The sequence below is a fragment of the Geotrypetes seraphini genome, chromosome 10 (assembly GCF_902459505.1).
Source record: "Geotrypetes seraphini chromosome 10, aGeoSer1.1, whole genome shotgun sequence".
Taxonomy (NCBI): domain Eukaryota; kingdom Metazoa; phylum Chordata; class Amphibia; order Gymnophiona; family Dermophiidae; genus Geotrypetes; species Geotrypetes seraphini.
The window spans coordinates 122,335,422-122,407,510 of NC_047093.1; positions in this window are offsets into that span (position 1 = coordinate 122,335,422).

Consider the following 72,089-nt stretch of genomic DNA (forward strand, 5'->3'; position numbering starts at 1 on the left):
ACAGCCGCCTCCCTCAGATCACTCTGCTCTGCTACACATCTCGGCTGCATCTTCTTAATATCCCCTCTCGGAAAAATATTAATACCATACGCTTAAACATCTTTTCGGTCACTGCACCCTCCCTCTGGAACTCCATACCCAATTATATAAGAGAGGAAACTAATTTAAACCAGTTTAAATCCAAATTAAAAACCTTCTTATTTAAAGATGCTGTTTAATAGCAAATGTCCTTCTAAGGACAATTTGACTTCCTTTCTTTTTGCCTTTCCCATACCTCTTGCTCCTTCCTTCAAAGTTTCTTTCCTATAAGATTATAGTTCGACCCCTTTTTTCCTTTTGTACAAGTCTGTCTAGTTAATTGTTCCCCCAAATATGTTTGTTAATTTGACAGTTTTTATTGATTAACATACACCGCCTAGAAGCCTGATTAGGCAGTATAATACATTTTTAAATAAACTTGGAACTTGAAGAGAAAACTTTCCCATAGCCCGAGGAGTCTCTGCATACTCCAGTAATGCAGGACCTAATGCAATCATAGTTTTTAAATCTAGCCCCTATTGCAGTGTTTCCCAACCCTATCCTGGAAGACCACAAGCCAATCATTTTGGGGGGATAGCCCTAATGAATATGCATGAGAGAGATTTGCACATAATGGAGGTGATAGGCATGCAAATCTGCCACATGCATATTCATTAGACTATCCTAAAAACCTGACTGGCTGGTGGTCCTCCAGGACAGGGTTGGAAACCACTGCTCTATGGGACTGGAGAGGTGTACTGTATCTACACCTGTGAGGATTAAGGCTTTGCGTGGCATTGAGCTACTGCATCCAGAAAGAGTTACTCCCTCATCGCCTGTGGTGAATACTGGGGGCTAATATAGTCAGTGATGATGAGTGTTTGAAAAAAACAATGACCATCAATGGCTGAATATTTATTTTAAAATTTATATACCGCATACAACTATGCGGTTTCCATATCACGTACGTATCAGGGGGTTTATGATTACTCTGCTTCAGGCTCAAAGTCTCAGAATTTTCAATATGTCATTTCAGCTTATACCAGAGGTTCTCAATCCAGTCCTGAGGACCCACTTAGCCAGTCAGGTTTTCAGGACACCCGGGCCATGTGCCTAAGGCCCCGCCCATAGGAGGAGCCTAAGTCTCCCGGGCCTATTCTGATTGGCCCAGGCGCCTTAGGCCCCACCTGTGGGCAGAGCTTTGGGATGGCTGGGCCAATCCGGGCTCATTCTGGCGTCGGCTGCCTGCCGGATGGGCGGGTTTGGCACCCGTCCATCCAGCCAATTGTCAAAGGTACGGGGAAGGGGGGTGTGGGTGGGGGGCTTGTGGGGTCGGCCGGGGGGGTCACGGTTCAGCGGGGGGGCTATCGGGGGTTCGGTCATTGGGGGGAGGAGGGTTGCGTCGAGGACAGGAGGGCCTGGGATCCCTCCTGCCTGTAATGTAGTGGGGGTGGGGGATAGGGGGGTCGCCGGGGCCAGGAGGGCTTGGGCTCCCTCTTGGCCCATTCCAGTCGCAGGGGGGGTGGTCGCCGGGGTCAGGAGGGTTTGGGCTCCCTCCTGGCCCATTTGAATCGGAGGGGGGTCATCGGGGCCAGGAGAGCTTGGGCTCTCTCCTGGCCCATTTGAATCGGAGGGGGGTCATTGGGGCCAGGAGAGCTTGTGCTCTCTCCTGGCCCATTTGAATCGGAGGGGGGTCATTGGGGCCAGGAGAGCTTGGGTTCTCTCCTGGCCCGATGTTAATCGGTGGGGCAAGAGGGCTTGGGCTCCCTCTTGCCCCGATGTTGTCGGGGGGGGGGGTGATGGATCGCGGCAGGAGAGATGCCTCATCCGCGATGCCATCACTCCTCTACTGGAACTGCCGCGACCTGCGGCAGGAGAGATAGAGCATATCTCCTGCCGCAGGTCACGGCAGTTCGGATAGAGGAGTAATGGCATCGCGGTAGGGGAGATGAGGCATCTCTCCTGCCGCGATGCTTGCGGTGGAGGGGTAGGCAGGTTGTGTTTTCGGCACTTAGACGTGTCTTGATGTGGTCTAAGTCAAAAACGTATAAGTGCCGACTAGGCAAGCTGCCTAAGGTTTTGGTTATACCTGTTGGACGCCTAGGTGTAGGTCGGCCCCCTCCCGCCCACCGCCCGCCCTTTCCCCTCCTCTAAACACGCCTCTTTTCTCTCTGTGCGTCTAGAGGCAGGGGAAAGGCTTAAGTTGGTTTTAGATAAGTCTAAAAACCAGCTTTGCTTATGGGTACTTGGACGATCAGGCTTTTTGATTGTCCAAGTAGCCATTTAGGACACTTTTTAGACATTCTTTTTTTAGCGCATGCACTGGATTAGCGCACGCTAGCCAAAAATCTACTGCCTGCTCAAAAGGAGGCGGTAGCGGCTAGCGCGTGTGGCAATTTAGCGTTAAGGCCCTAACGCGCCTTTATCACTGGTAGCTGCCGTTGCGTGGATTGGTCCCTCCTTCAGCACTCTGACTCTTGTTATTCTTTGCTACTATTTTGAACCCAGGATCTTATTTCTTTTTTATTGCAATGTTTTGCACATAAGTTAATTTCTGGAAGTTAGACGAAACATCCTTAATCTCACTGAAGAGAATATAATGCATAAATGAAGGAATGCAATTAAGTGAGAAATTAAGCGATATCGTGTTTCCTTTAATTTTTACATAACAATTGAATTGCCACAGGAATAGCCTGAGAGGTTTAAGTCATTTGACAAGCAGTTATAAATCACAACAGCATTTTAACAAATTGCAGCAGTTAGTGAAATATGTGCTGCCACCTCGTTTTAACCTGCCAAACAGAGTCGTAGATATGAAAATGAGACGCTACCAAGTGGAGAATGAGGACATCAGTAGCCTTCAATACTCGCCTTGAGATACTTGATGAAGTTAGTACTTGAAGTGATCTCATGTTGTCTACATTTTGCTCATCCAGTTTATTACTTTTCAATCTCCTTTCTACTAAATTATTCAGTTCAGCTTATTTAAACAGTAACAGAGTCCTAAATCAACAACAAATTCTAGCTATGCATTATAGAAGAAATGAAATGACCCCAATGCAGTTTCTCATTTTATCCATTCACTTGCTTCAGAAGCAAAGATATCATGGGACTCATTTTCAAAAAAGAAAAAGTGTCATGATGGACATTTACAGTATCTTGCCAAACCTTTCCAATTTGCTCTTTTCAAAACGGATTTCTAAGCTTTTCATCTGCATAAAAACAGAGGAACATAAGAACTGCCATACAGGGCTAGACCGAAGGTCCATCAAGTCCAGGATCCTGTTTAAGTACCTAGCAAGAATCCAATAAGTAAAACAGATTTTAGGTTGCCTATTATAGGAATCAGCAGTGGATTTCCCCAAGTCATCTCAATAATGGCTTATGAACTTTACTTTAAGGAAATTAGCCACATCTTTTATAAACCCTGCTAAGCTAACTACTTTCACCACATTCTCCAGCAACAAATTCCAGAGTTTAATTACACGTTAAGTGATCTGAAGAAAGGTTACCTTCCAAAGCTCATCATAAAACATATGGAGTTATTCCAATAAAAAAGATATTACCCTATTTCCTTAGGGGTCCTCTATTATATCCTATGGGCATCTTAGCGGGTGCTAATCTTGATTACGCGCTAATTCAGTTAGAACACCTTAATAAAAGGACCCCTTTGTTTTTGTTCTATTTCTATATATTATGTTGAGTGAAGAAATATTTTCTCTGGTTTGTTTGAAATCTACTACCGTACTTAGTAGCTTCATTGCAAGCCCCCTAGTCCTAATATTTTTGGAAAGAGTAAAAAAGTGATTCACATCTACCCTTTCCACTCCACTTAGTATTTGATAGACCTCTATCCTATTTCTCCTGAGTTGTCTTTTTTCCAAGCTGAAGAACCCTAACAGCTTTAGCCTTTCCTCATAGGGAAGTCATCCCATTCTTTTTATCGTCCCATTCCTTTTATTTCTATACATTTTATAATTCTGCTATACCTTTTTTCAGATATGGCAACCAGCATTGCATACAATAATCAAGGTGTGGATGTACCATAGAACAATTTAATAGAAGTGCACAAGTTTGATCTTAAATTTTAATGGGTTGGATGAACTGGTGGGCTCCGTTTGTGTGATGTATGCATGAAATGTGATGTGATTTACCAGTAGGTCGCTTATAGGGTATATTTTTTTTAAAAAAATTAAAATTCAATAATAAAATGGTTTAATATTTTGTATTTATTATGTGAATAGTTTTTTGTGGTATGTAGCATGCAGATCTAGAGGGATACTGTTTCAGAGGAAGGGTGTTACAAAGAAAAATGCACAGTCACAAGTTGATTTAAGATGGGCCATGCAAGGCCCAGGTATAACCATCCAATAATCATTTAGGGATCTAACATGAACAGTATTGCCAGAGAAGAGAGGTAATCTGGGAAACCTTGATGAAAAGCTTTGAAAGCATGGAAAATATCTTTGTATTGGATTTGGTAGGCCACTGGAAGCCAATGACTGAGTTTTAATAATGGGGTAACATGATCATTGGAATAGGAATGGGTTAAGAGGTGTATTCTGTAAAATATTAACTCTTTTAATAACGGATTTATTCTCACTGAGAAACACTATGTTACAATAATCGATTATTGTTATCAACAGAGTTAGAATTAATGAATGAAATAAATTCAGTTCAAGAAAAATGGATGATTGACACAGAGCTTCCATAGGATAAAGAAGTCAGTCCTACAAAGGGAAGAGAGGTGTGGAGCAAATAAAAGTTGCCTCACAGTATAAACTGTGGGGCTAATAACATTGGGCGAATTGAAGCCATTAAAGAAAAAGAAAAGAGAGTAGTGATAGTGAGGAAACAATTCTGATTGGTGAGTGAGGGAAGGAATAGGATTGGTGCGGGGGTTCGATATCTAACGTCAGGCAGTGAAGAGAATTGGCATGCAGCAGTGTTTGAATTCTGAGGGAAAGAGAGAGAAGTTTGGAAGGGTTTTTATTCCTTCCCTCCCGTCCCAGTTGGGAAAGGGGGGTGGGAGTGGATCAAGTTTGGGATAGGGAGTGGTTTGTGGGCTAAAGAGGGGGGAGGCGGTCGCAGCTGATTGGGAAGAGGGCCTAAAGGAGGTCATTTAACAGAGGCAGATCAAAAATTTTAAGATATATGTTATGGGAGATGACAATATATCTTTGTGGGCGACATTACCACGAGTGCAGGTGACTTGACGACAGACACCGTAAGTCACCGGAGGGTATAAAAGGAAAGATTGAAATGTTGGCACTCATGTATTCTTTAGACCACCATGTACTCTAGGGTGTATTCTTACTTTTTTTGAAACTTAATAAACATATTGAACTAAAAAGGAAAGATTGAGAGAGATATTGGAGCTAGTTTCAGAAACGAATAGCTCCGGAAGTCAATCTGTGAAAAGTTTGTGAAAATTGAAATGGTTAAAATTTGTTGATATTGGTTGTATTATCAAAGTGCACCCTACCGGTGCCTAATGCCAGAAGTGGTATTAGGCATTGGAAGGTGCCTCCGGAGGCATGATTGACATCGAAGGTAGGCACCCAAAATGTAGGCCTTCAAAACCTGGCCTACATTTCTGGCGCCAACCTTTGTCAGAGGCGTGATTCTCTAAATAGCGCTGTCACATGTTTGACACGTGATCATCGACCGCTTTTAAGGTGGCTGCCAACCACAGCGCCATTTAGAGAATCCAGGGGATCACAAACAGATCTGAAAAGGTTATCATGCCATTGTACCGGGCCATGGTACGCCCCCCACCTGGAATACTGCGTCCAACACTGGTCGCTGTACATGAAAAAGGACATAGTACTACTCGAAAGGGTCCAGAGAAGAGAGACAAAAATGGTTAAGGGACTAGAGGAGTTGCCGTACAGTGAGAGGCTAGAGAAACTGGGCCTCTTCTCCCTTGAAAAGAGGAGGCTGAGAGGGGACATGATCGAAACATTCAAGATAATGAAGGGAATAGACTTAGTAGCTAAGGACAGGTTGTTCACCCTCTCCAAGGTACAGAGAACGAGAGGGCACGCTCTAATGTTGAAAGGGGATAGATTCCGTACAAACGTAAGGAAGTTCTTCTTCACCCAGAGAGTGGTAGAAAACTGGAACGCTCTTCTGAAGGCTGTTATAGGGGAAAACACCCTCCAGGAATTCAAGAAAAGGTTAAATAAGTTCCTGCTGAACCAGAATGTACACAGGTAAGGCTAGACACAAATAGGACACTGGTCTTTGACCTAAGGGCCGCCGTGTGAGCGGACTGCTGGGCACGATGGGCCACTAGTCTGACCTTTTCCCCTAGTATGGAGCTTTTGTCTTTCAAGGCACCAGTCGTCAGCTGCTTCGGTTATATTTTCTGTCCCTATCTGCTTGTGATGAAGGGTGGAAGCTTTGGGTATATAGTGGTGGCAGCAAATGAGGATGTTTTTTAATGCTTGTTTTTCTGAAAGTATTGATCTAATTTTTCTGTTTCTAGTTTCCAAGCTCATTCAATATTCAGGTTTTTTTCCCTTTCTACATGCCAAATTTAGTGAATTTCATTTTTTGGAGAGTTATGCTGACAGATGGACAGAGAGATGAACAGACCGGAAGAAATTGATACATTTATATAATTATTTCAACATTCCATTTGTCAGAAACATAACAATTAGTACAGCATAAAGAACTGAATCAAAAATGACAACATGTCATTAATGTTTATGTAGTTGTAGATGACAAATGACACTAAGTGGCATACAACATGTTTTTGAGGCTAAAATGACAATACATCCCTAATTTTCTATATAACCTACTCTTTATATAGCCCTCTGCATACTGTGTCAACAAAAACAGTAGCTATCCAGGGCTAACATTATGTAGTGTAGTGTTCTTCAACCTTTTGACACCTATGGACCGGCGGAAATAAAATAATTATTTTGTGGACCGGCAGTTGAAGAACACTGGTCTAGTGGTTAGTGCTACAGCCTCAGCACCCTGATGTGTGTTCAAACCCAGTGCTGTTCCCTGTGACTCTGGCAAATAACTTAATCACCCCATTGCCCTAGGTCAGGGGAGTCAAACTCGGGCTTCTGGGCCAAATCTGGCCCGCGAGAAAATACCAAATGTCTACTAGAGTTGGCCCGCCGGTAGACAGTTGTTTTTTTTTACCCAATTGGCTCACGTCCCCATTAGGCACATCATCACGTTTGACGTTTTTACAAGTTCCTATGGTGTTCTCCAGCTCTCTTCACAGTCTCACACTATGTCACAGTAGCACTGGACTCTTCTGCAATTGCTTTTTTGGTAAGTATTGATTTTTTCATCATTTTTTCTTCTTTTCGATCCCTTGTTGAATATAGTACTCCCCCAAAATTCACAGTGGTTCCATTCTAGGAACCCCCCCGAATTTTGAAAAACCACAAATACAGTTTTTAGGCAGGGGAGACAGGAAAGAGCAGCTGGAGAGGCAGGAGAGGGCAGCTGGAGCACCGGGAAGTGAACACGCAGCTTCTGATTGGTAAAGCTCGACTTTAGAACAGGAAGAGGCGGTCGGAGCATACAGCGAGTGATTTCCTTCATTCGCCGGCGTTCCGGCAGCCCTCTCCTGCCCAGTCATTCGAGGTCGGAAAATACCGCGAATGACCAGGACTGCAAACCACCGACCGCAAATTCACGGGGGAGCACTGTATAGTCTTTTGATCACATTCTAATTTTGGTGTTTTGTTTTCTGGTACTCATTCTAGTGTTTTCCCATATTCCTATTTGTTTTTTCTGCTTCACGTAATGGTTTTTATTATGATTATATTTTTACGTTTTTTCAAACATATGTTGCTAATTCACCTGGTATTTTATTTCATCCCTTTTTGATTTTAATCCCTTTGTAGTTTGTGTCCTACCTCCTTTTCCCTCTCACCATATTGAGCGTGACTTACATTCATCACCTATTCATTGTTGATGAGAAGGAAAAACTTCCTCAATTGTAGACATTTTTTCCATAAATATCAAGGTTGGCCCAAGACGTTGTCCAAGTTTTTAATTTTGGCCCACTGTGTATTTGAGATGGACACTTCTGCCCTACGTGCATTAGATAGAGTGCGAGCCCACTGAGACAGATAGGGGAAATGTTTTAAGTTCCTATATGTAAACCACTTTGAATGTGGTTGTAACACTACAATATTTTGCAATGGTGGGCAAAGTCTGTAATAAAAGATAGTGGTAAATGGACATTAACAATCGTTTCTAACATTTTTGTAAGTGATGTTGCACAAGGGCTAGTTGGTAATGTTTACCTCTTTGCTGTTGCTACCAAAATCTGCACCTCACATGGTGTGGATAACCTGAGAAGGGATCCTAGATTTTAGCAAAGTCTTTAGCACGGTTCCTTATATAAAACCTATTTTAAAAAACTGAGTGTCCTCAATATGTGACTGTGGCGAGATTTGATGTGATGAAGATAAAGTGGCGAGCTGAAGAAACAGTGGACAACACAACTGAAGTTATTCATGTGTGGATGTCCAACCTGAGCTCAGCAGTTCATGCTGCAATTCCAAGAACTGCAGCTTTAATGAAAACAATCCGGCAAAGGCAAAATCAATTAGGGGCAGCACCTTCAGACCCAGTCAGCCTGGATCACCTTGTATTACTCGATGAAAACAAGAGAAGTGTCATTCTTGCTTGGTGATACTGCAAACATCCGCAACCTGGTACGTGAACAGCACATTTGCAATAGCCCCCAAACACTTTGCCAGGTCTATGTGGGCATGGCAAAGAAGTATGCATCTGGTGTTATATGCCCTTGTGCCAGGCAAACAGCATGCTACGTACGAGCAGTTGTTTGATTTTACTAAAATGCTGGTGGCTAACACACAGCTGCAGTCCATTCACTGTGACTATGAAATGGCTGTGAAATAGAGGCTTTCCAAATTTTAGTGCAATCCCTAAACCTGTCTCGACTAGACTATTGTAATGTAACACTGTTTCTTTGCTCTATAATGTCGCTATCACATCTACAACTAGTACAAAATGCAGCAGCAAGACTCATGTATGGGCCATGGAAATCAGAACACCTATAGCCTACTATTTGAAACTATGTTGACTGTCAATAACCACAAGGATCAAAATTAAATTAGGCATCACTGCCTTTAAGATCCTGACAGGCAATGCCCCCATCTACCTAACACAGTTGGCCACCCTACTCCAGGGTGCCTCCAACGAATATTCCACCAGGAACCTTTTCCACTTAAAATTCCCAGCATGCAACAATATAAAGTCTACCAAGCAAATTACCTTATCCATCCAATATCAATTAGCAAAATGCTGGAACCAACTACCACTTACACTATGATCTTGCAACCACTGTCTCAGGTTCAGAAAACTTTTAAAAGCCTTTCTATACCAAGACAGGGAGCCAACCCTGAAGTAACTGAAATGGTATTTCTAAACTGTCTAATGCAACTCCTAGGGCATAATGATGAACCAACTATGACCTATTTGAACTTGTAACTATGTATTTGTAACAATGACTTAACTGTACTGATTAACCTGTACTAGCAACCCCATTGAATGTCCATGTCAAACTGTCCATTGTAACTTCCTGGGTAACTGACCCAACCTCTTGGAATGCAATCCAACCTTGAACTGAATAGGAAAAGGTGGAATAAAAAAATCTGATTAACATAGCATAACATGAATGCCATAAAAGAATGTTTCTCAGAAGCAGAATATGAAAAAACATTTGGTGTTGATTGGTGCTACTGGATCGTTTGACAGGAACATGGAGTTTACTCAAGGCCAAAATAGTTGTGGCCTTATTACTCGTGCCTGTCCCAGACTTAGAAGAATATGTTGGCACTGTAGAGGAAATGGCAGACAAGCTCCTCTGTTTCCTCCGCAGATATGGAACGTTTTCAACAGAACATGGAATGTCGAGGATCTTTCTAGCAACCATTCCAAAGCTGCTCCGCCTCCTCTGAGCCAAATTGGGAATGTGCCACCTGACTATCTGGAAGTTTATTGATGGCTTCAGAAAGTGCAGAGATGTCTTTGACGTTTCAGGCCACAGTCCGAAATACCGCAAAGCTGATGAACATATTTCCAAGGTTGTGTCAGATTACAGCAATAGAAGCCCAATAAAATACTTATGTGCAATAGCTCACAATTATCAAATAGCTTAATAAAATGTTTTTTTATCTTACTAAATTGCTTTTTAACTCAATTGCATTTTTTTAACTTTTCAAAATACTAAACATATTAAAATTTGTTAGCTCACAATAAAAGAGATGATGAAATATGTTAATAAAATACTTTTATGTCTTCCTGTTGCATTATTGTAACATTTACAAATTTCCCCACATTCACATGTCCTGTGGTGAGTCGGTCGTGATCAGTTGGCCCATTCACATCTGGTAGCCTGTAGGGCCATTCCTGCACTGCCTTATAGGCCGGTAGCCTAATTCAGGCCAAGAACCATTTTCTTTCCCTCTTGTAGCATCTTGGAATTTTACAAGGTGTGAGTGCTCAGTCAAGGTAATCTTTACCAACACTGGGGCCCCTCACTTACTGGGAGAATATGTGGAGAATGCATCTTGTGGCGTTGCCGGTGCCGGCGCCTGCGGCCCACGTGCTTCCAGAGAAAGCTGGAAGTCCTGCTGGTTCCTCAGTGCAATATAGAAGCACAAAACAGGTCAAAAACAGTCAGTTTTATGTGAAAATAAAGGCCCACTTTATTGAGGTTATCAATCCTGAACAGGGTTCAGTCCATTCTTTTCATAAACCCAAGAAAACATGGAAAAATAAAACTGAGTTGTAAAAAAACCCCAACAACTCACACCTTTCTTGCAGGTATCACAGGTAAGTATAAGAGTTCAGTCCAACTAGTTCTGCCTTTGGCAAACAGGCAGTAACAAGCTATATCACTTCTTTTAAATAAAGACAGTGCTGTGCCCAAGCCTAGATAGAAGCAGGCTTGGCCCCAACCAACTTAACAGTAGTTGGTGGGGGAGGGGAGTAGCCGAATCCACTAAATTAAACTCTGTGTAAAACAGAATGCCACAAATGGCCCCACAATCCCAACCAAGGATATTATGTGGATTCTTCCCCAAAACTACCACCCAGGCACACAATCAAAATTGAAGCTTTTCTTATTTTCAAAAAAAGAAAACATAAACCAAACAGTCCAGCACAAATAAACCTGACAAAAAAGGTTTCCAGTTCCAGGCACCTAGCAAGGAGCTCAGCACTGCTCACTTGCTTCACACAGGTGCAAACGAGTTCCAATAAACAAACTCAAACAGTTCACAAACGGAAGCACAACCAAACAAAACCAATGTACTTAGCTTTCCTCCATAGCACAAGGTTCTGTATCCATGCTAGTCTCCATGCAGTCCATGGGCTCTGGTTCAGCTAGCTGGTTGGCTTCAGAGACAGGGGCTGCATCCACCATCTCAATATCCTGATGGTTCTGAGGTTCAGGAGCCCCGTCCTGAGAACCTCCTTCCTGGGCTGACCCAGGGTAAACTGACTGGTTTCTCCTCAGTGCTGCCTCTAAAGCACTGAGGCGACCACGCCCTGTTCTGTGAGGGGGCAGGGCAGCCTGTAACTTGGGCTGAGATTTCCCTGAGCTTCTAATTAAGCTCTGCAGCTGTGGGTTAGCTGAACTGGTGGATTTGCTCTGAGGCTGTTCTAGGCTGTTACCCTCATAGTCCTCACCTCCCCAGGGTTCTGTGAGCTGGGTTTTGAATGGGAAATCAGAACTTTCTTTACCACTAGTGTCTAGCCTGTCACAATGATCAGCCCTCTTCAAGGCCAGGCCAGGATTAGGAATAGCCTTTCCTGGCACAAGCCTAGCTTTAGGGTTAGGGTTGTGACAATCTGCAGAACTTGGACAATTCATGCCTGGTACCTTATCTTTATGGCATGATTTGTGGTTCCATCTGACACTGGTAAACAGGCTTCATCATTCTGCTATGTGACCGAAGTAGGTCAGACACCAAGTGCTCCATGGGGGGGGGGGGGGGGGGGCAACAGCGGCAGAGGAGGAAGGAGAAGGGGGGTACTTTTAATTAAAGAAAGGTGCTGGAGGAGTTTGGACCTAAGACTCATGTGGCTTTGTGTGCTATCCCAGAAATAAACAAGATTACTGAGAAAGTTTCCTTGTGTACTGCTCTGGGAAGAAAGTGAGACAGATTGAATTCAACTACCTGTGAACTTTGCTCTGTATGACAAATGAAAGACTGACTGTTATTGTGCTGGCATTTACCTTCCTGCAAGATCTAGTACCTCAGTTGTGCTGTAATCTGTCAAATACAAGCAGAACTTGGGCACACCTGTTGCAAGCTGCACAGGAAGAGAGTTCTTCATACCCCTTAGAGATGCCCCTCTACAGACTAATGGTGAGAGTGAAACTGGAAGTTATATTGTAAGGAGCGACTCAGCCATAGGAAGGTCCCAGAGCAGGCCTGCGATGTTGCCTCTTCGGTCAATGAAGCTTCTAAGATGCTGGTAGACCTGGGGTGGGAGGCACAAAGAGACTGACCTGGTAAGGAAGTTGCAGGTTTTTGTTTTTATTTTGCCATTTGACCCATGATTGGGAGGGAGGGAGGGAGGGGGCTGCTGGACCCGTGATTGGGAGGGGGGTTGCTGCTCCACCCACAAGGGGGGGGGTTGCTTGGGTTGCTGAATGTGCTGGAGCTGAAGGGAAGAGAGATGTGCTGATCTGGTCTGGGGATTGGTGGGAAGTAAAAGAGGTGGGAGGACTGGAGCTGGAGGGAAAGGACAGGTGTCAGGCCCACACCTGGGTGCTGAAGGGAGGGAAGAGAGGTGTTGGGCCCAAGGGAAGGGGGCTAGAGGGAAGGGAGAGAGGTGTAGGAACTGCAGGGAGGAAGAGAGAGAAGGGAAGTGAAACAGAAAAGCTGAACCAAGGGGATGAAGAAAGAGTGAGTGAAATATTGAACATAGTTGACGGAGGTAGGAAAGAGAGTGTGAGAGACACATTGGGGTAAGGGAGTGAGGGGGGAGAAGCTGGACACAGGGAGATATACAAAAAGAAGAGAGAGAGAATGGGCATGGATGGGAGCATAGGAACAGGGACACTAATGGGAACATTGCATGGGGGTAGTATATGGACACAGAGGAGTAATGCCAGACATGGGAGGATATATGGACACAGAAAAAAGATGGCTAGACATGGGGGAGAATAAGAATGCAGAAGGAAGATGCTGGAATTAGGGGGCATAGGGATATAGGGGAGTGATACTGTACATAGGGGGAGGGGATCATAAAAAGGTAAGTTGATGAAGGCATGGAGATGGGTACAGGGGAAATACTAGAAAGGGATGTATAGGAGACATAGAGAAGGTAGATGCTGAACATGGGGAACAATACATACACAGAGATAGAAGATGGATGGTAAGCGAGAAAGAAGAAATGTAAAATGGTCAGGAGACCCTAGCAAGTAAGTTAAGAGAAGGCAAAAGAAAACATAGACCAGCACCAGAGACCAATGTGATTTGAAGAATAAATGAATAATATATCAGATTTGAAATATGTATCCTGCTAGAGCTGGTATTAGACATAACTGGGGACCGCTAAGCCCAGGCTGTGCTTCTTTAGCTTCCAGCTGGCTTAGGTCTCTCTCTCTAATGAGGGGGCAGTTGCCCTAGTTGCACTCCCCTACCACTATTCCTGCCATGTGTGACTGAAGTACTCTGTTTGCTTGAATTTTCTATGTAGCATTCTGTAGAAATTTGGCTTGTTCAGTTTTCTCAATAGTGGAGTGGATATTTGTGAAGGGGAGGGGAGACAGGGGTTTTGCTAATCCTTACTCTGTATTATTTGTGTTTATAAAATGACAATTGTATATAATATTGTTTCTTTTTATACTTTAATAAAATAAGCTCAATATAAAATTATAACTATTTGACGTTTGTGTGGATGGGTCCAGACGATTTGCAGGGATGGGGTAGGTACGGGGACCGAGCTTGTGGGGATGGGGATTGTTGCAGGGACAAGGACTGAGCTCACAGGGATGGGGACAAATTTTTCCCCTTATCATTCTCGTAGTAGTAGAGTGTGGATTTTGTATAAGAAGAACTTCTATGAGATCAACTGAACTGTAAGTTTATTTCTTTGTTTTAAGTTTTGTATTAAAGAAATTTGTTCAAGGAATACAGAGTCCATCCTGGTAATATCAATGAGATTAAGCTGCTTGACAATCTCAGAGTTAAGAATGAAAAAATAATTGTATGGTTTGCAATGGAATAGGAAACCCAGAACCTTGTTAGGTCTTTTTTGGTGTCAAAATATTTCATCATTTTACCTTCAAAGGTCTTATGTTTTTGGTTTGTTTAAAAGTTACTTTTTAGTATTCTGACCATAAGTGTCCAGGTTCTGAAAAATGCTTGCCCACAGCTGGTTTGGCAGTGTTTTATTTAGTGCATGTGTGAATTGATTTTTGTCTTTAGCATTTGTCATGTCTTCAGAATATAACACTCTTCTGCAATGAATTATACATATAATATTTGAGGAGGAAGATGGGTAGGATCCTTTTTCCTGACTGTTTTTAGTGGGGTCCTGTGAAATGTGCTGGCACAATTTACAATTTGCTATATAGCAAGGCCCTTCTTTAAGAACCTTCTATTTATCTTGCCCGCTTCCAAACCTATTCTCTGTTTCCTTTCTCTTCTGTGAACAAGGACCTTGAACAATGACACACTGTGACCACCACCAGCTAGGCTGCAGTAAGACACCCACAAACACAACAGCACAGCCAGTTAGAGATGCACAGACATTACATTACATTACATTAGGGATTTCTATTCCGCCTGTGCCTTGCGGTTCTAGGCGGATTACAATATAGAAAATATCTGGGACATTCCAGTAGAGTTACATTTCAGGATAAGAGTAAGTTACAGGAACAGTAATGAGTTATGATACTACAATTTCACAGAAGATAATACTTATTACAGAAGATATTACATATAATAGAAGATAATGCATTTTACAGAGGTAATACATGTCAACTCGATCGGTTAAATCGGGTGTAGTGTAGAAGAAATTACAGTACATTCTAGATCGCAGATAAAAAGATGATATAGGTGGGTATTTCCGAAGTCGTTGATTGGGAGCTCATTGGGTGGTGGTTAGAGTGATGGGAGATATTTTTTGAACAGTAATGTTTTTATTTCTTTGCGGAATTCTTTTATGTCTGTTGTTTTGGTCAGTAATTTTGAGATGTCAGAGTCTATTTTAGCTGCCTGTGTCCCCAGGAGGTTGTCGTAAAGTTTCTTACGACAAGTACCGTTGAGTGGAGGGTAAGTGAAAAGATTCTGTGTTCTTCTTCTTCTTGGTGGGAGGTAGTGGTGAAAACGGTTATTTAGGTAACTGGGTGCCATGCCGTGGGTTACTTTGAAAATGAGACAGTAGAGTTTGAATTGTGTTCTTGCTTTTATTGGTAGCCAGTGGGATTCAAGGTATGCATTGGTAATGTGGTCGTGTTTGCTGAGTGAGTATATGAGTCTGAGGGCTGTGTTCTGGATGGACTGCAGTTTTTTTATCGTGTTGGTCGGGCAAGGTAAGTAGAGGCTGTTGCAGTAGTCTACAATACTTAGCACAAGGGATTGGACAATGATCCTGAATTGTTCTTTGTTGAAGAATTTTCTGATTTTTCTTAGATTTCGCATTGTGAAGAATGCTTTTTGGGTGATTTTTTGGATTTGTGTTTGCATTGTGCATCGTCTGTCTAGATGTAGATGGACATACATATGGCTAAGAGTCACTCTGGAAAAAACCTGATAACCTCATGGGAATGGAGAAGAAAAGGGAAACCGTGTCAAGCTCCATTCTCATGGAGATGATGTGGTATATAAACTTAAGGTTTAGATTAGATTAGATTAGATTAGATGATTATTCCAGAGGGGAAGGAGATTATGCCAGAAGGAAGAAAAAAGTGAAAGAACAAAAGGAATAGAAGGTGATTATGCCAGTGAGGAGGAAGGAAAAAGGGTAAGTGATTGAGCTGGTAGGGTGAGAGAGGAGAGGCAAGGAAAGGGTAAATGATTGCAACAGAAGGTGATAGTATGCATTTACTGAATCGCCTGTTTTGAATGTCACCATCTAGCGCTGAAGCAGCCACCATCCCTAGCATTTTCAATGCATCCTCATTTTCAGCTCTGCCTAATATATTCCTTCATCTAATCTGATCAGGTTTTATATGTGTGCTAATTTTCTAAATTATTAGTCTTGCATGCATCTTTTCACAGTTATTCCAGACGATATCTTTACAAAACAAGCTCACTTTTAAATCTAAAGCTTAAGATTTACCAAGGTCTTTGCCTCAGGCAGCTTCTGACTTTCCCTGAGGAAAGTATTTTAGTAATCCTGAAAACCTGTATCTGTAAAAAGTAGTTTGCATTATAAAAGTGTCATCTCTAATCAAATACCTTGGAGGTATTTGATAAAAGATTAAACAAAATGTGCACTTAACTCACATGATATCCACCGTTCTGCTTCTTTCAGTGTTAATTGTTAAGCTAAACCAATCTGAAGCACTCTTTAAGAGAATAAAAGAGCCAATGCAGAAAGCTAGCACAGGTAGAACACCACAGTTAGCGAGCAGAAAGGGGTTCAGTGCTCACATTAATTTGCAAGGTAAATATCAACACACAGCATATTAAAATGCATAGTAAAAAGGTTTTTAGCTCACCCACAGCATTGCCGATGTCTAAAACATGTGAACTCTATCATCACCTCTGAAGTGGTTAAGAAGAGTCTCCCAAACTGAGTCCCTGCATCAGTTTCAACCTTTCCCTGGTAGTCGACCTCCCTGTCCTACCCTGCCTCCCCCTAATAAAACCTAAAATTCCTAATAGTCTACTAGTTCCTCCCAATCCCAAATCCAATCCACCCCTTGCCTCAACTTCCAATAATAATCCCTGGTAGCCAAGAGGCTCCCATCCCTTATCCTGCCTTATCCTTGACTTTAAAATCGAAATCTCTTCTAACGCTTCCCCCATGGCCCCCCCAAATCCCCAAGGTGTATCTTAAAAGAGGCAAGAGTTATGGCCGCTTGCTCTGTCTCTGGTGCAACCATTTTGTAAAATATTGGTGCCAGCCCCACATAATGCATCTTGGAATGCATTGAGCGGGGGTCAGTCTGCCAAATAAGGGAATGTTGCCTGAGCAAAGACTACATGTACTAGGTGTTGCTGCTAGAGCTCATGGCAGCCATTTTGCATATAGATCCATGATGGGCTAGAATGAGTAGGATCACTCCTGCCCCAAAGACCCTCTAGACCACCATGAATTTGAAAGGTAGGACTGGGAAACCTACAGGCATAGATATTTTGCATGTATTATACAAGCAAAATATCTGCCCATAAAAAAAAATGGAACCCCCCCCCCTTGCTGCCAACGGCCCACCCTCTCAACGACCCCTGACAAATGCGACCCTGAAACAAATGGCAGGAAGAATGCTCACTCCCTCCTGCCACGAAGGCGCTCATTCCCTCCCCCCACCCCCAAATAAAATGGCAAGAGGGATACCTACTCCCTCCTGCCCAGAAAGACCTCCCCCCTCCTCCAAAGAAAAAGGCAGGAGGGATACCCACTCCTTCCTGCCCGGAAAGACCTCCCCCTTCCCTGAAGAAAACAGCAGGAGGGATGCCCACTCCCTCCTGTCATCAGCCTCCTCCTCCCAGTACCTTTATGTTGGGAGCAGGAGGGATGCCCCATCAACCCTCCTGCTCCACCAGCGCAATGCGGGCCTTAGGCTCTGCCCCGGTGCATCATGTGATGCACAAGGAGGGGCCTAAGGCCCTGATTGGCTCAGGCTCCTCAGGCTCCTCCTTTGGAAGAAGCCCGTGGCGCCTGAGCCAATCATTGTCTTCCTTAGGGAAAACCCAGGTCTACATTTCAGCCACCTATCTTTGCTCTGTAGAGTTACCAGATGTCTGTGAAAACTTGGAGGGGCTGGACGGAACATTGGTGGGGTAATGTTTCCAGGATTTTACAGCCTGAAATAAGTCACCCTCTTGCTGTAGGATCCTAAAACCAGACCACAGCTGCCATAAGCTGATTATGGCAGGGGATTGCAGGTTCATCTGATCGGGAGGAAATTCTCCAGCCGTGATCAGCTCAGCTGGCTGTGGCAGACACAAGACCCCCCACAATTGGCATGAGGAATGCCCACTCCCTCATGCCTGAGAACACCCAAACACCCCCAACACTCTATCCCGACATCTCTCTGGTTCAGCTGCTCAAGGATAAATTCCCCTGCTATGACCAGCTTATGGCATCTGCGGTCTGGTTTTAGGATTCCACGACAAAAATAGATGGCTGAAATGTAGGTCAGGGTTTTCTGGGCCCAAATTTCAGCTGCCTATCTTGGCATAAACCAGGTGCAATTCTGGAACTGGTGCTGTTTGTGTGATTGACACATGATCGGTGGTCGCTCTTAAAGTGGCCACCGATAAGGGCACCAGTTAGAGAATCTGTGGAAAAGAGCCTTCATAATCAGGAACAATCGAACTGAATTTTATTGCTTGGACCCGACACGGGTCGTATTTTGGCATTATAGGGGTAATCCAATATTAATATACAAATGAGTGACCATAAAGAATGCTCTGTCATTGAGCAAAACTGGTACTAATATTGGAGTAAAGAAAATGTAAAGAGAAAATTTATCTCGGTGTCTTCCAAGTACGCAAACACGATAGCAGCATCTTCAGACTATCAGGGTTCAGATCATATCTACATGATTGAATGTTTCAGGTCCATTAGTGGGACTCTCTTTCCTTTATCCAGTTTGGGATACCCCAATGCTCAGTCCTTGAACCTATCTTCTTCGATATACGGAGGTAATCAGTGGAGTGCCGCAGGGCTCGGTCCTGGGCCCGATCCTATTCAACATCTTTATATGAGACTTGGCAGAAGGGCTGCGAGGTAAAATAACATTATTCGCCGATGATGCCAAACTAAGCAATGTAGTGGGCAAAAGCACAACAGACATAAATTCAATATCCGACAACATGATGCACAACCTACTCCTACTGGAGCGTTGGTCTAGATCCTGGCAACTCAGCTTCAATGCCAAAAAATGCAAAGTCATGCACCTGGGCAGCCATAATCCATGCAAGACTTACACCCTTAATGGCGAGATCCTAACAAGAACTGAAGCAGAACGAGACTTAGGGGTGATCGTCAGTGAGAACATGAAGACTGCCAATTAAGTGGAGCAAGCTTCATCCAAGGCAAGGCAAATCATAGGTTGCATACGCAGGAGTTTCGTCAGCCGTAAGCCTGAAGTCATTATGCCATTGTATAGATCCATGGTGAGGCCCCACCTGGAATACTGTGTGCAATTCTGGAGGCCGCATTACCGTAAGGATGTGCTGAGACTGGAGTCGGTCCAGAGAATGGCCACCCGGATGGTCTCGGGACTCAAGGATCTCCCGTACGAGGAACGGCTGGATAAGTTGCAGCTGTACTCACTCGAGGAATGCAGAGAGAGGGGTGACATGATCGAGACATTCAAGTATCTCACGGGCCGCATCGAGGTGGAAGAAGATATCTTCTTTTTCAAGGGTCCTGCGGCAACAAGGGGGCATCCGTGGAAAATCAGGGGCGGGAAACTGCACGGGGATACCAGGAAATTCTTTTTCACTGAAAGGATGGTTGATCGCTGGAATAGGCTTCCACTTCAGGTTATTGAGGCCAGCAGCGTGCCTGATTTTAAGGCCAAATGGGATAGACATGTGGGATCTATTCACAGAGAAAGGTAGGGGAGGGTCATTGGGGTCAGACTAGATGGGCCGTGGCCCTTATCTGCCGTCTATTTCTATGTTTCTATGTTTAAAAATAAATAAGTAGAGGGGCATAATCAAAATATATGATTTGGGCATACGGCACTAGGTGTCAAAAATTGGCAGTGGGAAAATGCCCATTTTCAAAAAATATGTCTAGAATATATATATATATATTTTTTAAAATCGTCTATCTGAACGTCCAGGCTATGGTTTATCCGGACCGCCAGGATGTCTATCTTAATACTACATTTTCAACCAAAATTTCATCCAAGTCCCAAATGCCCCGACCAAGACCACTTGGATGTGGGAGGGCCAATCTTACAATGGACCGGCTGGCCACCCAGACATGGTAATCGAGCAGTGGGGCATCTTACAGGGCACTGCTGTGAACTTCACAAAAAGGGTGCCAGATAAACATCTCACCAGAACTCCCTTATGAGTTATTGTGAGCCCCCCAAAACATCCCTAAAAACCGCGATACCCACCTGTCTACAACTCCAATAGCCCTTATGGCTGTAGGTGGTACCTATAGAATAGGGTTTTGGGGGTTTCGGTGGGCTCACATGTTGCTACTCCTCTCTGTGGTTCACTAGACCATCCCTCAGGCTGTGTGCAGCTCTACTAGGCTTTCCTACATCAGGTGCTGATGTTCTGGAGACAGGTATGTACTTGTTTATTCTGATCTTTGTGGGGGTGTGAGGGTGGTCAGTAAACAAAGGGGGAGTGTGTGAAGGTCTTTACTTTGTTTCTGCAGTGGTTATCTGGTCATTTTGGATACCTTTTTGGCACTTGTTTTTACATCGTCTAACTCACAACGTTTATATTCTGTCAAGGATGTCTAGTTAAACATTTGATTATCCCTGCAGGACAACTAAGTCTAGGTCGGCCCCCATCCTGCCCACAAACTGCCCTAACCACTCCTCCAGATAAGCCCCTTTCAACTCTGGGCGCACAGCGGTATTCAGAAGCATGAAAAGTCCCATGGCATTGGATTATCGACACTTGGACAACCTGTCTTTTAGGTCTTCCAAGTGCCTGCTTGGGCAGGTTTTTGACATGTTTACATTTTTTTTTTTTAATTATGAGCCCCGTGTTTAAACTCTGGCCAACATAAATAAATAAATCACAAAGTTTACATATTTACCTGATAAAATTTTAGATTTAATTACTTCTTTGAAGCTTGTAGGTGGTATAAATTGTCTTGGTAGACCCTTTTAATATGCATCTTATTTCTTTGACTTATACACTGCGAATTATTGCATAGACATCTCGATTCTATATATTGTATTCTATTCTCTGTTCTTATTTTTAGACTTTTGGGTCTTACATGTAAACACTTATATGTATTTGGTTTGCTTATTCACAACTCTTCATTGAAATCTGCCCAAATGGCCTTAGTTTTGGACAAATCTTCTCTATCTGCATATTCTCGCTTTGTTTTAATGACATCCTTTGAAGACACCTGACTTTGAACCATATACTTCAGAGCAACTAATAGTAGTAGTAATTTAAAAACAGCTCTATCAGGTGTAAGTGTTTTATAATGCAAAGCCCATCTCTCATCTAACTATATTTATTGTGTAAAAAAAATGCTAAAAAGGTCACAGTCATCCTTTTTTCTAGCTCAGGTTATTTACGGCAATTACCTGGCATGGCTGAGGATGTTTTCCATTAGTGGCAATCTTTTTATGACACTTAGAAGAAAAATTCTTAGAAAAAAAAAAAAAATCACATCTTGGAATTCATAAAGTATTTTGTTGAAAAGGCCTTGTAAAAAAAAAAAATGCATTAACAGTAGTGTAGATCAGCTGACACATCATTCAAATAATGCTTTTCAAATCCCCTTGTCCTTCTTTCATATCTACTGAATGGCAGCTCTGCTGTTGAAAAAGACGATAATTATGCAAGCTCAGAATGAAATACTTATTTCACTAAAATATGAGTATCCCCCACCTCCACCACCCATCACTGCAGCACGCTCTGATACTAGAACATATGTAGAAAATCTTACCAGTAACTTCCACATATAATGCAGTAATTCATCTGTAGAGCTGACCTCACTCAGGTATTTCTAATATTGCTATTATTGTCAGGCTGCATAGTAGATGATGGCAGATAAAGACCCGAATGGTCCACCAAGTCTGCCCAACCTGATTCAATTTAAATTTATTTTTTTCTTCTTTGCTATTTCTGGGCAAGAATCTAAAGCTCTACCCGGTACTGTGCTTACATTTTATTTTGATTTTATGCTGAATATGATGTATATTCTTGGTTTTTTGGGGGTAAGATGTCTGAAATGTCTGTAAAGTACTATTATGTGATGTCAGGAAGCGCCGACGCTAGCACGAGCAGCAGGTTGCGGTTGCTGCTTCTGCCAGGGGTGTGTGAAAACACCCAAAAGAATACAGAACCCATCCCTAACTCAGAAGAGATCACCGAACCCAGAAACAGCAGATGGGTTGTATACGAGCACGCTCTGGTACCTGCTCGGCTCCCTGGAAACAGATCTTATACATGGGGGTCGGGCTGATGTGGTCGCTGCTGCAGACAGAGCCCGAGTCGGCTTTGGGGGCTCTGGCATTGGTGTGCTGCTCCTATCGCCAACTCCATCAGTTGCAGGCACTGGCAGTTCTTTTTCCTTGGGCTCCTCCTATTCCCCAAGCAGGGGAACAGCCGCGGTCCCAGTTCTTAATAGAGGCCAGCGGTTGAGTCTTCAGCGGTGCCTGCGCTCTCCTCCTAGCTCATCGCGGATGGAGAGCGAGGTCAGCAGCGTGGGCTCAGCGCCACTATCCCGGCCTCCTCATTTTGACTGTTGCGTCTGTGCTCTCCTCCGAGCTCATGCGGCCATTACTGTATGCAAAGTTGTGTTTATGTGAATATTTCTGGGGAAGGGGGTCCATAGCTTTCATCAGATTCTTAAAGGGGTCCGTGACTCATAAAAGGTTAAGAATCATCTGAAGGCTTAATCATTTCATAATAATTCTCATTCCAGTTAGGTGCTTTGATCATGTCTTCAGAAAACTGAGCAATTATGGCCAGGAAATCCTACATCACATAGAGACATGCAACACAGAGGAAATTAAGTATTAAGGTCTCAAGTAATCTTGCAAATTTTCTGTGCAGTATAACTAATATTAATATGCAGATTTGAATGCATGCAGACACTCCAATCAATAGATGAAACAAAAGTATACAAAATGAAATGTCAAGCCTTTAACGTCTAACATTTCTCCTTCATGAGTATACATAAGGAGTTTATGAAACTGTAGAAGAATACAGATGTCATAGCAGTATATTCCTCATTTTTTTTTCTAAAGAACATTAATGGTTCAATTCATTTAAAATCCTTCAACAGGGAACTAGTAGAAAATGAGGAATAAATAGTACTTGATATTCAGCAATCTCTACTCTCCAAAATACCATTTGTCATGACCTCAACAATGATATTCACCACATATATTCCCAAAACAAAGACCTGCCTATATTGACTGATTCATCCAAAAGCATTCAAGCATTTCATTAGTTTCTATAAGTGTTCATATCTGAATAACATGCTTTTTCAGATTTAACTGCCGTGCAACAATGTAAGTCCCATTATTTCCATGGAAATGAGATAGACACTTCCAAATTATATTTAAACTTTAGGAACTGTTGAAAATCTAACATACCGTATTTTTCGCTTCATAAGACGCAAAAAAAGTGGATGGAAATAAGGGTGCTTCTTATGGAGCGAATATACCCAGCTGCAGAGAGAATTATACCCTCCTGGGTCCCTAGACACTGACCTCATGTGCCACAGCTCTGCTGGTGTCTGGGTGAATGTGTGAGGGTGGAGTTCTTATGAAATACAATAAGAACATAAGAAGAGCCTTATTGAGTCAGACCAATGGTCCATCAAGCCCAGTAGCCCGCTCTCACGGTGGCCAATCCAGGCCACTAGTACCTGGCTAAAACCCAAGGAATAGCAACATTCCATGCTACCGATCCAGGGCAAGCAGTGGCTTCCCCAGTGTCTTTCTCAATATCAGACTATGGACTTTCTTAAAACCAGCTACGCTATCCGCTCTTAACACAACCTCTGGCAATGCGTTCCAGAGCTTAACTATCCTCTTGTGCAAATTAAAACAGATCTACTACTACTATGTCTACTCTCTGGAACTCTGGAACAACCTCACATCCCGGCTCAAAAATTCAAACTCCCTCCAATTCTTCCGCAAACACCTGAAAACTTGGCTCTTTTAAAAAATCTAACACCTCCTGCTCTCTGGGACCCTTGTCCCTCTCTTTCTTCTTGTTCCTTTCCTATAACCCTTCATTGGAGTTCCTTTCTTCCTAACTCTGTAAACCGTGCCGAGCTCTACGCTTGTGGAGATGGCGCGGTATACAAACCTAAGAACATAAGAACTGCCTTCTCCGGATCAGACCCATGGTCCATCGAGTCCGGCGATCCGCACATGCGAAGGCCCAGTCAGGTTTAGTTTAGTTTGTTATCTGCAAGAAAAATCAACAGTACCGGGCTGTATAGTGCCTTCGGGGTCTCTAGCCAGGTCGGGCCCCAGACCCAGAGCCAATCTGAATCTCTCTGTTGTTTCTCTCATCTCACTTTCTTCTAGTCTTCCTACTTCCTCATTTTCATGCCTGTTCTCTCCAACATTTCCTTAAGCTTATTTTTTCCCCCCGTCTCACACAGCTACTCTCTACCTCTTTCTGTTTACACTTTATGGCTATTCTGCCTGCTCTTCTAGATAGGGTTACCAGTTTTTGTTAGCTGAAATCCCAAATGCATGGCCACACCCCATTCTGCCTTCAATCCTGCCCCATTCCACCCCCAGCCATGCCCCCACATGGCATCAGGGCAGCAAGTGAGGAGCTCTGCACATGCACAAATGTCAATGCAATGACATCACACACATGTATATGATGTCATTGCGCCAATGTCTGCACATGCGTAGAAGTCCTCCACATGTTGCCCCAACATCAGGGACTTCCATAATCCTGGCAAACTGCTGGGTTTTGGAAGTCCCTCTAGGCACCCGGACATGTCCTCTAAAAAGAGGCCATGTCCGGGTTTTCTCGGACGTCTAGTAACCCTACTTATAATTATCTCTTTTTGCTAGCAACCTTCCCCCCACAGCTCATGCTCTCTTCCTGTTTCTACTCCTCTCCCACAGTTCCACTATCAGTCCCTGTCCTCAGAACCTTGACTCTTCCAGCATTTCAAAGCAGAAGTCTCTCCCCTAACCAATGACCCTTTTGCATTCCTCTTCACTCATTCCTTGCTCCATCTATTTCTCTTCAAGTTTGCCTTTTTTACCTTAACTGCTACAGTTATTACTTTGGCAACAGAGGGGAAATTGTCATGCTAATAAAGTTATCTGAAACTGTCTGTTCCTTTTGTCAGTGTCAGTTAGTTGCACTTGCCTTCCTCATTGGCAGCTGCTAGGTTACAGCAACTCCCTCCTCCCCAGTATCTTATTTGAGAGGCTGTAGGGTAGAGAATGACACGGTGGCAGTTACCCGTGGCTAGCCACAGGTAACCCGCCGAAACAGAGGGGGGGGGGGAAGTGCTCACTGCGGGCAAGGGGACAAGGCCATCCACCACTCCGTGGAGCGGTGAATGGCCTTGTCTCTGCAGTTAAGTGAGGGAAGGCGTGCAGTCACCAATCATGCGCATCCCCCTCCCTCCCTCTGGCCAAATCTCCCATCCCCTCTCACTTACTGTCATGGCGCTTTCATAAAAAACTTAATGAAGCCAGCGAAGCCTGCCTGCCTGCAGTCGCGTGTGTGTGGGTGGAAGCGTCTCCTCTGACGCAACTTCCAAGGGAGGGAGGGAGATTCTCCGGCCGCTGAAGGGCAGTGGGGGTGGTGAGAGGGAAGGGTGGATGCTGCGGGGATGGGGCGGTGAAGAGGATGGCAGAGATGGGGTGGTGAAGTGGACTGTGGTCCGGTGACGGGGCAGTGACGGGGACAGATTTTTTCCTCATGTCATTCTCTACTGCATTGGAGGCAAGAGCAGAAATTAAGATACAAAAGCACTTCCTCTCTGCCTTTTCCTGTAGCTCTTCAGCATGGAGTTTGCTTCCTCAGATCTTCAGGAAAAAATATTGAGTGAACCTAGGCACCTACAGCACTGGCACCTATGCCTGCCTACATAGCGTTACCATATCTGGAGCCTCACAAACCTGGACGCCTGGCCCCACCCCTAAAATCAAAGCCTCTTCCACAATAAGATCTGGTCGCATGTGGAGGGCTTCGAGCATATGTGGAGGTGTATGATGTCATCCGCGCATGCTCAGAGGTCCTCCAGATGTGGCCGGAGCTTGTTGGGGCTTTCCAAAACCCGGACAAACTACCAGGTTTTGGAAAGTCCATCCGGGAACCCGGACAGACCTCTAAAAAGAGGACATGTCTGGCTTTTCCTGGATGTTTGGTAACCCTTTGCCTACAAAATAGGTGCCATCAGGGGCAAATGTGCTAATGGCAACACACTAATAGGGGGGAATAGAAAAATTGCCCAGTTTACCTCAGTGGTAAAAATGGCCTTTGCACAAGGACTCACTAAGATCACTATTTACCACAATGTGGTAAAAGAGGCCCATCCAAGACTTTAAAGTGACTTTACACTTTTAACCATTTCAGTTGTGTACCAAGTTGCAATATTTCTGCTTTACTTGTGGAAATACCTTTGAGAATTATCCTCTTTCTGAATATTGATTATATTTCTGATGTGTACAAACACAAAAATTGTTGATAAGAATTTAATGCATATTGACCACTTCAGTGAAGAATATTTTCTGGAAATAAATATAGCCCACTTCGTCTTCTACTATAATTTGATAGCTATGAGCTATAAAGAAGTGAAGCCAGAGTGTTTAGATCATAAAACCATGTAATTCAAGCAATGAGGAAAATGTCCATGCTTGCTGTGATTCAATACCTTTGGCACATTGCAGGACTAATACAGATTGATTTCCTGATTTAATACGATGCTGTTACAAATACAAATAATATGAACAGAATAAAGTTTATGTTGCATTAAACAATACAATTACATTTGCTAACTTCTTTTTTGCTGATGCTATGGTTTGAAAGCATACCTAACCGGATTCTCTGATTTACACAGTATTGTCACTTGCTTGAAAAAGATCAAGGTTGATCTTCAGCTGGCACCGTGACCATCGTCAGTTCAATGCTGGCACCAGCATTTCATTTACTCTCTGCATTCGTAGAGATAATAGTGCTGAATAATATGTGATGAGTATCATGAATTCCAGGTCGTTTTTTAAGCCCCTCAAAACCATTTCAGAAATACATAGATAGTATGAGACCACTTACCCCCCTCCTTTACAAAGTTGCGCTAGCCGTCAAGGTAACAGCTCCGAAGCTCATAGTGGCGGAGAAAATAAAGGCGAAAGAGTTGGCGTTCATGAAATATAAAAAAACCCAAGAAGAGGAGTGCAGAAAGGACTATAGGGTGAAACTGAAAGAAGCCAAGAAAGATACGTCTGGCGAAAGCACAGGCGGAAGAACAAATGGCTAAAAATGTAAAAAAAAGGGAGACAAAAATTTTTTCAGATATATTAGTGAAAGGAGGAAGATGAAAAATGGAATTGCTAAACTAAAAGATGCTGGGAACCGATATGTGGAGAAAGCAAATGTGCTAAACAAATACTTCTGTTCTGTGTTCACAGAAGAAAATCCTGGAGAAGACTGAGATTGTTTGGCAAAGTTACACAAGAAAATGGAGTAGATTCTGCGCTGTTCACTGAGGAGGGTGTTTATGAGCAACTTGAAAAACTGAAGGTGGACAAAGCAATGGGACCAGACGGGATCCATCCCAGGATACTATGGGAGCTCAGAGAGGTTCTGGCAAGTCCTATTAAAGACTTGTTCAACAAATCTCTGGAGACAGGAGTGGTTCCTGGGGATTGGAGGAGAGCGGATGTGGTCCCTATTCACAAAAGTGGTCACAGGGATGAAGCGGGAAACTATAGGCCGGTGAGCCTCACTTCAGTTGTTGGAAAAATATTACATTACATTACATTAATGACTTCTATTCCGCCCGTACCTTGCAGTTCTAGGCGGTTTACAAAATAATGGAAGTGTTGCTGAAAGAAAGGATAGTATACTTTCTTGAATCTAATGGATTACAGGATCCGAAGCAACATGGCTTTACAAAAGGTAAATCATGGTAAAAGAACCTGATTGAATTTTTTGATTGGATGACCAGAGAGCTGAATCGAGGACATATGCTAGATGTAATTGATGTAGATTTCAGAAAAGCCTTTGATACTGTTCCTCATAGGAGGCTGTTGAACAAACTTGAAGGGCTGAAGTTAGGCCCCAAAGTGGTGAACTGGGTAAGAAACTGGCTGTCGGACATACGCCAGAGGGTGATGGTTAATGGAAGTCGCTCGGAGGAAGGATAGGCGAGTAGTGGAGTCCCTCAGGGTTCGGTGCTGGGGCCAATCCTGTTCAATATGTTTGTGAGTGACATTGCTGAAGGGTTAGAAGGAAAAGAATGCCTTTTTGCAGATGATACCAAGATTTGTAACAGAGTAGACACCGAAGAGGGAGTGGAAAATATGAAAAAGGATCTGCAAAAGTTAGAGGAATGGTCTAATGCCTGGCAACTAAAATTCAATGCAAAGAAATGCAGAGTAATGCATTTGGGGATTAATAATCGGAAGGAACTGTATATGCTGGGAGGTGAGAAGCTGATATGCACGGATGGGGAGAGGGACCTTGGGGTGATAGTGTCTGAAGATCTAAAGGCGAAAAAACAGTGCTGTATAAAGAGAGGTGTAGCCAGTAGAAGGAAGAAGGTGTTCATGCCCCTGTACAGGTCATTGGTAAGGCCCCACTTGGAGTATTGTGTTCAGTTTTGGAGACCGTATCTGGCAAAGGATGTAAGAAGACTTGAAGCGGTCCAGAGGAGGGTGACGAAAATGATAGGAGGCTTGCGCCAGAAGCCTTATGAGGAGAGACTGGAAGCCTTAAATATGTATACCCTAGAGGAAAGGAGGGACAGGGGAGATACGATTCAGACGTTCAAATACTTGAAGGGTATTAACGTAGAACAAAATATTTTCCAGAGAAAGGAAAATGGTAAAACCAGAGGACATAATTTGAGGTTGAGGGGTGGTAGATTTAAAGGCAATGTTAGGAAATTCTACTTTACGGAGAGGGTAGTGGATGCCTGGAATGCGCTCCCGAGAGAGGTGGTGGAGAGTAAACTGTGACTGAGTTCAAAGAAGCGTGGAATGAACACAGAGGATCTAGAATCAGAAAATTATAGTAAATATTGAACTAAGGCCAGTACTGGGCAGACTTGCACGGTCTGTGTCTGTATATGGCCATTTGGGGAAGGATGGGCTGGAGAGGGCTTCAATGGCTGGGAGGGTTTAGATGGGCTGGAGTAGGTTTTAACGGAGATTTTGGCAGTTGGAACTCACCGGGTAGAGTTTTGGATCCTTGCCCAGAAATAGCTAAGAAGAAAAAATTTCAATTGAATCAGGTTGGGCAGACTGGATGGACCATTCGGGTCTTTATCTGCCGTCATCTACTATGTTACTGTGTTAATTCCTATGAGTGACTGAGCTGTTACCGCCATGGCTGATGTTATAAACACTGCGTGACTTTGTAAAGGGGGGGGGGTTAGTGATTTAAATACCATATTATTATCATCAGTGTATTTGCTGTATGTGTTGGCCTCTCGGTAGATAAAACACACATCTATCTGCATTCCCAGCAGTTTTAAGTTTATTACTACACCACAGTTCTCTCCCCGGGTATTTTGTTAACTGGGATAAGACTGAAATTATTCTGCTCAACCAGCTTTCTACTAAAAATATGGTAGATTTTTTCTCTAAAGAACTCAAGTATGTGGGCATTAAGTTCAGACCTACCACAGAAGATATGATTCACTTTAATGAGTAATTATTATTACACAAAGTCAAGATGGTTTCCATTATGGATTTCATGGTGGGGCCAGTTAGAAGCAATCTAGATGGTCATCGTTTCTCAGATTATACTGTGACCAAGCGGGCTCTGCGCTGCCTTGGTCATGTTGTTTTCCTGTCTTTTCACCAGGGAGAGCCCAGGGACTTAGGTGCTGTGCAGGTGTAGCTATCTAGGTCGCCACCAGGCGGAGCCCAAGGGCTGAGGTAATTCCTGCTGACTTGGCTAGTGCAGGGTGTGGTCTTTACTAGAAAAGATTGCCAGCTGAGAGATGGGGAGGTAATTCAGGGGAAGGATCAGGTCTTTCCCAGCAGGACTCCCCAAGACCTGGCAGAGGTAAAGGCAGTTCAACCTATGCTGGTAACTGGACTCTGGAAAAGTTTGGGATTTGAATGCTATGAAGAAAGCCACGTTGTGGGAGGTGAAAAAGAAAGCCTTCCTGAGGAGTTTAAAAAGGACCTGCAATCAACAGTGAGTTGGTGTTTTTGAATGCTGTTGGTTTTGTTTTTGCTTTGTTGAGACTTCCTTGTTTGAGCACTGCAATGTTCTGTGTTTAATCTCCTGGAGCTAGGAGCTCTCCTTTTGTGGGGTGAGGTTTGTTAAGATCCTGGGAAGGGATTTTGGATAGCTACTTTAAAAGCTATTAATGTAAGACAAATCTGGAGACACTCCTAATTGACCCAGCAGTGTTACCTGAATCTGCTGGAGGCTTCAGGGGAAGGACTATAAGTAGTGCTATGAACTGAGCCTAGCATTTAGGTTTTTTGTAAGAGCTTAGAGCACAGTATGTTTGTTGGCCCGGAGGAGAGCCAGTGCTCAGGATCTGAACTTTCTTGTGGAGTTGAAAAGAAGAGAACTGATCTTCACTTTCTTTGAGCCATCTGTTTTTGGCTTGTTGTTTGCTTCTGAACAAGAATCAGTGGCTGTTATTTATGGATGCCATGTCTGACTTTATTTATTGACAATTTAAAAGTTATACATATATTTTAATGGAACCACAGTAGCAGTGGGTTGGTTTTTTTTATTCCTGGTTTACTTTGGTTAGTCCGGTCCTGCAGTGTGACTCTGGTCCGGGTCACACGCTATTTGAATTTTTCTTGCAACTACTAGGGGTGCTCTAGAGTCCCAGTCAGCACCCCAGGGTTGCCACAATACGTCCTCCAGATGTTGTCACTACCCTTCTCTCACTCTCTATCTGTTGTCACTCACCCGGCCTTTGCAAGGGTAGCCGTAGTGCCATGGTGGGTGACTACGTTGACATAAGTGTGCCACTCAAAAGGGAGAATGGCCCTTCAGGGTGAGAATGCCAAAACGACATAAGTCAGGTTCATTGCAAAGAAAACTCCCAAACAGTTCTGACTTTCCAAAGGATAAGTTCAGGTTTATTATATCACCTTCCTGCAAGGGTGGCAAGCTCAGACTCTCAGGTAAGTTTATATTATTTACACAGGCTTCATTATCATGCCAGCAGAAGAAAAAAAACAACAACCACCCTGGCTTCTACCCATTCAGCCAAGCTTTGAGAAGCCCCACAGAGTTCAGCTCTTTCTGGGTTGCTTTTGCTCCCCGAGCAGGCCCATAAAAGAAATTCTCAGCAAAACAAAACAATTCTCAAAAGAAAAGGTCACAGCCCAGCAAGGTGCCTGGACTTTAGCAGTCTTCACCGGGCCCTTGTATGCAACAACAGTGACTAACTTTCATCAAGGTTAGTCAATTTAACTCTTTCTATGCCTGCCTCTCACCAGCATTGGCAGATGTTGGCTCCAAAGAACTAATTGTGGGGCCTCAAATTGCTGTGTAGCTTTCAATAACTTTTTCTACAAATGGCACACAAGAAAAAGAATCCCACAAAAGAAATATCCCACCCGGATGACACAGCGCCCCCTTCCCCAACTTCGTATACTTCCCAGCAATGCCATAATACTGCAAGGTTTTTAGTAACTGGAACCCCCCCCCCCCAAAAAAAAAAAGAAACAGTTCCTGCAGTTCATTGCTATCAGCTAGTTGGAACACCGCTAGCAGCACTAGTCTTTTAAACACTAAAAGGTTTCACCAAGCACAAAACACACAGGCCTCAGTCCTTCTCAAACTACAAAAGAGAAGAAACCCCCCCCCCCCAAAATGGTTACTTGCCAAACATGCAGAGGTTTATCTCCATTTCTTCTGAAAGAGTAGGATCAGCTCTGGCTCAGCAATTTCCATGCTTTCACCTCCTAAGCATGGCTCTGGAGTCTGGGGTTCTTCAGGACCCTGTCATTCCATTGGGTCCTCTTCTGGTGACCGCTGCTTGACCTGGAGAGCTCTTTTCAGCCACTGCTCTGCTTAGCTTCTGCAAGCTAGGCTTAAGTTTGGTAGGGCCACACCCAAACCTAGGCTTCAGCTCCCTCTGGCTCCCCCGGTGGTCACTCATGGGATTTTCCTCCTCTCTCCTAACAGGCTAGGCTCAGATTGGGGATAGGCAGCTCTGTGTGGCTTGAACTGCTTTCTAATATATGGTTGCTTATTCTTACGGCGTGGAAGCACTGTTTTACTGCTTTCCTGTATGTCAGGGCTGACTACAAGGTCTGAACTGTCATATTATGAACATTAATAACATTTTATGGTGTTCCAAACCCCCCTGAATTGATCTTTCCAACTTGGAGAGCTCTCACCACATGGGGAGAGTTGGATTTCCTGTTTTCTATGATATGCATTGGCTGCCCAGCTTTGCTGTGCTTGTTGGTGGTTTCATGATCAATCTAGTTCTACTGACCCAGTTTGGTTGGTTATTGAACATCCAATAGTGTCTCCATTGTCTCTTATACAGTTGGCTTTACCCATAGTATTCCAGTGGCCCATTCTGGAGTCAACTGTACAGGTCATAATTGCTCTAGACTGTATACACTTTCCCAATCAGTACATAATTCCCTTTTGTCACCATATAGGGAAATTTGTATATTCAAACTGGTAAAAGCCTATTTATTGGTCCCGGTGGGTACAACATCAGTATGGGTTAGCTTCTTCGTAAATGTTTCAATACCTGCAGCTTAAGCACTGTATCCAGAAAAAATTTCTCAGCGATTAAATACTCTTTCCGATCAAACACCCTCGATTTACACTGTCCTGGGCACAGGTGTTCATTCAGCTCATATTACTTCTAAATTATTTCATCACGTATTTATGGCTCACTACGCTACCCTTGTCTCCGTTCAATCTGTTTAGGAGACTGAGTTCAAAGTTCCTCTATCACCTTCACAATGGCATTAATATTGGAGATTTTGCAATAAGTCAGTCAACTCAGCTTTAGAAACATAGAAACATAGAAAGATGACGGCAGAAAAGGGCCATAGCCCATCAAGTCTGCCCACTCTATTAACCCACCCCGATAAGTCTAGATGCTAGTGATTCGTGCTATGTAGGGATCCCACGTACATGTCCCATTTACTTTTAAAGTCAAGCACGCCGGTGGCCTCTACCACCTGCACCGGAAGCTTATTCCAGTGATCCACCACCCTTTCCGTGAAAAAATACTTCCTGGTGTCACTACTAAACTTCCCTCCTCTGAGTTTAAGCGGATGCCCTCTTGTGGTCGAGGGTCCCCTGGGTAAGAGGATGACATCTTCCACCTCGACCCGTCCTGTGATGTATTTAAATGTCTCAATCATGTCCCCTCTCTCCCTGCGTTCCTCTAGAGTGTAGAGCCGCAGTCTGCTCAGTCTCTCTTCGTATGAGAGACCCTTGAACCCCAAGATCATCCTAGTGGCCATCCGCTGAACCGACTCGATTCTAATCACGTCTTTACGGTAATGTGGCCTCCAGAACTGCACACAGTACTCCAGATGAGGTCTCACCATGGTCCTGTACAGCGGCATTATGACTTCTGGTTTCCGACTGACGAAACTTCTTTTGATACATCCCATCATTTGCCTTGCCTTGGATGTGGCCTTCTCTACCTGCTTGGCAGCCTTCATGTCTGCACTGATGATTACTCCCAAATCTCGTTCTGCTGAGGTCGTGGCTAATGTTTCTCCATTTAGGGTGTAAGTTCTGCACGGATTTCTGCTACCGAGGTGCATGACCTTACATTTCATAGCATTGAAGCCTAGCTGCCATGTCGAGGACCAGTTTTCCAATGTACGAAGGTCCTGTGTCATACTATCCTGTAAAAAGCTTTCACTTACTATGTTGCACAGTTTTGCATCGTCGGCGAATAATGTTGCTTTACCCTGTAGCCCTCGTGTCAAGTCCCTTATGAATATGTTAAAAAGGAGAGGACCCAGGACCGAGCCCTGCGGCACTCCGCTGGTTACCTCTGATGTTTCAGAAAGGGTACCATTGACCATTACCCTCTGAAGTCTACCACTCAGCCAATCATTGACCCATGCGGTTATCGTCTCGCCCAACCCCATTGATTTCATCTTATTTAGTAGCCTGCGGTGTGGGACGCTGTCAAAAGCTTTGGTACAGCTTTGGTACAGAAAACCCTCTACTTTCTTAGTCATAGAGTACTTTGAACTCCTCTCAGCATATGGAGACTATGCAAAAATACTACAGTGTTACAGCAATGCTGGAATTGTCAATGAGAGATTGGTACTTTGTAGCATATGTTATATGATTGTTCGTTATTATCTCAATATTGCTCTGTTGTATTTGAAACTGTAGGTCATTTAACAGCATGTCCTGTATCCTGTAGTTTTCTATTAGGGATTTTAATTACATTAAAAAATAAAAGGAAGGGAGGAGGGGGAGGATAAAACAGGAGGAAAAAGGGTAGGGTCGCTTCTTAAAAGCTGTTCTCTGTTTGTTTTTCTATTTTCCCTTGAACAGGATTATTAACTGCAGTTTTGGTATGCATCTTTGAATGCTTGTTGTTTTTCTTGCTCCTCTTGTATTGCTCTTGTTTCATTGCTGGTTGTACATGCCCCTTTGGGCACTGCTATTCTCAATAAAACAAATATTTAAAAAAAACAAAGAAATGTTTTGAGGTTAAGTTTTAAATTTGTTTAGGGAATTTGCATGGCAAAGATGTGGTGGCATTGCATTCCAGAGGGAAGGGGCAATTACAGAAAAGATGGTGTTTCTAGAATAATATAGGTCTTTGATTGAGGGAACTGTCAGTAGATTCTGATTGGAGGATCTGAGGGCCCTAGAAGGAGTGTGTGAGATAAGATATTTGTCTAAGAAGGCAGGTGAGTGGGAGATCTTAATTTTGAAGACAAGTAGGAGTATTTTATAAGTTGTTCTAGGTGAGACTGGCAGCCAATGTGATTCTTGAAAAAGCGGGGTGACATGGTCATATTTTTTGGCTTTATAGATGAGTTTAATCGCGGTATTTTGAATCAATTGCAGTTGACGGATTTCCTTTTGAGTTATTCCATGGTACAGTGAATTGCAGTAGTCTATGTGTGAGATGATCAGTGAATGAATTAGAGTTTGGATAGAAGCAGGTTCCAGAATAGAGGTTATAGAATGAATTAGACAGAGTTTATAGAAGCAGTTTTTAGTCAATGAGCTGATTAGGTCATGGTAGTTGAGATCTTTGTCAAAGATGATTCCTAGTAGTTTTAATTTGGGTTCGATTTGGAGTGGAGCAGAGTCGATACATATTTGTCCAGGTAATGTGTCGTTGTTTTTGACTGGGAATAGGATCCCTCGTGATTTTGCTATGTTCAATGAAAGTCTGTTGGTTCATAGTCATAAACTGATTTTGTCCAGATTAAGATTAATTCTTTGGATATTGTTGATGTTTGCTGGGTTAATAGGGTGAAGAGGTTGAATGCCATCAGCGTAGGCAAAAGGGGTGAATCCAATAGATTGACACTGCACTGTTCCCTGCCATGGCAATGCGTAATCGGGTGTCAGTCCTTTCGTAAACATTTGAAAAGAAAACTTCTAGGCAAAGATGAACTGGCAATGAATTCTAGAGATGGCTAAGGTCCAACTATCCTAAAAATAGAATCACAGTGGTCTCCAAGCAGATGTAGCAATAGGAGGGTAAAACCAGTTAGTTTTGTTAGGAGGATTATAATTCTCTCATGGCATCAAAAAAGTATTATAAGACAGGAAAAATAAGCTGACAAACCTGAATATGAGGGGTGCTGAAAAGTTCTCAGCCCAACCAACCAACCAACTTCCTAAATTCTGACCATTATTTTGCCACTGTAGCTGAAAAGAGTTTTATCTTATTTAATTAAATATCAATTTGCAGGAAAAAAATTTCTGTGTTTTGACATTGTTTCAGATCATTCTTTTCTTGGCTGGGCTGAGAACTTTTCAGCACCCCTTTCATAATGAATTGTGTGTGCTTATGTTAGCATTTTGAAGTTTTTAAATTCCCTAAAGAATCTAGCTTGATTAAGTAGGGATATGCATTCATTAGCACGCCTTAAAAACATCCAGCATGCAAAATATATTTAAAGCTTGTTAAATCTGTGAAGCATATAAAGTAGATTTGCAGGGGTTGAAAAGTTCTGTATTTTATTAACATCAACGTGTGAAGCAAACTGAAACTAACATCAGAAATAGGGGGAAAAAGGCTAAAAATGAAAAAAGCAAACCACTTTTCCCCCTGGGCACTTTCCTATGATTTTGGCTGCCAGGGGCATTCAGGATTTCCTGTTATCTTCATGGTTGCTTCAAAGAAGGGCTGCCCAAGTCCGGTCCTCGAGATCTAGTGGCAGGCCAGGTTTTCAGGATATCCACAATGAATATGCATGAGAGAGATTTGCATACCAAGAAGGCAGTGCAGGCAAATCTCTCTCATGCATATTCATTGTGGATATCCTGAAAACCTGGCCTGCCAGTAGATCTCGAGGACCGGACTTGGGCAGCCCTGCTTCAGAGCATTTATTGCTCTGACTGTGATTTTTTTTTTCTTGTTATGGAAGATACTCATTTATTTATTGAGACATCTTTTAGTATACACATCTATGATTAGCTTTTCAGAGTTATCCCCTCTACATAAGGTCAGCGAAGAAATAAGCGCAGTTCCACTGGTTTTAAATAGTTCAGAGTTATCTAAATGCAAATGATCTATAACTGCACTTTCCATCACTGAGGCTGTTGAAAAGTTCTCAGCCCAACCAACAAAGCTGGGGCTAGGGAGCTCATAATTGAAACGGAAATACGTCTAAAATCTCATCTAAATCAGCACTTGGACGATTAATAAGACAAGTCGTCCAAGTGCCGATAACCAAAATGGGTTTTAGACATATTTAAAAACAGCTTAGGCCTCTTCAGTGCTGCTGTACGCCCAGAGATGAAAGAGGCATTTTAGGAGGAGTGGTGAGGGCGGGATTTGGGCTGACCTAGACTTAGTCATAGTGTAACGAGACTACCTGAACGGAACTTGTATGTTGTGACTTAGGCGATGTAAAAGCAGGTCTAAGTGTCCAGAAGGTATCCAAAGTGACCAGATAACAACTGCAGATATAAAGTGCAAACCTCCACACACTCCCCCAGTGATCACTGATCCCCCCACACCATAAAAATCGGAATAAAAACATGCATACCTTCCTCCAGAACATCAGCACCTGGCATAGGAAAGCCTAGTAGAGCAGCACAGAGATGGCGTAAGTAGTCTGGGGCTATTGGGGTTTTAGACAGGTGGGTCTAGTAGGTTTTGGGGGGCTCACCATGACCTATAAGGGAGTTCTGGTGAGATATTTATATGGCACCGTTTTTGTAAAGTTCGCAGCAGTGCCCTGTAAGGTACCCCACTACTGTGTTGCCATTTTTGGGTGTCCAGTCCATCACTTTGCTGGCCCCTCCCACATCCAAAAGGTCTTGTTCTAGGCGTTTTTGACTTGGACAAATTTGTGGACGAGAATGGGGTATAAAGATAGATGACTTAGCGGTCTGGCCGATGAAAATCTGGACATATAATTAGACGATTTTTGACAAAATAAATATTTTGGACGTATTTTTCAGGAATGGACTTTAGACACTGCCAACTTTGGGCAACTAGCGATTTAGGCCCAAAACAGACTTAGACATATCTTTTGATTATGCCCCTCCATGTGTGTAGCCCTCGATGGAGGCTGCCCCAACTTTGTTGGTTGGACTGAGAACTTTACAGCGGCCCTTCGTAATAATTCTCAAAAGCTAGTTCTAGATATATAAAATAAATCAACACATACAAAAAAGATGCAGGAGTTGAGATCTTGATTGCCACAACCAGGTCAGGTTTTTAGGATATTCCTAATAGATATGCATGAGATAGATCTTCATGGATGCTACCTCCATTGTTTGGAAATCTATCACATGGATTTCCCGACAACCTGGCCTGAACTCCTGCTTCCTTTCTGTAGGTATTAAATTGACAAACTGTATTGAAAAACCTGAACAATTTCAGTTGTAATTCATAAAAATGCCAAAGAAAACAGATGTGCTTTTTAAAGTTGTCTAAATGAACTGAAGGACTCAATCTTTCTCCTTTGGAAGGGAGTTCCATAACTGAGATTCCAAAACCATAAAGATTGAATCCCTCTACGCCTTCAGTCTAATTTGCTTGAAATCTGGAACGTCAAGTAGGGCCTGATTATTGAAGCAATGAGGACATCTTGGTAGGACCTACCTAATGTTTAGTGACCTTTATTCCTAAATGCCCAAGTAGACTAAAGGTGGCAACTGCAATTGTTTGATCCCGATGAAATGATACCATTGAAGGAAACAAATGTGCAAACGTATTGCTACTTTGCCTCAGCTAGAGCCTAAAATTGATATCATGGAATAAAATGCAAGCTATCAATCGGCTGTAGATTGGCCTTAAGAAAGATCATGAAAAATGTGTTGTATTAACAAGAAAATTCCTTCATGCCCATGAAGTCATTTATAAGAACTGGTGGCTACCAGGGATGCTCAATGTCGCTCTGTAAGGGCCGCAATTCAGTCAGATTTTCAGGATTTTCACAATGACTGTAACTGCCGGCTGCCAGTCCACTCCACTCCAACGTACTTGCTCTGGAGCGGACTCGGCAGCCGCATGCTGGAAGGTCCCATGATGACTCGTCTGCTGGCTCTGCTGCGGAAGAAGTAAGTTACGTCGGAGGGGGTGGACCCAGCAGATGCAGGGAGTTGTGGCAAAGTCCCGCAATGACTGCGTCTGTCGGGTCCACCTCCTCCGTCGTAACTTACTTCTTCCGGAGCAGAGCCAGCAGAGGAGTCATTGCGGGACCTTCCTGCACCTCAGTGTGGCTGCCGACTCTGCTGCAGGGAAAGTAAGTCGGAGGTAATGTGACCATTTATTTTTTTCATCAAAAGGGGACATCTATTAATTGACTGTGTATTCTTTCTTTCATTTCTATCTTTCTGCACTCAGGCCCAACAATTGTCCCTTTCTATTCCCTCCCTCCTTCCTTCCCATATCTGTAGACTTAAGAGGGTGGGTAAATGGTGTGGGCAGACTTGATGGGCTATAGCCCTTATCTGCCGTCATCTTTCTATGTTTCTATGTATCTCTCTTCCTCCCTGCCGCGCTAAAGCCAGCCAGCTTGCCTGCCTACATCCTTCTCTCCCTGCCGCGGGGAAAAAAAAAAAGTACCTCTCTCCTTCCTTTCCCCTGGTCCGCGCCGCTGCAATCTTACCTTCCCATTGCTGCTGCTAATCGCCGACGACAATACGTCTTCTTTCTGAAGTCAATTCTGACGTCGGAGAGGACGTTCTGGGCCAGCCAATCACTGCCTGTCACCAGGAATGGGATCCCTAGATAGTAGACTTGGGGGTGGGTCAGTAGAGTGGGCAGACCTGATGGGCTATGGCCCTTATCTGCCGTCATCTTCTATGTTTCTATGTTATTTGGCCTGCCAGGAGCTGTTCCTGGATGGCCAAATAGCACAGGATTTCATTTGAAAAATATTGAAATGCACAGCTGGCCATTCAAGCATCATATTCACTGCGGGGTTTAAATATCAATCCATTTGTTCCCAAATGCAGTAATCTGTGTGGCAAAAAGAGAAATAGATGAATATTTGGGAAGTTAGAGCTTTATTCCTTTGATATCCCAAATGAAAAAAACATTTTAGAGTTAATTTAAAGCACTAGATCATTCCAATTAAACTTTATTTCACAAGTACTAATTAATACCCTTTCCAAAAGACAAGGGGATGCCTCAGACTGCCACCAATAACCTTCATCAGTCCTCAAAGGAAGATGAGATTTAAAGAAATCCTTTATACTTGGGTGGCATACATTATTCATAAGCATGTTAATTAAATCTTAATAAGATAATTTAATAGTGAAGCAGGACTTGCTAGTAGCATTATTATATTTTTCTTTTCAGTTCATTTATAGAAAATGCAGGCTTTTATTTCCAACCTCTTTTCCAGGGCAGGAAGTGTTCTAGGCCATTGATTCACAGTTTGATATACTGTAGAATGATGAATATCTAGACTAGAGCATTCACTCATACAGTTTCAAGGCAAAATCTATTTTGAAATGGGGAAAAAAATGCATTTCAAGACATGGTGGGATGATACTAGGGGAACCATGTGTAAAATAATGGTGTGAAAAGATTGCCAAATGATGATTTCCAGGGTACCAATAATTCCATAAATTGGACTGGATACAGTATAATTTTACAATATGGTACATTACAGGGTTTACAGTTATTTGGATTATTGTTTCTTGAAGCATATCCATACTGTAAGAGCTTTAACATGAATTCTTCCAGCACAATGCGAGGGGCCGCTGAAAAGTTCAGTCGAACCAAGAAGAAAATGACATGGAGCCATGAAACTTACAAGTTATGCCACACTTTTCCTTTCATTTCCTATTATTGAAGCAAAAATTATCAAGAAAAGTGTGGCATCACTTGTTTTACCGTTCCTATGAGCGTTTTAGCAATTACCGCCGTTGGCGGTGCTAAAACCTGCACTACGCGTTAGGAAAGGAAGGGGCTTGTTTTGCTTTCCCTGTCCGACAATGTTTGCCCTGCTATCTCCTACCATACTATGTCTGAGAGTAGGGGTTGTGGGTTTTGACACGCGCTGCTCCTTGTGACCTTGGACAGATCACTTGGTCTCCTAATTCCCCGGGTATATCAGATAGATTGTGAGTCCACTGGGACAGACAAGAAAAAATGCTTGAATACCCAAATTAATTCATGTAAACCGATGAAAAGAGGAGAGTGAGAGGGGACATGATTGAAACATTCAAGATAATGAAGGGAATAGACTTAGTAGATAAAGACAGGTTGTTCACCCTTTCCAAGGTAGGGAGAGCGAGAGGGCACTCTCTAAAGTTGAAAGGGGATAGATTCCGTACGAACGTAAGGAAGTTCTTCTTCACCCACAGAGTGGTGGAAATCTGGAACGCTCTTTCGGAGGCTGTTATAGGGGAAAACACCCTCCAGGGATTCAAGACAAAGTTAGACAAGTTCCTGTTGAACAAGAATGTGCGCTGGTATGGCTAATCTCAGTTAGGGCGCTGGTCTTTGACAAGAGGGCTGGCGCATGAGCGGACCGCTGGTCTGACTCAGCAGCAGTAGTTCTTATGTTGTGAGCTCCCCTGAGAGAACGGTCAAGATGCTTCCACATCATTGTCTTGTTGGTTGGGTTGAAAAGTTTTCAACAGACCCTTGTAGTGCACTATGGTAACAGGTTGAACATTGGATAAAGAGAGAATAGAAAACAGCTCTTAACACAAGGTTTCCAAGTTTATTATAAATTTGATATATTTCAAGGTGGTTGTGCAATAACAATTTCTAAACTGGTATTTCTCTTTTTCTAGCACTTCTGGTAAGCTGAAGTTCAGTTTCTTTTCAAAGTGGGCCTGGTTTACCATAGGTTATCTGTGAGCATGTGTGTAAAGAAAGCAGTCTTCTGAAGAATTCATTTGCCAAATTATGTTAGATTGTGCAAATGTATTGCCAAAAATATATGCATTAAGCCTTATTTGCTTTTTCCCTATACTCCCCTTCCCTCAATAACATCCAACCTGTTTGTAGAGGGTGATGTTGGCACAAATCTTCGATGACATATTTTTTTTCAGAGGTATGTAAGAAGAATATAAGAATAGCCCTACTGGGTCAGACCAATGGTCCATCTAGCCCAGGACCCCATCTTCAAGGAGGCCAATCCAAGTCGCAAGTACCTGTCAAAAACCCAAGTTGCAGCAACATTCTGTGCTACCGATTCAGGGCAAGCAGTGGCTTCCCCCCATGTCTGTCTCAATAGTAGACTTTGAACTTCTCCAAATTTTTTTTAAGCCAGCTACTTTAACTGCTCTTACCACATCATCTGGCAATGCGTTTCAGAGCTTATCTATTCTCCGAGTGAAAAAAAATTCCTCCCATTGGTTTATAAAGTATCTCCCTGTAACTTCATTGAGTGTCCCCTGGTCTTTTGATGGAGTACAAAATTGATCCACTTGTACCCATTCTACACCACTCAGGATTTTATAGACTTCAATCAAATCTTCTCTCAGCCTTCTCTTTTCCAATCTGAAGAGCCCTAACCTCAAGTATCTAGTCATTTACATTCATATATATATACACACAAAGACATATGATTCTAGAAATCCAATCTATACTCTTTTTTTTTAAGAAAAAGAGAAAAAAAGAAAATTACTTATTCATGTGGAGCAAAGAAGCTTTACATGATAAATTATTTGCAAAGTTGCTGCACCGGAATTACCTGGAGATAGATTTCTACTTGTGAATTAACGACCTTCTCCTAAAATCTAATTTCAGTAATTCTCATTTCCAATATATCCCCACCATTTGCCATTTTTCAATTTAGTAAATAATATCTAGGCCTTCAAAGCTGCCATTATGGCATGAAAGCAAATCTGTTTCAGACATGCCTGTGCAACAGGGCTTGAAATTTGGGCTATAAAACATGGCAAACCCGGTCTTTCAAAGCAGGACCTTTTCCACCAAACTTCTAAAGGATTTACAAGTCTATGGAAAGCAAATATTTCTTATATTGAAGGCTCCAAACCTAACATTTACTTATGATAAGCAAGATAAATCCCTGTTTCCAGTCTCTGCTGTCAGGATTATATTAACACTTCATGGCATTCAAAGTTCATTTCTGAGTTGCACAATAAAAAAAGAAAAAAAAGCACAAATTCTCCAATGTGGCTGTACTTACATTATTGTGACAGCCATCAATTCAGTCTTTGAGTATCTCATATATTTCTTTCTCCTCTGTCCAGTGACAATAATAATAGCAACTTATTGGTTTTCACCTGCATAGAAACACAATCTATTTTTTCCTACTGCCAGATAAAGGCTAAAATATTTTTCTCTTATTCAACTTTTATTATTACCTTTGATTTCTATTAAAAGTGTAATCCATTAATTCCTCAATCCACCCAAATTCATTTTTAGCCTCTGGCAAAGTCCCAAATGGCAACTGTTGGGAAAAGTACAAATTCTTTCTGAAGGTAGCACTATGCAATAAAATTAATGAAATGAAATCATCAAATGAAATTTCCTCCCTTTTACGAAGCCGCGTTAGGCTTTTTTATTGCGGGCCGCAGCGGTATTGGCTCCAGCACTCATAGAATTCCTATGAGCATCAGAGCTAATGCTACCATGGCAATAAAAAGGGGGGGGAGGGTAAATTTTTGAGCCGTACATACCTAATATTCAGGAAATACTGTATGGATTAAAGAAATGTTCAAGTCATGCAGTACTTCCACACAATATATTTTTATGCTTTAAGAGAAAAAAAGAGCAGCATTAAAAATGTGCATTAAAAAATTTGTTTGCGATATCTTTTTATTGGACCAACAATATATCTGCAGCTTTTTTTCAAGAAATCACACAGATACAGTGGGTTAGAATTGTAGAGAATCATTTAGGGGGCAAGCCTTCAAGCGGATTTGTTTTGTGCATGAGATTTATTTTAAGAAAGATCTAGCACAGATTTGTTCTTCAGTGCTGAAGTGCCTGCTTCAGGAACATATAGATGAAATGCAGAAACAAGAAAAAGCTACATCCAAAATAATGAATCGATTATCCAGAACACAGTGAAAACTGTAGGAGAACCAAAAGGACACAGAACCACCCAAAAGTCACGAGGGAAAGAGGTTTCCACAAGGGATGGTTTCACTCAACAAATCTTTATTTGTGTGAACTCAAATTCTACACAGCCAGAGTTTCAGCACAAGGGTGCCTTCATGAGATGTCAGCCACTTCGGCAGTGCTGGAATTGTCACTCGCAGTATTTTCTGACCTCCTCTTCCAGGAAGTAAAGTCAGGCTACACCAATCAGGAGCTGCTTTGACAAGCTATCTGGCGCGTCAAAGCAGCTCCTGATTGGTGTAGCCCGACTTTACTTCCTGGAAGAGGAGGTCAGAAAATACTGCGAATGACTGAGACAACGATTCCCGAATCGTGACACGAACCGTGAATTTGCGGGGGTTTACTCTATTTGAAAATTCACTAGGACTGGGTGCCTATATTTTATACTCAAAATGTCACTAAACTCCTAAATTTTGGAGTTTCAAAGCTGTATGACAACAGAGGCAGATTTAGGACAAGGCTTATAAATCTATGAGCTTAGTAATGATTTTTAGCACTAGGCTCATAAATTAGGATCATAATTACAAGCAAATTAACGACAGGCTTCTAAATATATAAGCATAACTTTTAAATGCCTAACTCTTCCCACCCCCACCCCTTTTTATCAAGATGTACTAGAGATTTTTAGCATAGGCCGGTGAGATACGTGCTCTTATACTCATAAGAATTCTATGAGTGTCGGAATATTTACCTCGCTGGCCTATGCTAAAAACCTCTAAATTAAGATGAATTTTCAGCTCCTAAACTTGGCTAAAAATAAGTTTATAACCCTAACTCATAAGAACATAAGATTTGCCGCTGCTGGGTTAGACCAGTGATCCATGTGCCCAGCAAGTCAAAGACCAGTGCCTATTTGAGTCTAGCTTTACCTGCGTATGTTCTGTTCCAGCAGGAACTTAGCCAACCTTTTGTTGAATCCCTAAAGGGTGTAAATGTGGGAGATCAGCTGGGTTTTTTGTGTGTGTGTGTTTCTTTTAACATCTAGCCCATTTTTTATTTTTATTTTTTAAATAAAAAGAAATGGTTATGTTACTTCACAGATTTACTGGGATGAATAAAATCTGAAATTTTACATAACAAAGGCCAGACATCATAGGCTCATATTCGTAAGTCCTGAAGTTTGTACAATACACAAAGCTATCCAGAGACTTTTCATACTATTTTGGCAATAACAGCATGAATTCTTTTCTTTCATTTCAGCTGGGTACATTGAGTGCTATCCTCTAAAGCTCTTGCATTGGGTAGCATAGCACGGAATAGATGTAATGCTGAAGAAGTCACACTCTTGGCATCAGCTTGTTAATCCTTGCTGCAGATAGAAAGAGCTGATAATAACCCAAGATTATTGCTATACTGGGTAAAGTTCTCGTTGCCTTTAAAGCATGAAAAAAATGTTCAGAAGTATATTTGTGCAATAAATGAAGCTCTGCTGTGCAAGTTTTGACAGGACCTTTTACTAAAGTGCTATAAATGGGGCTGAAAAGAGTGCTGAGGGGACGATTCTTTAAGCTGCGCCTGCTCTGTGGCAATTACTGACCGGTGCCACTTGGAGAATCGCGGTTGACGGGACCGTAGCCACCAGAAATGTAGGCCAGGGTTTCACAAGCCTACATTTACAGCACCTAGGGTCCTGTCAATATCGCGGCCAGTCCGCTAACCTTGCTCACTTCTGGACTTCGGTGTCACTAACTGCCAGGGACTTTAATTGGCTTTAAACAATGCGGTTAATTACTGCATCATTTAGCGCCAATTAAAACAATTAAGTTAGGTGGTGGTAGGACGCCTACCACTGCCTAACCTTTGGCGTCCCAATGAGAATCCAGGCCTGAGCGCTATTCTATAAACAGTACGCCGAGTTAAGTCCACTTTCAGGTGTGACGATTTACACCAACCAAATTAGGCACAGATCAGGCATATTGTGTAGGAGTGCGCACATTCTTGAAATACCCATGTCCCTCCCATGATTATGCCCCGTTTTCAGATCCACGTGAAAGAATTCATGTGTGCATCTTTCAAGCATGAAGTAGACATCTACTCGAAGGAATACACCCAGGTTTATGGCATCTCTTCTTCACGACTTTTGTGCTCGACCTTGTTCGTTGTTGTCGGTATCCGTCTGGCTTTTCTTTGACAACATCTTTATAGCATAGCACCTAACAAGTTATGTGCATATTTTGAATTGTTGTCAATTAGTGATGATATAATTGATCATTAGCACCTGATTATCTTATTAAGTGATTAAATTGCAGACGGTGCCTCCACCTAAAGAAGGGTATTAGCAATTGGGATTTCACTTCATGCCCCCCCTCCCAGGAAAACCAAAAGAAAGTGTATGAACAAGACCAATTATTAGCACTTATAGGGGAAGACTCGATGGACAAGTACTAAGAGGAGCTTTGGATTTGCAATGGCCGACACTGAGTAACCGATGGCATCATTTGGAAGACTATATTGTAGCTAATGTTCGTAATGTATACTGTATATGTGTTAGTGGGGGAGAGGGCACAGCGATTCTATATCAAGGCAGAAAAATATTTGTACAGCAGCAGTGTTAGAATGCTCAGAGAGTTGTGAATAACGAATGATTGTGCGTGATTAATCATCTCCCTGTTAGGGCTTAAAACTGTTAATAACTGGTAGTATTTGTACTTAAATGGGAATGAACCCTCAGGGATTGTTATTTATGAGCGTGCTTAGCGATGGTAATAAATAATAATAATAACTTTATTTTTGTATACCACAATACCACAAAACAGTTCAGAGCGGTTTACAGGAGATGAGAACTGTACATATGCAATGAAGGTACAGAGAATTAGTTATCAAGTGTATGGTATAAACCAGTGGCAATTACAAAATGCAAGGGGGGGGGGGTGCAGAAAGGGGAAAGGAAAAATAACCGGGGGAGGAAGGGTAGGGAGGGAGGCGACGTTGAGATTAGTAGTTTGGTTGGGAGGGCGGGAGTTAGAGGAATTTATCAAAAAGGTATGATTTGAGAGATTTCCTGAAGGATAGATAAGTTGGGGCAAGAGAGATGAGGGTGGTCAAGCAGTCATTCCATTTGCCAGCTTGGAAAGAGAGGGTTTTGGAAAGTGAAACTAAGAAACAGCCAGAACAAACATTTGGGCCCAGATTCTACAAATGGCACCGTTATCAGTTGCCGTCCACCAAAGTGGTGCCGATCATGTGTCAATCACGCAATGGCGCCTTTTATAGAATCGCAAATATGTCACAGATAGGTGCCAGAGATGCAGACCAGGGTTTTCAAGACCTACATTTCCAGCGCCTATCTGTGACAAGAATCGTGACAACGGAATCTGTGGCAAGAGCGGATAGCGTAGCTGGTTTTAAGAAGAGTTTGGACAATTTCCTGGAGGAAAAGTGCACAGTCTGTTATTGCGAAAGACATGGGGGAAGCCACTGCTTGCCCTGGATCAGTAGCATGGAATGTCGCTACTATTTGGCGTTACGGAATCTTGCTATTCTTTGAGATTCTGCATGGAATCTCGATACTCCTTGGGGTTCTAAAATCTTTTCTTACTCTTTGCAATTCTGGAATGTTGCTACTCCTTGGGTTTTGGCCAGGTACTAGTGACCTGGATTGGCCATCATGAGAACGTGCTACTGGGCTTCACGGACTGTTGGGCTATTCTTATGTTCTTATGGAGGTGCCTATTGACACCAAAGGGTACTTCTGGCATTAACCACGCCTATTTTACCCTTTGTAGTCGCAGTTCCAGTGCCTTTTTTGGAGGCACCATCTTTTTTTAATGGCTTTGGCATTGCTTTTAAAGGACACAATCAATATCGTATCATTTAAAGGCAACTAAAACTGGCGCTGTTAGGGTGGCCCTGTTTCTAGAATTTGGGCCTCAGTGATTTAATATACTAAACTAAACTAAACTAAACCTTGGGTTTATATACTGCACCATCTCCACGAATGCGGAGCTCGGCACGGTTTACAGGAAGAAGGATGAGAGAGGAACTACAGTGGAGAGATTAAAGAGTTAGGTGTAAAGGGGGAAGGTGAGAGGCCTAAGAGGGGGGAAGTGTTACAGTTTTGAGAATAGCCAGGTTTTTAGGTATTTGCGGAAGAGTTGGAGGGAGCTTGAGGTTCGGAGTGGGGAGGTGAGGTTATTCCAGATCTCAGTGATTCTAAAGGGGAGGGATGACCCAAGTTTGCCTGCATGGGAAATACCTTTTATGGAAGGGAAGGATAGTTTAAAAATTTGGGAGGATCTGGAGGAAGTAGGGGTTGGGGTGTTCCAGGATAAAGGGATAACGGCAGGAAGGATGCCATGTAAGATCTTGTAGGCCAGACACGCACATTTGAAGTGGATCCTGGGGATTACTGGGAGCCAATGGAGCTTAGACAGGAGTGGTGAGACGTGATCAAATTTGCTTTTCGCGAAAACAAGCTTAGCTGCGGCGTTCTGAATCCGCTGAAGTCTGTGGAGGCTTTTCTTGGTTAGGCTGAGGTAGATAGAATTGCAATAATCCAATCTGGAGAGGATGATGGATTGTACTAGGACTGCGAAGTGTTTTTGGTGAAAATAGGGTCTGACTTTCCTTAGCATGTGAAGGCTGAAGAAGCATTTCTTCACCAGGGATTGGAGATGTTCGTTGAAGGATAGAGAAGAGTCTAATGTGACACCCAGAACTTTGCTTGAGAACTCGAGCTGTAATGGGGGGCCGGAGGACAATGGGATGGAAGAAGGTAGATGGTCTAATTTTGGGCCGAGCCAAAGGAGTTTTGTTTTGGACTCGTTTAGTTTCATATGCATTGTGAATGCCCAGGATTGGAGGTTCTTTATGCATGAGGATATGTTCGTGGAGAGGTTAGTGAGGTTCGAGTCGGTCTCAAGGAGGACGAGGATGTCATCAGCGTAAGTGTAAAAAGTTTCAAGGGGGGATAGTTGGAGTAGTTTCAGGGAGGACATGTAAATGTTAAAGAGGATTGGGGAGAGGGGTGAGCCTTGTGGGACACCACAAGTCGGGGTCCAGGGGGAGGATGAGGTGCCACTCATGTTAACCATGTAAGAGCGGGAGCGCAAGAATTTGGAGAACCAATCAAGAACTATGGAGCTAATGCCTATCTCGGAGAGTTGGAAAATTAGAATGTCATGGTGGACAACGTCAAAAGCTGTGGAGAGGTCGAATTGTAGAAGGACAGCAAACTTGTTACGAGAATGCAGTTGCTGAACCTTAGAGATTAGAGAGGCCAATAGGGATTCAGTGCAGAAGTTGGGTCTGAAGCCATATTGGTAAGGTAAGAGGATGGAGAATCTTTCTAAGTAGGAAGAGAGCTGGGTAGATATGATAGACTCGAGCAGTTTGGTGAGGAGAGGGATATTTGCTATTGGACGGTAGTTGGATAGTATGGAGGGGTCTAGGTCAGCTTTTTTCAGTAAAGGGGTCAATGCGATGTGTCCCATTTCAGTGGAGAATAGGCCTGATAATAGGGCAGAATTTATGAGTTTGGTAAGAGATGTGATGGCCTGTGCAGGGATTTTCTCAAATAGGTAGGAGGGAAATGGGTCCAGGATGCAGTTGCATGATTTTAACTTGAGGCAGAGTTTAAGGGTCTGAGAATCAGATATGAGCTCGAAGACAGTCCAGGATCTGTCGGCAGGGATGGGGTTGAGAGCAGCTAGGGTGGGGTTGGGTTCGGGGGGCACCAGAGAATTGTAGGAGATTGCGGGCGGGAAGGAGCGCCTTAAGGTAGAGATCTTAACATTGAAGAATTTTGCTAGGACCTCGGCTGAAGGAAATGAGGGAAGAAGGGTGGAGTCATTTTTAGTGGTTAGGGAGCGCCAAATGTTGAACAATGTGCCATTCTGGTTTTTGGATTTGGAGATCTTGTCTCCATAGAAGTTCTTCCTTGCTTTTTTTAATATTGAGTTGTAGAGTTTGATATTGACTCTCCAGGCCTGTCTGTCAGATGAGGATTTGGATTTTTTCCATTTTCGCTCTAAGGCTCGACATTTTTGTTTCAGGTCTCTATGGAGTGGAAGGTACCAAGGGGCTTTATGGGGATAGGTGATGGATTTAGTGGTTTGGGGGGCGAGGGAGTGGTAGGTGGACTTGGAAAGGGCGATCCAGTTGTGCCAATTGTTTTCAGAGTCTGCAAGCTTGGGAATGGAGGGGAGGAGGTTGAGGAATTTGGTCCAGAACAGATCGCTCAAAATTTTTTTCCGGAAGGTAATAGAATTGGGGGATCGGGGTGGGGATCCGAGATGAGACATGAAGATGGGGAGGCAGAAGGCCCCTAGGAGAAGGTCTGACCACGGGATGTGTTCCCAACGGGTGTCTTCGGCAGACGTTTTATAAGCGGTGAGGTCGAGGAACTGGATGAGGTCTAGGGTGTGCCCTTTTTCATGGGTATACATGTAATTGTCCATCTTTTCCTTTTTTAGCTGCACCAAATTTTTATCCTAAGGCCAAATTAACAGCTACAAGTCCAATTCAAACTTAGTGGCTGCTCATCTGAAAACATGGTCAGATGCAATACTCTGCTGGTTTGGGGCTTGATGTAGATTTTAAGAAGACAAAGTCTTACATTCCAATAAATTCTTAGTGATGACTTGTATGAGAATGCCTACACAGTGCCATTGTCGTAACCCAAAGATAGGTGCTCAATTTTGAGTACGAATAGCAAATCTGCACACAATGTAATTGGCTAAATTGGTGCTACCAATCAATAATTGGTAGTAATTAAAAGTTACACATGAATCTGCCTAAATTTCATAGCATGCAGCGCCAAAGGGGGTGTGGCCACGGAAGGGTCAGGCGTATTCCTAGAATTTAGGTGCAATGCTATAGAATACCTGCATTGTCTTCAGTTAGGCATGAGTATTTACGCCAGCTTTTAGCAGAACAACCTTTACAGAATACTAGTGTTCAAAGTAAAGCATTCCTCCAGCTCATCTACAGGTATGTCTTGGCATATAATGTCTCTGCTGGAAGCTTCCATCTACAGCGATATAAAAGAAAGTGGTACTAATTTCCCCTCAGGGACACAGCACTGCTCCAGTCTCTCTGCTGAATTTGAGACAGCCTAGATGTTGTCAATGCTGCTATTCTGCAGCAGAGAAGGAATTATATCTCCACCTCCTGCTTATTCATTATTTTTTTTTTATTGAAATAGACCCGGAATCTTGTCAGGCTGCCAAAAGTTAGGCGGCAGTAGGCATCCTATCGCTGTCTAACTTAATTTTAATTGGTGCTAAATGAAGCGGTAATTGGCCGCGTCATTTAAAACCAATTAAAAAGTCATTTTTTAAAATGGTGCTGCTACACAGCCCCTGGGATTGGTGCCTAGGACCCTGGAGGCTAGCGGTGCATAGTGATGGACAGAATTAAGGGCGGTTGCAGACTTTGTTACTATGCGCCAATGGCCACAATTCTGACACAAATTCCGGAACTTGGAGGCGAGGAGGATGGCAGTTTGAGTGTAGAGCTCCTCTCCCTGGACATTCTCACTAAAGATTTTATAACTATTTAATCCCTTCAGTTTAACTAAAGTGATTTCAGATGGCTTCAAGAAAACAACTTACATTGGATACTGTATTTGCTACAGATGGGAAAAGTAAAAGACCAAAACCAAACCCTGTAACACCATCTAACACCATTCCAGCAGGGGAGAGCCAACGGAGGAGGACTGCAATCCGGCCATCGGTCCAACGGTCGGCTTGGGGGCCTGTTCCAGCGGGGCACCCGACACTGTCTTCGCTCCTCCCCCATTCCAGCAGGGGAGAGCCGACGGAGGAGGGCTGCAGTCCGGCCATCGGACCAACGGTCGGTTTGGGGGCCTGTTCCAGCGGGGCACCCGACACTGTCTTCGCTCCTCCCCCATTCCAGCAGGGGAGAGCCAACGGAGGAGGGCTGCAGTCCGGCCATCGGACCAACGGTCGGCTCGGGGGCCCGTTCCAATGGGGCACCCGACACTGTCTTCGCTCCTCCCCCATTCCAGCAGGGGAGAGCCGACGGAGGAGGGCTGCAGTCCGGCCATCGGACCAACGGTCGGCTTGGGGGCCCGTTCCAGCGGGGCACCCGACACTGTCTTCGCTCCTCCCCCATTCCAGCAGGGGAGAGCCAACGGAGGTGGGCTGCAGTCTGGCCATCGGACCAACGGTCGGCTCGGGGGCCCGTTCCAGCGGGGCACCCGACACTGTCTTCGCTCCTCCCCCATTCCAGCAGGGGAGAGCCGATGGAGGAGGGCTGCAGTCTGGCCATCGGACCAACAGTCGGTTTGGGGGCCTGTTCCAGCGGGGCACCCGACACTGTCTTCGCTCCTCCCCCATTCCAGCAGGGGAGAGCCAACGGAGGAGGGCTGCAGTCTGGCCATCGGACCAACGGTCGGCTCGGGGGCCCGTTCCAGCGGGGCACCCGACACTGTCTTCGCTCCTCCCCCATTCCAGCAGGGGAGAGCCAACGGAGGAGGGCTGCAGTCTGGCCATCGGACCAACGGTCGGCTCGGGGGCCCGTTCCAGCGGGGCACCCGACACTGTCTTCGCTCCTCCCCTATTCCAGCAGGGGAGAGCCAACGGAGGAGGGCTGCAGTCCGGCCATCGGACCAACGGTTGGCTCGGGGGCTTGTTCAAGCTGGACTTCAGTTTTGACTGTTTTGATTTTATTTTCAATTCTTTTTAGTTTATGATATATTTTTTAATCTCACTTATTGTTTTACCACTTATTTTGTTTTACTTTATCATTCAAATTTCATTTAAATTTCTCCAGAATTCTATTGCTTCAACGGTTCTCCCTCTGCATCTATTCTTATCTCCCCTCTTTTTTCAACCTTTCAAAGTCCTATAGATCATTGTAATCTTATTAGAATGTTTATTTTCTTATTTTTCTCATCTATTCTCTATTTTATTTCTTCATTACTCTACTAATTGTCATTTTTCCAGGTACTTTAGTTAGATTGTGAGCCTTCGGGACAGTAAGGGAATTTCTAAGTACCTATTTTACTTATAATTTTAATGCACCCTAATGTATATTTTCTGTAAACCGCTTAGAATCCTAACGGAGTTTAGCGGTATATAAGAAATAAATTACATTACATTACATTACAAAATTCCAGGCATACATTTCCGGCCCCTAGTGTCCTGTCAAGCTGCGATTTATACATGGTAAGAGCCACTTAACAAAATCAACCCCATAGTGCTCTTTAAGGACATTAAGTACAGTTTTGTAAAAAGGGGAGGGGAGGTAATTATCAACAGAAGTTGGATCTCTATAGAGTATGTATATCAATATGTTCTAACAAGTACCTCCTGCTTGTAGCTTTGGGGAGGGAAAACAGACTGCAAAAAACCTAAAAACCAGCCCTCCCAATCTCCTCCCACCAAGTCAGCATTCTTTGAAAATAGGATGCCATTTTTGTTTCTGCTCATCACGGCAAATAGCTTTTAGTCCAGATTATTTTCTACTTCTGAATTTGGGTGGAGCATCTACAGTATGAACCGATTTCTTTTCTATTTTGATTAGGCTCCTGAACTTTCTAGCAATTGAATTTCTGTTTAAAGTAACACACTATCCATGTTATGCATCTAGGCTAATGGGATGCAGCATTGGCCTAGATATATGGGGCATTGCATAAAATCAAAGGAAATTGATTTTGCTGTTGCTGTTTTGTGAAATCAAATTCTTCCATAGAACAGGGTGATTTCTAATGAAGACCTGCAGCACTCCTGAATTTCAACCTCATATTTTTATTAAAGTGACTTACCATGTTGCTGATGGCTGGTAAAGTATATTTATTGTATCATTACCTAATCACTGGAATGATGCGTAACTAAAATCCAAGCATGGGCCAAATTATGTTAAGTAGCTTAAATGGTGCTACTACCAATAAAGTGTACTTTGAACTGTATACCCACGACTGAATTATTGACATCTTATCCTCATGACTCCTCTGTTGTGGTAATTAACTGCATCACTGAAATTAATTGAGAAATTAAAACATAAATAAATAATTAAGACTTCCTTGTGGAACTCGGAGTGGCTCCTAGCGATGCTTAAGTAAAAGTGCCCTCTGACACCCACCTGAAAAGTAGGCATGGCTAGGGGTGAAAAATAAGCGTGGTTGACTTAGGCATTGCTAGGTGTCTGCAGCCACAAATTTATTGCAGCAGCAGCGCGTTGTAATACGGAACATGAAGTTCAGCAACATGGTATATAGCCCCCGATAAAGGCTTTGGCATAGCTGAAACGCTGTGGACAAAATAGAGCGTTGGGTATTTATGGAGATACCTACCTGCTCCGGCAAATGGCCATCTAGATAAGTGTTGCTGCTTTTATTATATACATATTTTGTAGACATTTTTTTCACATCTGTTTGAGTATATTGAGGACTAAATATACAATAAAATATTAAATTGATACTTTTCTAACCTTATACAATAAAATTGTTAGGGAGATTTAAGGTTGGGATGGACCTGATGATCGACATAGATGATTATATGGCATTACATCAATCCAGGATAAGGACCTGAAATAACATATATGTTATAAAAGGTTCTATGTACTGAGCTTACAGCCTATTTATGATACTCCATCCTCCTAGTGTATTTATTATTTGGGACAGTTAGCATGGGAAGTTGGAGTGCTGTGTGATCAGCTCAGCTAATATAATCTATTAGTCATATTTGATTATAGGGTTTTCAGAGTTTGACACTGTAGGTGCAAAAAAACATAATTTTTGATTAATTTACTAGTTATTTAAAAAACAACCCAAAACAACCCTTGTTTGATGATACCATTAAATTAGACCCAGTAAAACCAGGCTTAATGTACTAGTGCCTATCTCAACAGAGACTAGCGATGGCTAAGTCCACTTAGGTACTGCTACGTGTGATTCCATTAGTGGCACTTAGTGGTTGATTGACAACTGTACAGTGAGCCTACAATGTGGGTATGCTTAGGCATCGTTTATAGATTCTGGCCCTGAGTGCACTCAGTATAGGTCCCAAAGTGATGGACTGGGTCAAGAACTGGTTGAATGGAAGGCAAAAGAGAGTGGAAATTATTCTGACTAAAAGAATGTTACCGTGGTGTACCACAAGATTTGGTTTTTGGGCCTGTTTTGTTTTTTTTATATTTTTATAAACAATATTGCTGAAGGGCTGTCTGGTAAGATTTGTTTCTTTGTGGATGATACCAGATCAGCAATAGAGTAGACATCCCTGATGGTGTGGATAACATGAGAAAGGACCTAGCAAAGCTTGGAGAATGATCTGGAATTTGGCAGCTAAGATTCAATGCTAAGAAATGCAAGGTCATGCATTTAGGCTGTAAAAACCAAGAGAATGGTACAATTTAGGGCGTAAAGAACTTTTGTGCATGAAAGAGGAGCAGGAATTAGGTATGAAGTATGTGATGATCATAAGCTGAACGAACAGATTGAGCAGGCAATGACAAAAGCTAGAAGTATGTTGGATGCCTAAGGAGAGGAGGAGGTACTGATGCCCCCATATAAGACTCTGGTAAAACCTCATTTAGAATATTGTGTACAATTCTGGAGACCATACCTTCAAAAAGATGAAGGTGAAAGGGGATAGATTCAGAAGTAACTTCAGAAAATTATGTTTCACGGAAAGGGTGGTGAATGATTAGAATGGCCTCTCTGTGAAGGTGGTGGAGAGAAAACGTGTATCTGAATTCAAGAAAGCCTGAGACAAGTATGTTGGATCTCTAAAGGGCAGGAAGGGATAGTAGATGGCATGATTAGGCAGACTAGATAGACTATATGACCTTTACCTGCGTTCATTTTTCTATTTTCTTTTTACAGTAGTACAGCTCATCAAGCCATGCCTTCTTCATTAAATGAGAACTCACTATTAATGACTAAACAAGTCAATATTTTTAAATTATTATTTTTTAGTTTTAGAGGTCTTTAATGCATACAGAATGTCCTCAATACAAAGTGTTCTGCCATATGTTTATCTAACAAGGGTATGTAGAAGTCACCTCCAACAAAGCTTCAGAGTAATGTGATTCTTTATTGTATAAACATCAGATAATATACAAATAATGCAGATAGACATCAGATATTATAAAAGATATCAGCAGAGAATATCTATATACACCAGATAGAATACTTCACCATGTCTGGCACACCCCCTTCCAATACTGATCGGAAATCTGATCGATCAAGGGAATCCACGGCACTCCCGAGGCTGCAGCAAGATTCAAAATCCAGTCTATGACTCTCAGTCTTACATAGCACAGAAAGTGCTGAATCTCTTACACACACAGACACTGCTGTTTCTGCAGTAACAACAGGTGTCTCCCTTATCTCCTAACTTTCACAGATGGAATGTTAACCGCTGCTCGAACCCTCCCTTAGCATGAGAATTCTTCCTCGGCAAGACATGAAACAGTATAAGATATATGACACAAGCTGATAACAACTTGCTCTCACGAAAAGGCTGCCTAATTGTCTGGCACAGATGTAAGGCAAGGATTGCAGCTAAAAAGCAAGCAGACATGAAGATTCACACCTATTAGCCAAAGTGGCCATATATAACTGCCAAAGGCTGCCCTGGCCAGCCATGGCATAACACAAAGTCACAAAGATCATCCGGTGCAATTAATATACGTACAAACTAATACAGACACATTCGGGAACGGTTCAGGGGATCGCAGCAGAAGAGATTAGGCATCTCTCCTGCCGGGAAACATTCAGGGAAGGTTCGTGGGATCGTGGCAGAAGAGATTGGGCATCTCCTGCTGGGGAACATTCAGGGTGGGGGTCAAGGTGGCTTCGGGTAGAAGGGACTGAGCATCCCTCCTGCAGTGATAATTACGGGGGAGGGGGGCACAGTTCCAGGATTCTCTAACCGGCGTTACGACAGACATCTAGGACTGGCCCCTCCTTCACATAAAAGGTCTTGTTTTGGGCATTTGGGACTTGGGTGATTTTTTTGGTTGGGAATGTATTCTAAACATACACATAGTAGCGGTCTGGGCGATTAAACTGCTGAATGTACAGGTAGGCCATTCTCGAGACCCCCTCCCCCCAAAAAAAAACACAACACATTTTGGATGTTTTTTTCGAGAATGGACATCTCCCAGCTGCTTACTTTGTACGCCTAGGGACTTAGGTCAAAAGGGGACCTAGACCTTTTTTTTTTTATTATGCTCCTCCACATTTCCAATGGGTCTGAATGAATCAAGTGAGTGGATGATGTTGGCTGAATGACATGTCCGCAATTGATTAACTGGGTTGATAGGAGAGCCCTTTTTTGCTGTGTTGGTTGGCAAAGCATGATTTGATGTCACAGGGGATTTCTTCATATCAAGTTTCACATTTTATTAAGGTTTGTTATATACGCAATATCATATACTTCAATGCGTATAAAATTTTTTAATAATAGGGGACAAAACAAAACATTTTTTATACAATTGAATACAAATTATATATATTCTAATACATAACTGATACAGAGGGCGAGGGGGATGAACTACAATCTTTAAAGAAAGAGAAGAAAGGGAAGAACACATATGGTGGGAACACAAAAGAGAGAGAAAAAAAGGGGATATAAAGGCAGAAATGATCATAGAAAAAAGAAGATAAATTTACAACCTACTCGTAGGTCTAATTAAGATCTAAAAGATTTAGTGATTGGTAAGTTAAGCTATCTATGTTTCAAATGCGTCCTTGTACAGGAAGCTTTTTAAGGAACGCTTGAATTTTTCTAAAGAAGGTTCATTATGGGGTAAAGATCTAGAACAATTGCTTACGTCTACTACTTATGGGGAATTTAGGAAACGCCTAAAAACATATCTGTTCCTAAAGTACTTAGGCAATTAACCTCATCCCACAATAACTGATCCCTAGAGCTGTTAATCACTAGTTTTTAACTTTGTTAAATCCTCTCAATTTGTAGCATCTTTCAATCAATGTTAACCGGCAGAACATTGCTAAATCCATTCAATCTGTAACATCTTTTAATTATTGTAAACCGCATAGAACTTCACAGTCCTGCAGTATATAAACTGTTATATTATTATTATAACCAAGAAAATGGTAGATCTCCTGGTCCCTATTACTTTTAAAGAAGGGATAGTCAGTAAATGTTGTTGTGTTAATCTAAGTGCCCTGAATGGCGAATATTGTATCAAGAGATGATTCAAAAATATTGGAGCATGTGATTGTTGAATTTTAAAAGTTAACAGTATAATTTTAAAAGTTATTCTATGTGTGATTGGTAACCAATGTGCTGCTTGTAGAAGTGGTGTAACATGATCATATTTTTTTTGAATTAGTAATAATTTGTATTGCTATATTTTGTATTATCTGTAATCTTATTTCTTTTTGGGTTATGCCATGATAAAAGGTGTTGCAATAATCAAGCCTAGAAATGATTAATGAGTGTATTAGAATGTTAAGAGCTTCAGGTTTTAAAACTTTTGATAAGGATCTAATGAGACGTAACTTATAAAAACAATTTTTAACCACTGAACTAATCTGGTCATGATAAGAAAGTTCCCGATCTAATATTACTCCCAATATTTTCGTTGTAGTTACTATTTGGAGAGGGATATTGTCTAGGAGTATCTGCAATGAAAATATTAGAGCTATTAGAGCTAAAAATGCCACTGCCATTTTTGGAGCTCTGGCGGTGTTTGAAAGGCTATGCTGTGCTAGCTTTTGCTTTTTGGTAAGATTAATATGCATTTTATTGAATTTTAAATTGTTTCAAGGTTGGATAGATGGAGGAGTTTTAGAGAGGGGTCATATAAATGTTGAAAAGGATAGGAGATAAAGGTGAGCCTTGCGGGACTCCACAGATTGGTATCCAGGGAGGGGATGAGGTGCCATTCCTATTGACAATGTAGGAACGGAGGAATTTTGAGAACCATTCAAGGACTGTAGAGGTGATGCCGATCTCGGAGACTTGGTAGATCAGAATATCATGGTGGACAACGTCGAAAGCGGCGGAAAGATCGAATTGCAGGAGGACGGCGAACTTGTTGCAGGAGTGAAGTTGTTGAACCTTGGAGATTAGGGAGGTCAATAGGGATTCGGTGCTGAAATTGGGGCGAAAGCCATATTGGTAAGGTAGGAGAACAGAGAATTTCTCTAGATAGGATGACAGAGGAGGGAGTCGGCAAGGTGGTAAACACCCAGGGGCAGCAGAGGAAAACACTGCATCGCCCTTGACCGGGGCCGCACAAAATACTTCACTGGGCCGCAGGTTGGACACCCCTGCTGTAGAGTAAATGCAGGGCAGATGCTGGACATTCCTCCTGCATTTACCACAGAGGTTTTGTAAGTAATGCGGGTTATGTTTTGTGGTATCAGTGTGATAAATGCAAAACCTACTACACTTTACTAAAAGAGCCCCTTAAATTTCTAATACTGGTGTGACTTGTGAAAATGTCTTTCTTCAGGTTTAAAGCCTTTGTAGAAGTTGAGGTTTAGTTGTCTTCTAGACATACTCATTAAAAGGTTAGTTATCTAAAAAGCAAGCTGACTTCTAACTGATTAGAGATTCGCAATCATGGAGTTTGCTCTAATGAGCCCTCTGCCGTGACTGCTTGACATTAGACTTCTTATTCTCTTTTATTAATACCCATGAAGACGATGCTCATTAAAATTTGATAGTCACAATAATCTTGCACCATAACTCCGACATGGTCAAGGAAAAATTGTTGAATTACTCTTTGCTAGTAATTGGTTCAAGTACAGTATTAACTGTGCAGCTAGAGGACCTCAAGATTGTTTAACGGCAGGTCATCAGTTCAAATCAGAGCAAAATTAAGCAGCTGCTAGATCCGAGCAAATACAATCAGTTTCCAGAATAATTAGTTTGTTGTCCTTGACACTTGACATTAACGAAGACTCTGATGATCTACAAGTGGAAGTATGATATTGCTAATACCTATTTATTAATGCAATTAAATCATTCCATCCATCTGACTAACTGTATATCTCCATAAAGTAGTTTGTACTTGCATGTAAACAAACATTCAGATGAACATTAAATCCTAAGTTCTGCATACTGATTTCATCTCTAGTTGAAAAGCTGACAGCCATAAAGTTATTGAAAATTGTTTCAATTGGTTAGTTATTTCCATTTCTATGACATGTGCTTTAATAACTTTACAATTGTAAATCCTTCAGACATTCATACACACATGAATACTAGCTCAGTTTCACAGTTATGTGCTTAGGAAAAAAATGACACCAGCGCCAATGGAGAGTTTATTGATGGAATTTCTTCCGACAATTCGATTTTAAGTTAACAGGCTTTGGATTTCTACAATGGAGTTCTTTTCATCCAAAGATCAGTGGAGGGTCATTTTCGATAGAATGTCTAAGTCTGAATTTGAATGGTTCCCACTAAACATCCAATTTTGTGACTGGAGAAATTCTTATCCTTAAGACAGGGCACTTCATTTTTATTAGCGTATCCATGCATGTGCATTGTAAAATATATTCAAGTAAAATTTGTGTTTTTCCAGCCAAAGCAGCTGAAGGCTTTTTTTGGAGCTCAAAAGAATTGCCCCAAAATGAAAGTGAAAAATATTGAGCAGAATTATAGTGCAAAGCCTGTTCTTTAAAATGTTTTTTTCTTTATTGTTTAAAGTAAGTTCTCAATTTCTAGCCTCAATCTCCCCAGAACTGGTGGTCTAAGGAAGAATTATAAGTTTCTTCTATTTAAAAGTATCTAATGTGAAGTAACATTATGCTTACTGTATTTCGGACGACTATGGTGGTCTAGGGGATAGGAATTGTCCAAATTTGGGATACGATTCCCAACAGCTATTCGAAGAAGCTTGAGGAGCACGTGTGGAGGTGGAGACAGAGATAACGGCCAATAGGAGCCATTCAGAGAAGTTCTTAGGCACCTGCAATGGAGGCTCCTAAGTTTTGGGCGCAATTCGATAAATGGCGCCTAAGCAGGATTGTCATGCAGCCGCTGCCTTTTTTCAAGGCACCTGTTGATTTAGTCACTGTTTATAGAATCTGGCCCTTAATGTCACCTATTTTGAATGTGGTAAGGGCTCACCTTCTAATCACACACTAATCTGTTAGCAGACACTAATGCTGATGCGTTAGTCGATTAGTGCAAAAATGACCCCTCCGTGAAAAAAATACAGATTTGCCTGTGGAATGGGCATGCAGATTGTGCAGCTACTAAGGGACACCTCAATGCATCCCGCAGTAAGCTTGCTAAAAGCACCCTATTACTTAATAATAATATTGTAATTTATTTTTATATACCGCCATACCCGAAAGTTCTAGGTGGTTCACAACAATTAAGCATAGTACAAACAATGCAAATCATTTGAGATTTGGCAAATTATATGCATACAATATAGAGAGAAATACATACAGTATAAAAAAAGATACAAGCAATTTTAAAATGGAATTAAAAAATGTTAAAATAATAAAAATATTGAGGTTTTATCTGTTTTCTAAAATCAAGATAAGAGGAGGCTTCTAACACAGTATTGGCAAGCCATAAATTCAGTTTGGCTGCCTGAAAAGAAAAGGTTCTTTCAAGGAGCCTTATGTAATGACATAATTTTATTGAGGGATATGCAAACAAGTGTATTCTTCGAGGGCTCTTGTTAGTGTAGCTCAATGTAAAATGAGGGATAAGATAACCCGGTAGCAGGCCAAATACTGTTTTGTAGCAAATGCATGAGAACTCTGGATTCCAATGGCAGCCAGTGGAGCTTTTGATAAAAGGGGGGTAACATGTTCCCATTTTTTTAGACCGAAAATAAGGCGGACAGCCGTATTGGTGCAGCGGCTTTTGGGCAGATTATTTTGTAAAGTCATGTAGGTGCACAAATTGCCTTTATAAAACATCAAGAGCATATACAATTACACTCCCTATGTTAAAGATGGCACAAAGTCAAGCAGAAGAAATATTCAGCAGGAAACAAAAAGCCCTTTTACTAAATTGTTAAGCGCTAATATTCTATATATAGTTCCTAAAAAAAATTGGTGTTGATCATAATGGCACTTAGCACAATTCGATAAAATGCCATTAAAAATGGAAAGTAATCAATCATTCACTGTTGAAGTCATTTTCTTCCTCTTCAAGAGTCTCAGCAGTGCCACCCACTGTGGTTCAAACTGCACCTTATCTTCACTGACCCTTATTTGATAAACTTTTCGTCTTTGAGTCTTCAAAACCTAACTTAAATTCAATAATGTGATAGTGCAATATCATAAACATAAAAACTCACTTGTATACCGCACATACCATTAAGCTCTATGCTAGTAATACAAATGAATAAACATCCGATATCTAACTTCCGAAAGCTTGCATAAAAAGATGCGTCTTTAAGGCATCAGTTTGAAAGTGTGAATATGTGAGTCAGATTTCTAATCTAAAAGACAGCAATCGTTCCTGGAATTTCTTGTATTTACATCCCTTTACAGAAGGAAACAAAAATAATGAATGAGATTTTCACTCGGAAGTTAGCAAAAATTACGTAGCTTTTGTCAGATTTGGGACTGTTCAAATAGCCAGTTATGTGAACTACAGAGCGGTGGCATCTAAGGTGCTCCACTGCTCTACTGGCATGTCTACATGGCCAGTTTATTACAATGCTGACCCCTTTTATGTCCAAATGGTGCTGATTTGGACATTTCTAACTTGGACAGTTTTGTGATTGAAAATGGAAAGTCCAGGTTTTGATAAAGAAGATTTTTTTCAGATTATGCCTTGTTCCTGGTATCTTCAAGGTCATTTTGCAGTCTATGGTCCTGTCTTGCTTGGCCTATTGTAATCTTGAGCTCTTGGGTTTGCCAGGAACCCTGTTGAGTGCATTACAGGCTGCACCGAATTCAGTGGTTAGAACCCTTTTTCGTTTGGATAGGACTGACATGCTCCAATACATTTCAGGTTGCTTGTGATGGTATACCTGTGTTTGAATGGGTTGGCTCCTGCAAGTTTGGTGGGTACTATTCACGCTTATGTCCCCTTGTCAAAATTGCGTTCTGTTAATCATGGCGATTTGTCTGTGACCTGAGATTGAACTCGTGTGTGAATATGTTCTCTTGGAGAAATGGAATCTCCTAACTTTGTACATCAGAAACCAATGTAATCTTGCTGGGTTTAAGAAGTTATTGAAGACGCATTTATTTTGTCATATGAAGTATGGGTATTAAGATTGCTGTTTGGGGACTTATTTATCTGATCGTTTTATATGTATCTTTATACTTGTGAGCCGCTTTGGGAAAAGTGGATAATAAATGAAATAAACATAATCTGCAGACATGTTCAGTAGGTGGTTTTAAGAGTATTTTCCTGTAACTTCATCGAGTGTCCCCTAGTCTTTGTAATTCTTGACAGAGTGAAAAATCGATCCGTTCTACTCCACTCAGGATTTTGTAGACTTCAATCATATCTCCTCTCAGCTGTCTCTTTTCCAAGCTGAAGAGCCTGGAAAAGAGACGGCTGAGGTGTCTCCTCTTGTGGTTTGCATTGTATCATTTTGCTCTTGTCTACCCAAAAATTCAACTGCCAGTTAAATACTGAACCTCTCAAGGTTCACCTGGAATTTCTTACAAGTTGTTGCAGAAACTGTGGCATTCAAATTGAGTTGGGTAAGATTCAGCTCAGTAAATGAATAAACTTCATATTATGCCAGCCTAATCCAAACAGACACTGGAGCCAGATCACAGTGGCCTCCTGTGTCCTTAATCAGTGCAGCATCAAATCATAGTGTTGATTCCAATATGCTGTGGCCATCTGGACTTAATACCATAATGTTATGCTAGATAATTAAAATTATATCCACAATGTTTAGTTTAAAAGTTGAGTTTCTTAAAAACATTTCTTACCTGTTCACTGTGCCACACAAAGATGTAATATCCTCAATATCAGAACCAGAATTACCTACTAGGTAAAGGCAAATCCCAAAGTTAAACAATTTAACTTTTGACAGGTGACAAATGAAATATTGTCACTTTTTGTCTTAAAGAATGCTTTGTTTTCACAGAATCATAAGAAACATTTAGGAGAATATCTGCAAGACTAGGACTGAAAACTGTCAAACTCCATTCCTTAAATATTCAATTGACAACGTGGTACTCGCCAAGATTTTCTTCCGTGAATTAACTGCTGCTGACTCTCATTGGTCAGGGCTGAGCTTAGTGAACTGACCAAAATTCTGAGAGGGAACAGAAGCTGGCCAATGGGTTGTTTCAGTCATTTACATCCGATAGAAACCATTTGCTTCCACACATGGTCTTTTATGCACTGAAATGAAATGTTTCTCTTCCACTCATGCAGCATTCACTCATGCAGGGCCTGTGTTGTGCGTGCAGCTTAATTGCTACTATTTGGCTTTGTCTTTTCTTGATGAATGTGATTTATGTATTGTAAACCGCTTGGATCCTTTTAGGCCGTTAGCGGTATAGAAAGTTTTTAATAAGCATAAACAAACTCCTTTTTGTAACTGCCTTTCTTATTTATACACAATCCACAGGGCCTTATGTAGGAAAAGTGCTGAAGGCACAATTCTTAAACCGACTCTATTCAAAATCATTATTTTCCCTTATTATGCTGCTGCTATGTGAAAGGGGAGTGTGAGAAAAATGGAAAGCTTTCCAGCTCATGAGCATAGAACGCAATCAATGTACTTGCAAAAAATTGTGATAGATGGCAAACAGTCGCTTCTGTGTTTCTCTGAATGGTGTTACTGCCCTGCTGTTGTACATCCAAGACATGACCTGCATTTTTGACATTTCTCTGATTGAAGGAACTGGAAAACACATTGACAGGGAAATTCTATAAATGGTGCCTGCCGATAGGCATTGTTATTGGAGGTGGCTATCTTGGTAGGTGCCTCTGTTAACCGAATAAGATCAATCGGCATAGTTTGGTGTTTTATTGTTTAGTGCTTATTGAAAGCTTCTATACCACCGCTAACGACTGGAGGAGTCAATTCAGAGCGGTTTACCTGAACTTTGTAATGGTGCTACCATACAGAGTTTGCATTTCCTGGGATGGTTCCAATACAGACCTTATTTCTGCCTATAATATACAGCACTCCCCCGAAAATCGCAGGGGATCCATTCCAGGAGCACCCGCAAATTTTGAAAAACCGCAATAATTGGATGCGGTTTAAGGGAGGTGGGAGAGGGCTGCAGGGCCGGCTTGCTTTCTATCTTCGCGCCGTGCAGGTTGCCCAACTTCTCTGATGCGCTCCTCTGCCAGAGGTTGCTCCCTCATTGCCGCCGCTGGTCTACTTACGCTTCTGGGTTTTTTCCTGGCATTCTTCGCCGCACCCTAGCATGTAGCCATCAAATTTTTCTGTCTTTCACCCTTGCAGAGTGGCTTTCCGTATTTACTTGCAGTGGTGAGTGAAGGCTATGAAGTTGCACTCGGAGAAAGTGGCTGTATGGAGTGCTGGGTATTCACAACACAGGAGAGACGCGCATGGGGTAATATCAAAAAACGTAATATTTATGAGGAGGGGAAAAAACCGCGAACGACTGGGGCCGTGAACACTGAACCACAAGTTTGTGGGGGAGTACTATATAATCAATCTACCTACTTATACATACCTATATAAAATATATCATATTTATTCATATTATACCTTCTTATACACACATATAAATATATCCATATATACATCCATATTTAGTATTGTGTACTGTGTTCATACTACTCCTCTCTCAATTTGCGCTTAGACTATGTTTATCTTGGAAGTACTAACTTCCTGATAAATCTATGATTATCTTATCCCCTGTCCCTACTGTGTTCCTAGTGGAGACTAGCCAATTAGTAGCCTGTTAGTAGATTGTGATTCTCCAAGAGGCTGTCTAGAAAATAAAAAGGTGCCCTAAGAAATATCAGGTGCCTACGGATGTTGTGTGTGACCGGGCGCTGCCAAGCTGGGCTCAGCAAGTGATCTGTTTTGGTAGCTTGGGAAGGCTCAAAATAAGAGTTCAAAACTTTGGGTGCAATTTTCTTGGGTACTGTTTATTGTGTCACCAGCATAAACAAGTGTCAAATAATATTCTCGGGTTTGTATCCCCTTGTGTTTAAGTCCAGCATTCACAAACCAGAACAAAACAATTGCTGTCCAAAATTATACCAGAATATAAAAGCCTTATTCCAACAAAATAAAAGCTTTTCTTCTGCCAGGCCAAACTCCCTTGGGGTTGGGCTTAATGCCCCAAGGGTGGGATCCTCTCCAAATAATTTTCCTTCAATGGATCAGCTTGGAAAGATCCCCTCCCCAGATCCCAACAAAATGGCTGCCTGTTGCTTATATTTAAAGTTCAAAACAAAACTTGGGCAGACTTTCCTTTTCCCTCGAGCTCCCTTATTAGCAATGGCTCTCAGCCTATGTCCATCCCTTCAGAGCTGGGCATATCGGAACATTCTATTTCCATATCATAGGTAACGTCATTATCTGCCATTTCACTATCCTGCCCAAAAACAGAATCCTTAGCCTCTTCATCATAAACCTCTGCCTGAGTTTGTTGCCATGAGGAAGACTCTTGCTTTCTGGTTCTCTGTGGCTGGAGTCTGCTGCTTTCTTTTTGCTGTGTGGCTCTGGCTTGCTGGGTCTGGAGCAGGTGGGCACTCTGAGGCTGGCCCTGGAACTTTGTGGGAAAGCTACTCCCTTTTCTTTCACTACAGGGAGCTGATTAGTCCTCCCTGCAGATGTGTTAGGGTAGCCTGCTCTCAGAGAACTTCTCATTTGGCCTAAACCAGTTTGAGCTTGTTTGGGTGTGGCCGGTATTCCATTCCTGCTCTTTCCTTTCCCTGGCCCTATGGCTGCTGGGAAATGTAGTCTTTCCATCTGTTTTCCCACTTCTGGCTTAGGTAAAGCTAAACAACAAAAATGTGGCTTGAAATAACTATTGCCAAGGATAATAAATAATTCATTAATCAATATTGAAAAGAGTGGTAAGGCTGAGCTTTCATTCAAAATATAAAACTCATTTGTGGTGAGACCTCAGAAATTAATTCCCCAACTCACTATAGGGCGTCCTAAGCTGATCCATTCGGGGGATTGATTTATCCATCACCACCACCAACCTTAATGCAAAATCTTATCGTGTTAAAACAATAAATATTATAAATATCATAAATATCCTGTAAACATTATAAGTGTTGGACTTAGCTTTAGACAGCCCGTGGCTTCATCAGGAGATCAAGAAAAATGACTATAACTGAACATATTCCAACCACATTTAACATCCAGTAACCAATTGGCAGAAAGCCTGATGGGACCTGTGTCACTATGCAATCATCCTCACTAGGACTTGTGCTCTATAAAGACCACAGGAACTTCTGCCCCATAATGGCGTTAGCCTGAAAAAATGCCGTGCAAAAATAAAGTGCCACCTATGCCTAGGTAAAGCTAAACCAGATCTGCCTGCTTTAGGCAGGGCTTTAGGAGGTTTCATTTCTGGAAGGCTTGGCTTGTGAGCATTCCTAGGAGCTGCTTTGGGACTCTCCTTAGCAGGCTTAGGAATACTTTCAAGGGTTTCCTTCTTCCAGCAAGGCTTCCTCGCTAGGAACAGGGTCCGCCCTGTGACAACAGGCATGGGTGTGATTTAGGTGGCCTTTTAGAGAATCACCACCATTAGGCACCTATATTATAGCCGTGCTGAAAACTGGCCTATTTTTCAGGTGGCATCAGATAGGCGTCGTTAAGCATGATTCAAGACAGAGTGCCTATCGTTGCGGTATTTAACTAATTGAATAAGGTCCAGTACGGTGAAAATGAGGTTGTTTGTACCTGTGTCTTATACAGCAGTGGTCCTCCCACACGCCAGTGCCACTCTCTTCCCTAAGCAGCCTTTGTGCTCACTGATGCTTCCCCTCTTCTCCTGCTCAGATGTCCTGGACCTTCATGGGCCTATATAAGAAGTTTTGGGTGGAAGATCCTGTACCAAATGAGGAATAGATGAGAGTGCAATAGATTGGTAATACTTTGCTATGTGCTCTGTCCTTATTCCGTACTCATATCCTTCACTTTACTATTCCTCTTTCTTCTGTCCTTTCTTCCCTGCTCTTCCCAGAGCAGCCCTTGTGATCACTGTTGTACATTTCCAACATGCTTACATGCTCCTCCTTTTTGTCCTTTCTCAAGTGTCCCAGACCTTCATGTTGCTATGCAAGAGCACCATCATTTTGCTGTTCTTGGTGGCCTGGTGGTTTCTCCTATTCCAAATCATACATAGATTAGAGTGCAGTATATTGGTGATACTTTTATGACCTTTGGTGTGTGATATGACCAAATTCTATATACATATCCTTCACATTACTGTTGCAGTTGATCCTGCCTGCTCTCCTCCACTTACCTGCAGTGTCATATCTTCCCTCCCCATAACCCTCCTGTCTCTCTTTTCCCTTTGTAATCCAATCTTGTACCCCAATCCCATGTGCAAATTATTGTGTTTGTGACTGGGGGGGGGGGGGAGCTATCTACTCTTACCCTATGCCATTTCTACCTTCTTTCCTGAGCAGCCCTTATGATCAATAGTCTGCTTTACCAATGTGTTGATATATTCCCCCTCTTGTCCCTGTTCAGGTATACTAGACCTTTTTTTCATGTGGTTATGCAAGGGTGTAGAGAGGTAGATTTGTGAGTCGTCAGCATAGAGATGGTATCAGAAGCCATGGGAGGAGATTAGAGCTCCAAGGGAAGAAGTGTAGAAGGAGAAAAAAAAGAGGTCCCAGAACAGAGCCCAGAGGTAGGCAAACCAATAGCAGAATGGCAGGAGAGGAGGATCTTTCAGAGCACACATTAAAAGTGTGATGGTAAAAGTAGGAAGAAAACCATGAGATAACAGAGCCCTGAAATCTAAGCGAGGTCAGTTTATCAATAAGTAGCCAGTGATCTAGAGTGTCAAATGCTGCAGACAGATCAAGGAGGATGAGAATGGAGTAGTGCTCTTTGGATTTGGGCAGGAGCAGATCACTGGAGTCTCTAGCAAGGGCAGTTTCCTTAGAATGGAGAGGGTGAAAGCCCAATTGAAGGGGTCAAGAATATTTTGAGATGAAAGAAAGGCAAGACAACGGCAGTGACCAGCACATTCAAGTAGCTTGGATAAGACATAAAAGATCCTTTCAGTGGTTGAATATTACCACTAATTCTTTACCTGTCCTCACTCTACCCCAGATCTGTCCTTCCTTATAAAGAAATTAATGGACCATTTAGCTATTTAAATGCTTCAATTCTATTGATATAAGATTTAAAATATACATATAGGCAAGATATATATTCACTGGCTGCCAGTGAAAGTTTAACTTGTTTTGAATGTTGGTCCTTGCAATTTATATGCAAGATTTCACATTCACATTATGTCTGCCATCTAAAGTACTTAGTTTCTGCTTATATTCTCTGTGAATACAGCCATTTTTGTAATGAGAAGACACATTCGCCAGTAAAGAATTTACTTTCTAATAATTAGTGTCTGAGTTTTTTCATTACTCTTTACTGTTAAAGAGGAAAGTTCAGTGTACTTGACAAGCTTTTCCTGCAGGGATACTTACATAAAATAAAATAAACCATTGCACATAGTCAGTGAAGTCTGGTCTCTGGTGAAAGTTGGTTTAATTTCTACTGAATGAAGGAATAGTTCATTTCAATAGCTTCATGAAGACTCAGCACATTCTAAATATACATTGTTTACTTCCTGAAATGGGTCCTTTAAAAAGGCTTCATTTTGCAGGCTTTTCACTGTTTCAGAATAAATTGATGTTGCTCTACTTGATAACAAGGGCCCAGAGAGTCATAGCAGATAATTAGCTTAACACTGGCACTTCTCATCTTCTATAGCATTCAAACCCAATAATACAACCAACGAACTTAGGGGAAAAACATAGGCAACAGCTTTATTCGAAACATTCACATAACAAGTTTCAGATAAATTAAACATGTCAGTGTAGTTTAACAATCCATCAATACCTGGAGTTATTTGGTGTTGAAATAGCCCCGCTCATCACAATTCTCCAACATGCCACCAATTCTCTTTTACCAGTAGGATCCGCAATGTTACAGGGTTTTACCTCCACCCATAGCAATTTGGAATACGAGCAGATCATAAAAACTCAACTCCTCTCTTAGCCACACTGAGACCATAAATCCCACAATCACCTGTAATGTTCCATAATATGCAGCGACAGCCTAGCTAGTCACTGCATCCCCCCCCCAACTGAAGCTCTGTTTGCTACTATAACAAACCTCCAGTAACTCCTAGACTCTACTCAAGAAAATATAAAGCCCAATATCTAATAAATGGACACCATCAGAACGATAAAGCCTAGGACAGTCAACAGAAATCTAATCATGACATAAAACCAACCCCTCATAGATGTAATAAATCTTAGAAACTTCAGAATTCACCTTCTTCTGAAGGTGTTCCACAGCCTCCACTTTTATGAAATCTCTCCAAACCAACTGGGGAATGATACGACACCAAACCAAGCACAAGCCAGGAAAATAACACACCACTGAAAATAAGTCTTGCTTCATTTACTGGATTAATTCTACTCCTTTTATACTACAAAGATTATTTTTCTCCCCCCCCCCCCCCATGCCCCGCTTGAAGAAGTATAGACAGAAGTTGTTCCCAGAGCATGTACCAATGAATGTGCATTCCATAGTGGATGAGGCCAAGGTTAGTATCCTAGCTGGGCTCTGTAGCATGCTTGTGAGCCCCAAAGGGGTAGGAATGCCAATATAACCAGACAAAGTTATTAGGTGGCAATGCATCTGTAGGAAAAACTGAATCACCAAGACAGTTAATGGAATCAAAAGACATCCACTGGTCACACATAGTAGTGATAGTACTCTGAACACCAGCACCCACACCCCATAGCATAAGCAGTTGTCCCTATATGGAAGGAATGCATTCCAAAACAGCAGCAAGAACTTCCATAATCCAAACTGCCGGGTTTTGGAAATCCTTCTTGGCACCCGGAAAGTGGGCATGTCCAGGTTTTCCTGATTGTATGGTAACCCTAACTACAAACCCCATTTCATTTGGGAGGAAAGGTGAAAAAATCCTGCTGCCCATGCAAACCATCATAGGGTTTTAACAATGCAGAATCTCTAAATGGTGCAAGCTAACTGCTTGAACATTCTGCACATCTAGTATCCCCGACCCTGAGGAAGAATGAAACGCATCAGAGGGGATTGGTGCAGTAATGCTCTGAAGCTAAGTTTCACTTGAAATTAAACTATTTCAATCACTATTCAATTATTTTAAGTCTAAGTACTGTCGCTTTCAAATCAGAAAAAAAAGTTATGAAAGATAAAAAACTTAAAAATAACACCGATACAAAAGGGTTCCAGTGAGGAGTGCTACCACACTATCTACATGCTTTAGTGTGGCGTTCTGAGGACCTCCGGTGTGAGAAAATTGCTATATGAGATAAGGATTTGCTGCTTAAGTATCATCCCTCTGTGTTTGGTACATTACAATGTCAACACAATACATGGTAAAACATTTTACTAGATGGCAAAGGGTGTAAGCAAAGCTGGAGCATATAGGTAGATACTTGTAAGGTAGAGTAGCAGGAATATATAAAATCAGGTAGGGTAGGAGTGGAGAAACATGTCTAGACTGTGCAGCTGTCTCTAGGGTGAAGGGGTCTTTTGCAAATGCTGGAGAGCTGCAATTCAAAGTTTTCTATTATGGTTGTAACTTGTGCCCTCGCTCATTAAGATGCTCATGAATATGCAAAGGGTAGAATTCACTGCCATCTTAAAATGCAGGGTGAAAGCATATCTTAGCAAAAGTAGTCTAACTTTGCATTAAAGCAAATAAATAATCACCAGTAAGCATTTGTATTATTTATGAAATAGATTATGACACTGGTGTTCTCTTAATAGCTTGCAGCCTGTACTTTGGCTCTCTATCATAAAATTATTACTATTCTGATAGCTAATTAAGCTCTTTTCTTAGGTGCTCTGTCCACAAAAATTTCCTTTTGGTTGCTTGTTCATTATGTACCTTTTTCAGATCCCACAGTCACAGGGCTTCAGAGATTATAAGGGTGAGTGCAGTAAAAATGACTATGTTGTATACTTTAATTCCAATCGATAGAAGGTTAACATGGGTATAGTTAATCTGAAAGATTATGGATATCAAATGGGAAGTAATACCCAGATAAATGCCAGAAGAGATGCTTAGAAAGGACTTACAAATGTCCATCCTAACCCTCTCTAATCAACTGTGATATATTAAAATTCTGCTGTCAAGCACATAACTGACCCTGTGCAGTAAGGCCCAAATTCTCTATATACTGTATGTTGATTAAAAAAAGCGATGTTAGGTGCTGTTAAGGGAATGTGGAAGG